This window comes from Dipteris shenzhenensis, chromosome 25 (assembly GCF_047967505.1).
Source record: "Dipteris shenzhenensis isolate YYH24624 ecotype China chromosome 25, Dip_SZ_1.0, whole genome shotgun sequence".
NCBI classification, from domain to species: domain Eukaryota; kingdom Viridiplantae; phylum Streptophyta; class Polypodiopsida; order Gleicheniales; family Dipteridaceae; genus Dipteris; species Dipteris shenzhenensis.
The window spans coordinates 33,404,606-33,476,694 of NC_141620.1; the positions used below are offsets into that span (position 1 = coordinate 33,404,606).

A 72,089-nucleotide genomic window follows, 5' to 3' on the forward strand; every position below is an offset into this window, starting at 1 on the left:
TGACTAATGGTTTTAGAAATGGATCCTTAATCGCACAATTGCAATCCTCCTCCTCATTCCTACTGGCACATGCTTCAAGAACATAGACAAAGCTTCCCTTGCTGCAAAATCTGCTCAGCTGCACCTTGTGTGCTTCTCCTGTTGTAATATCCTAAGTCCAAGGCACAAGATGGTACGCATGATGCTGCCTGCAATCTCACCTCTAGACTGCTCCCGATGGACATTGCTTCCACGCATGAAACAAAACAACAACTAACTCTGACCCTTTCACCTTGATGGAAAAGCATGACACAATTTTATCATAACAACTAAGATTGTTCCATTGACCGATCCCTTTCCCCCCACTCCTATCCATGAAGTAGTAGACAATTTCAGCCCACAAAGCCGAGCATTCAAATAGCTTTGGAAGCCATTTAAAAACTAATGTTGAATTCCTCACCCTGATATCAGGAACAAATAACCCCCCCTGCAATTTAGTGAGCTTAAGCTACTCCGAGGGCACATAATGCAAGCGTTTGACTCCCCCTTCCCTTGCCCACATAAAGGATCTGAGGAGATTTTTTATCTCCCACTAGTGACAATCCTTAAAGTGCCATGCCGAGGCCATATAAGTGGTCGAGGCTGTCAAAACATGATTTAAAAGTAGAAATCGAGCGTTCCAAGGGGGTTCCAAGAAAGACCCAACCATGCCAACCTTAAAACTTCTGACTAAGCTGAGCCTTGAACCAATAAATCTTCAAAATCCACCAAATTGTCTGCAAACATTTGAGCACAAAATTGCTTCCCAGATGGTAAGCACAGCCCTTTAACATGATCCCTATTCATACCATTCTTAATCAACCCTTGCAAGGGTATGGTACAGAGTGCAAAAGACGGGCCAGAGGACACCCCTGTGTAACAGATCTAAACAATTGAAACCTCCTAGCCACTCCACCTTTCAAACATAGTATAGCAGAGGCATTACCAAAAAGAGTACAAACCATCTTCACCATATGATGCCCAAAGCCTAGATGCACCAAGACCTCCCTTATAAACTCCCAAGAAATCCGGACATATGCTTTGGCAAAATCAAGGCAAAGTAAGATGCATTTTTTACTAGAAGAGCAAGCACAATCCAAAATAGATGAGACATTCAAGATGTTGTAAAAAATATCCTGACCTTTGATGAACCAATTTTTCTCTCTATCAACCAGATGCACACATATACCCTGAATCATCAAAGCTAAAGCTTTTGCTATAATCTTGTAGGAAAATTTTAACATAGTGGTGGGGGCCTCCAATCCCCTACCCTTAACCTATTTTGCCTCTTGGGGAATAATTTCATCAGTCTAGCATTAACATCCTCTGGTAGCCAACCCTTATCCACAGTTGCATTAGCCATGTTCACAAACTCGAATTTCAGTAGATTCTAGAGGTGAACGAAAAGTTCTACTGTGAAACCGTCAGGGCTTGGTGAACGATCCTTCTTCATAATTGAGAGAGCATCCCCCATTTTACAGACCAGGAATGGTTGAGAAACCTTGGCTCTATCCTCAACCGAAACCCTGGCTTTAATTGGAGCAAGAACCTGAGCAACTGCCTCCCTCCACATGGGTCCACGCTAGGAGAAACACTAGCAACAACAGACAGTTCCAACTTGAACACTTCCACCATCTTCCTGAAATCAATAACCAGATTTCCTCTCTCATCCAGAACCCTATCAATGGAATCGCGTATATGCTTCCTTTTGACAAATCGAAAAAAGGTTCCCCAACTTTTAGCAAGTTGCCTGTTAAGTAATCTTGCCCTTTCATTTTTTCTTAGTTCTACTTCTTTGACTGCATTCTCACACTTGATCAGACGGATTGTAAGAATCGTATCCCAGGGGGCCTCCATGACGGCCTTACTTAGGCATTCCCTTACCAGAAGGATGGCTGAACTCTCAGCAAATCTAAATCTCTACTTTTCTTGCCTAGTCCAAGACTTAGCAAAGGCATGAATCTCTCTAATCCCCCCATCCCAAGTGGCACAAGGATCCCGCACAGAAGCCATGCAGTGCTTCCATTGTAATTTCATATGATGACAAAATTCCTTATTTAGTAAGTGATTCTTATCAAATTTGAAGGGAATGCCAAATGAATGCCCAATCTTAAGTGGCACAGAGAACAATTATGATATTGGAACATGATCAGATACACAAGATGAGCGAACATAACCACCTCTCATGGGAGCCCTTAACCACTAGCCTTCATACCAGTAGTAGAGCTTGTCTAATCTGCCTGCTCTGAACTCATCACCACTTCTTTTATTATTCCAAGAAAACCCCCAACCCTTCTGGGTCATGCTCAATGTAGTGTAGTAACCCCCATTCAAAGCATAGACTATCCCAGGCATTCTTCTCCCTGCCAATAATCAATTTGCACGAATGGGATCTGTCCCCTTCCTTAACTACCATGTTCGAATCACTACCCAACAGCTGGCTCCAGCTCCATTGGGGGCAATTAACTAACCATATGAAAAGACAGCATGAAAATCAAAACCTTAGCAGACAAAAACCAACCATCTGCATTTATGCAGACCATGTGAGATTTTAACAAGAATGGTTGTGCCACCCTGCCCTCTAACTGGGCAGTTCACCAACACATGATAACCAAATGACGCAAAATAAACCATAAATCATCGTCTTCTCCACATTTACATTCTTCCACACCAGGTTTAATACCATTAATGCAACTTCTCTGTTTGCTTCCCCCACAGCATGCATAAATTCCACGAGATGATTCTCACTATTACCATCTATGCAGCAGCACCTTTACTATGCAAGGGCTTTGACAACATCCCAAAGAAAGTGAAACCGATTTTCCTTTCCCCCGGGAGGGTTTCTAGCCACTTCCTTAATCTATTTCATCATAGAGCAGGAAACCATCAACTGCAACTTTACAGACTTAGGCATTACATTGTGAGACTTCTCTTCCAACACCCGCTTACACAGATAGGCATCCAGGATATCTTCCTCTCTCGAAACAGGCTCCCCTTCTACAGCCTCCACCTCAAGAGGGACATCAGCCCACGAGACACAATTCCCATCCTTTGCACCGAAGGTATGTTCATCAATGAGAGACTTATGTTGAACAACTTTTTCCTCGGCACCCTGCCCTGAGGCAGCAACGAAGGTTCCCTTCGCCTGGTACTTGCATTCCGCTTTTCAGCAAAAGGTCGACCATTGTAAATCTCAACAACTCTATCCTTCTTAGTACCAAATTTCCAAGGGCTAATTAACTTTGAATGCTCCAATTTAAATTAATATAAACGAGACTATAAAAATAAAAAACGACTTCTTTTCTTCTTTTTCTGATCGGAGGGAGCAAGCGGAGGAAAGAGAGGCAGTGGAGGGTGGGATCGATTGGAGGAAGGGGGTGAGGGAGGGAAAGGAGCATTCAATTCACAAATCAGATGGGAAGTTACGCGCATCGGCCATAGCCAAGGGAAAAAATGAGAACCAAATGGAGGATGAATGCAAAGGGCTTCAAAGACTTACCAGGGGATGACAAGGAGAAAACTAGCAACAACTGCTGCTATGGCGATGGCGAAGCAGGACGCCAATGTACACCAGGATAGCAAGATTTGGTGATCACGATGAGTATGAGCATGGAAGCAATGAGATGAGACCTGAAAGGAAGTGAGCACAAGACGAGCAATCAATTCACTGGTTCACATCAGGGGCCACCTCCATAGTTGTTGAGGTTGGCAAGCGAAAGAAGCAGAGGTAGAAAAGGCGTGAAGGGATGGAGAAGCACACTAGCAGGCCAAGAAGAGGGATGCCAAGAGGGGGGATGCCACCGTTTGATTTGGAGGCAGTTTCTTGTTAGCCGCATGGCCGGAAGGAATCTAGTGAGCTTGATGAACCAGAAAAGATAGCTCCTGCTCGTTTAGCTGTATATTCCTCCTCCTCTTCACACAGCCATCCCGCTGGTTCCTCCCCCGGAACTTCTCAACAGCCTTCGGAGCAGAAAGAGATCGAGAAGATCCTTGAGGTACTTTCTGATTCTCGTTTCTCCCAAGCCATTAGACTCGCTGATCTCTTGCAGCTGATCACCTGCCTCCCTGTTTTTTTTTCGTCTACCGGGCCACAGCTCAGGAAGTATTCGTGGGTCTTGTGGCCGCCGCCCAGATTCTCATGTGCCTTGCATTCCGATCTGAAGTCTCCTCATCCAGAATCTTGTTTGGTGTGCTTCTTATTGCATGTCATACGCGGTTTTTGCAGGAAAAGGGCAAATCAAACGTGGAGACCAGAATCCCTCTCCGAAAATTTCCCAAGTGGTCCGCCGACAATTTGCAGACGGCAAGCGATTGGACTACAGGATTGACTAACTTCGCTAAAGAGGTAAAACTTCCCTATAGCGGCTTCACTCTACTGTACTTGACACCTACGCGACATCATTTTGTGCCTTGGACGAACTGGATTGTTTCATTGCTTGCAAACAAAAGTTTTCTTTGCTCCACAGATGAAAAATTCGGACCTGACAAAGGAAGTGAGTACGCAAGTGACCAAAACGTTGGGTACGGTGGCAAATCTACATTGGGTTGGTGGAGGGCTCTACCTCATTTATTCGGTAGTCAAACGTATAGAGCAGACGAAGCACAACTGGGAGAAAAGCTTGGATACAATGTCAAAACTCGTGGCCTTATGGAAGGACGTGAGAAAACTTCTAAAATCACAGGACGAGCGGATTAATGAACATGTTCAGAAGGGTACCAAAATTATTGGGGCTGGAGTTGTATTTTGCCGTGATCTTTTAGAAAGCGGACAAGTGTGGAGGTATTACATAATCGTCAATTTACTCAAAATGCCCCGGATGAGAATGATAATATAGGCTTGTCTGTTGAATGTATCTCGTGCAGTACATAATGTCGGTTGCTGAATGCTGGTGGTGCTGCAGGACTGTTATTGCGGGAATAGACGAGACTAATCTGGAGAAGATCGAAAAAGAGATCGATCAATTTCGCCATGAATTGGAATTCACTATCCTCGTTACGTTGATGGAAGACGCAGAGAGAGTGCCAGAACCCAGCAAGGTTACAACTGAAGGGATCCAAGGTGAGTGCCTCCTATACATTTGCATTCGTGTGTGTATTTAGGTACATTATATGAATGTGATGTAATAGTTTTGAAAAGTGACATAGTTTTGGTCGCCAAAATTGGCTGGCAACGTTGCGAATGTAATGCAAAACTTTCAAAGAGTCGCATAGCTTTTTTTGCTTTGCCAGTCAGCATCTTGCATTCCTAGAAAGTCAACGATATCTAATGCAATCCCATGGCGATGCAGTTAGCCTTGATGAGCGAGTATCCGAGACTAAAGTATGGAGAGAGGGACATGGCATTGGTGTTACATGGCATAGGGGGTATAGGGAAGACCACGCTGGCAAAAGCGGTGTACAAGGACATACCCTTTGCAGACAGGAATTTTTGCAAGGTAGAGATGGAGGAGACACCCAGCAACGATAGCATCCTCCGTCTGCAAAAACAAATGATCCAAGACTCGGCAGGAGACAAGAACATCAAGGATGAAGTCGACCAAGAGAAAATCAAGGCTAGGTTGGCAGAAGTCGTTCGGTCAAGGGATCCTCAGCAACCGATTTTTATCTACATAGACAATGAGCTGAAGCCTGAAGATTATCTGCAAAGTCTCCTTCCGCAGATGCAGCTTGCAAAGGGAAGCCGAATATTGTTGACAACAAGGCACCACACGGGTGCACTCAAAGTCGAGCTTGGAAAGAAGCAGAAGGGCATTCAAGTTGAGATGTATGAAGTTAATCTCCTAATCCCAAAGGAAGCCAAGACTTTGCTATGTCGTCATATTGCAGAGGATCCGCCATCTTCGTTTGAGGAGAACAAATATATGTCGGACTTACTCACACAAGTAGCCCATGTATGCGGACAGGTACCTCTGGCATTGGAAGTCGTAGGAAGGTATCTGGGCAGATTTATGGAGTCCGACAATCTTAGAGAATCAAGGGAGGAATTGGACCGTATCATCGACTGGCAACATCATCAACCCGGATGCTTCTGCAAAGGATAAAGTGGATGCGGTATTGAAGTTTAACTATGATCAGCAGCTCTCGAAAGAGGGAAAAGAAGCGTTCCTGCTGGTCACCGCAGTCCTGGTGGGTACTGAGATGAGCTGGGAACAAATCTCTGACGTGGTGCGGGCAATGGATTGGCCCGATCTAACATTAAAGACACTCGAAGATTGAAGAAGGAGCAGACGAAGCGGATAGGGGATAGAGTCAAAGTGCATGACCTCCTCATCGCCATGGGCTGCAGACTAGCTGAGAAACAAGGATTGACGCTCACTAATAAAGATGCCTTGCAGCAGCAGAGCGAAGATATAAATGAGGTGAGATTGGAATGAGTAGATGCATGATATGATATTGTTCGCGTGATTAAATCGCTGGCTTATTACGGGTTTCAGACCATCGAATGGCTCCTAGTCAGCAACCCTCTCGAAGCAGACGCTCTAGACAAATGCCGGAATCTGAGGCTCCTCATCATCGAGACAGAAATCATCGGCCCATGCAAAGAAGTCCCTGAAAAGTTGAATGTACTCCAGTTTCTTCCGAGATGGTGAAGTTTCTGTGTGAATTAGCGACTTGGAGGTATTTGAATTACGAAGACTTGCACATGAAAAGCGAGAAACCTTATCCCCGGCTGCTCTCTATTTCTCTCAGCTGCCTCCCTCCCTCTTTCCTCTGTAGCGTAATCCCTGCTCCTGATCTTGCTACTCACTCCCTTTGCTTTGGTCAAACATACAATTCGCTTTTCGTTTCTCTCCTTTGTGTACATCTAAATCTTTCAATTTGACATGCACAACACAATATATTGTACACACATCTTTCACATTGACATGCACAACACAATATATATTCTGGGTGAGGAATGCTATTTAGGGTCGCGCAACAGATGGGCGTCGCGTCTACTCGTTCCGCTCTGCTTGTGCTTCTTCTGATATGCAGGCCTCTAACAGCCTCCTAGTGCTCCAAGAATGGGAAGGTGACGAGCTTCCTGAAGAACTTACAAAAGGTAGCAGCAACCTGCGCAAATCAGCGTGTCAAGGTTTGGAGAACTTGCCAGTAGATTTTCCTCGCGCGGCAAGCAAATTGGAAGTCCTAAGACTCGAAGGAGGGCGGGGAGAACGACTGGTCAGAGCAGAACTGCCGGAAAGTCTGGAAAAGCTGGAATTCCTACGATATTCTGATTTGAAGGAGCTAATGCCGGGCTTTGGGAAGCTCAAATCGTTAGAAAGCCTCGTGATTGGTAGGTGTTACCACCTTGAAAGTTTGCCAGCTGATTTTGGAGAGTTGGAATGGCTTCGCAGCCTTCCATCTTCTGGATCTTCGATCCTTGAAAGAACAACCGCCAGGCTATGGGAACCTCCAATGACTAGAAGGCCTCACGATTGCAAATCGTTGGCATTCTGGGAGTATAGAGGAAGATTTAGCAGTGCTGAAAAGCTTGTGAGCTGATTTGGGAGAGTTGAAAAGAATTGGCAGCCTTTTTCTTGAGGGTGGTGCCGGCCTGAAAGATCTACCTGAAAGTTTGGTTTCTTGAAAGTTTGCCAGAGGATCTTGGAGATGAGTCTTCGTCTGTACGGGGTTGGCTCCTTGAAATTAAGCACTGCCAAGTAGCATTGGAAACCTGGGATCATTACAGACTTTGTCTATTGTCCAATTCTACAGTTTCGAAGAACTCCCTCGTAGCATTGGGAAACTGACATCATTACAGACTCTGGAAATATGCTGGTGCCAGAGATTCAAAGAACTGCCAGAGTTGCTTGTTAAGGGGGAAACTCTGAGATCTGTGGACCTTAGAAAGCTAAATCATCAGTTTGTTAGCTTCAACCAACTAGATGAAGAGAATTATGGTGATCAACTAGATGAAGAGATCACAACGGCCTAGACATTGAAGAGGATGATCGTGGTGATCAAGTGCATGATGATGGTCATCAACTAGATGAAGAGGATGATAGTGATTCAGAGTACTCGTAGCATTGTGAACTTCATTGGATCTTGGGTGATCCCATACTTTAAGCTTCTTGTGCCTGAATATTTGAGAAGCTTCGTGCCCGAATATTTGAGAAGCTTCGTGCTCCATTATTTGAGTAGCTTCAACCAACTCGATCAAGAGAATTATGGTGATCAACTAGATGCAGAGATCACAACGGCCTCATCGATAGTGATGAACATTGAAGAGGATGATGGTGGAGATCAAGTGGATGAAGAGGATGCTGATGGTGATCAACCCTTACGTCTTGAGAACCTCTTGTGTGAAGATGACACCGAAGAACCCAAAAAATTCTAATTGTGATTTGTGCTAAATGCAAATTGAAAGGAACCCAAAATGAAATACAAAGTGTTATGTGTCTAATTCAAATTGCTATGTTTTATATGCAAATTGCTATGCGTTAAATGCAAGTCAATATGAACCCAAGGAAGGGCATACTCCTTGATCGTATAATTTTTCCAAAGAGAAATTGTTTCAACTCGCCTCCCGCACAAATGTGTGGTTCTGTGCTAAATGCGAAGTAATATATGTCAGATGCAGAGTGTTATGTGCCGAATCCAAATTGCTATGTGTAAAATTCAAATTGCTTTTTGCTAACTGTAAATTGAAAGGAACCTAAGGAAGGGCAATTTCCTTGCCCTTATAATTTTTGTAGAGGAAGTGTGCCAACTTTTCCCCCATACAAATGTGTGTTTATGTACTAAATGCAAAGTACTATGTGCAAAATGCAAAGTGCTATGTGCAATTCAAATTATATTGCTAAATTCAGTTTCCTAAAAAATGTGTGGTTATATGCTAAAGCTATGAAATTGAAATAAAACGTATTCTCTGTCAATAGAACTAATTGCCTTGAGTTAACGACACTTGCAACATGAATAATTATGATGATTCTAGGTGCAAGTAAAACAACAAACCATAAAAAATGAAAACTAAATAATGAAAATGACAACTCATTTTGTTTTTCCTCTCAAAAAATCAAAAAACATGTCATATTTGAGAATTTTTAAGCTATGAATGCATAACTTCATATGAAACACCTATTTTTTGGAAAACATTTGCATGAAAGCAAACCAAATTACATCAATTCTTAAAAAATGACCAAAATAAATGACAAATTACCCTCAAAATTCCAAATCTGAAAAAAATATCCCTTTTTAAGTAGTAAATTACATTTAAAACCCATTGAAATAACACAAAGGTAAAAATCTAAAATTTAGGCTAAAATGTCTTATTAAAATCAGTGTTTTTACATTTAAAAACCATTGAAACAACAAAAAGGTGAAAATATAAAATTTAGGCTAAAATGCCTTATTAAAACCAGTGTTTTTGCATGTTTATAATATATATTGCTTACCCCCATTCCCCCCCCATTTGTGCCTATGCACTTGAGCACTTGGTCTACTCATAAATGTGCCAATATACCTATCTCACATGCCCACCCACTCCCCCTTGTCCCCACTCATCATGCCTAGCCCCCCGTCTCCATGGACCACTTCAAAACTATGTCCACTATCCTGTTAACTGAGGATTAACGATCGCTTCAGCTACCCTTCGAGATGCATCCTCACCACTCATCTATATCAATTCATTCTAGTCATTGTTCAAAGGCCATTGATAGTGTGTCATCGACTAGAAGAATGCCGTTGGGGATTCCTTGGAGGAGCTCGATGTTCCGAGTGTGACTCGAGCAGAGAAGGTCCTCTCTATAGAGAGGGAGTTGGGAGTGTTATGGCAAAGGTCTCTGCTGGCACATTAACTCAATTATTGAGGCCAGGACAACTTGTCCTTTAGCTTGCTATTCAAGAGGGTCCTGCTGAGCTGTTTAACGAGGTGGAGTGGGCCATGAAGAAATGCCAGGGATCTACCTAGCGATCTTCATTTGGTAGCTTGGAGACTTCGGGGACCACAGATAGATCCCTGTGATGTCCACCAGTGGGACTGTTGGAGCAAGCTCCCATACATCAATCCAAATTCTAACTAGCTCACCGAGGTTTTGGTGCATCTAGGCTCGGTTCTCCAACATTGTATTATACCAATAGTAAACCATGTCATTTGGCCTGATTTATTTTTCGTAGAAGGGTTGGCACAACCACTTGATGTGCTGAAAATAGATTTCAGCTTCTGTCAAGGCATTGTTGACAACTGTTCAATAAGTCGAAGGACCTAGGCAAAGTAAGATGGCAGCGGTGACATGCTTGGGGTGGATTTTTGACTAGGTGGTGTGCAATGGCTCCCCATTGTGCTCCAAAAAATCTTGTTTGTTGATATGCTAGTGCCAACACTATATTAACAAAATCACTAGTTGCCCACTCGTAATGCGATACCTCCTTAATTGGATCGTAATTAGGCTCTAACAATACTGATTGAAACCAACCGTTGTGAGCTGGCATGTCCACCCAATTTTCCTCCTTGAAAAATAAAGGTCAAGGGGGAGTCACTCCTGTCAAACTCAGATTCTCTCAAGAAGTACCCAAGTGTACTTTGCATAAGTGACTACACAAAATTCCTGGCAGAGGTCAACTCTTGTTCCATGAGCCAAGGAGGAGACGCCAGAGTGCAAGCATCAACAAAACACGGTGCCTCTACCATCTGGGATTCAGGATTTAGCAAAAAAAGAGTTTGGGCTATGGATTGGTCTTCCATGCTCATATCCGCCTCACCAAAATGTGGAGTGTCCTTTATCGAACTTGTCGTGGCTATAACTGGCATAGTTGTGGCTGCATTGGCACTCCCTCCTACTATCTGCACTTGCACTATGGTCTTAGCACTTGATGTTTGAGCTTGACCCCCTAATCTCTTATCATCTAGGTGGTTCTCCAGGAAGTTCCATCTAGGTGCCATCACCTTCGTCTGTTATCTCTTGTCATCTAGGTGGCTTTCCAGGATGTTCCATTGGCTAGTCAAAAGTTTATAGTAGAGCCTGGATTTGTCATAGTGTGGCAGCCTTTTGCCTCAGAGCGGTGTTCTCCTCATGGACTCGGTATGGTCCCCAACATTCCCCTTCTTTCTCTAGTTCTCAACCATTGGCACTTCTGTCTCTTTAACAAGCTTCTCAAGCTCCTCTGACACCGTATTGAGCTCAGGGACAAATGACTTCTCCTTCATAATAGTGGTAGTGTCATTCTATTCCTCTTTGCCTAGGATCCCCAAGTTGGTTCCACTATTTTTAGTTACCTCCCCTCGTGTGGCCTCCTTCTGTTCACATGAAGCTAACTTAGATGGGAGAGGAGATTGCACCTCGGGATTCTTAAGAGAGATTGGGTGAGGGGGGTTGAAACATATTTTTCTTGGGCTAATTCTTGGGTTGAAACATATTTTTATTGGTCTCATTCTCCAGGGAGGGGATGAGGCGATAATTGTAGTGATAGGAGGGGCCTCCGGAATAGGCTTCAATGTTTGTGACTTCTCAACTATTGAACTGGCCTCAGCTATCTTCCTTGATCCTCCTACTTCTATTGATGTTGCCTCCTTCCTGACCTTTGTAGAGATTTCTCCCGATTTGTTCAGTGCTCCAGTAAGCATCAACTATGGTTGGCCCTACCAACCTTGGAGTTCTCATCCACCCTACTGCCCCACAATCCAACGAAGGCCAAATCATGCACAAGTGCAGGCAAGCTTACAATTAGTGTGGCCTAGCTTACAATTAGCGTGATGGGCCATGCACACCCTCTTCACCTGCTTGTGTCAAAGTTCTCCATTAAGATGTTTAGCTAGTCGATCTAGACTTTATCCTCATATTCAATGAGTGCTTTAGCCACAAACTTGTAGGGAATGTATCCTGGAATTTTCTTTTAGTCCGATGTACTCAGTTTTATTAGGAACCTGTACAAGAGCTGGGAATCAATGTTACTGGTGTTATTGATCAAGTAGCCTTGCGGCCAACTGGTGGAAAGTATGATCTTCACATTGCCTATTGCAGTGGGTTGTTGTACTTAGTCATCATATTCAATTTAAATTAAATCAACATCAAATAGATTAGCCTCATATTCGCAGCAAGAAGCTTGATAGTAACCCCTGACTCGGGTGTTTGTTGTGGAAGTCTAGAGAAAAAATTATCTCGTACATGTGATTTACGAGACTTGTGAATAATTCTAAAGTTAAACTCCTACAACAAAAGTATCCATCTCCCCAACCTGCCTTGAATGATAATTTTGTTGATAAGATATAATAAATCCTAATGATCCACATGAAAAATGAATTGATTACCCAACAAATAATGATTAAAGTTTTGTACAATGTAAACCAATCCCAAATCTCTCTTTCAGTTGTACTATAATTGCACTTGGGCTCGATTATCAATCTCTGGCATAGTAAACAGGATAATCCATCTTACCCTCTGGCTAAGCTAAGATAATTCCAATGGCATGCCTAGAAGCATCCACATGCACATGAAATAAGACATCCCACCTTGGTTGTCTAAGAATTGGGGTTTGAGAAAGCCTTCTGCTTTAGTTCATGGAAAACTTAAGACAACTTGGGAGTCCACTGGAACTTGATGTCCTTCTCAGTTAGGTCATATAATGGGACATCTATTTTAGCAAAATCCTGAATGAATCACCTATGGAAACTGATGAACCCAAAAAGAGATCAAAGTTGAGTTCAACTAGCTATTTCAGGCATGATAAACTCAATAGCCTTGATCTTGCTAGGTTTAGTTTGTGATTCTATCCATAGATATGACATGACCAAGCAGTACACCAACTCGGACATAGAAAATACTTTTTGTTGGATTCAGAGAGATACCAACTTGTCTGCACCTATCAAATAGATTACTCAAATAAAATGAGTAGAAAAAGCTAAATGAATACAAAAATCATCCAAATAAATGGCAATAAACTCACTCAAGTAATCCCTAAAAGTTTCAACCATAAATCTTTAAAAAGTAGAAGGTGCATTTTTGAATCCAGAGGATAACCTTAGTGGCATACACACCCTATTTAATTACAAAAGCAGTTTTGGTGTGATTTTATGGTGCAACAAAGATCTAGTTATAGCCACTATAGCCATTCCATAAACGAGTCCATCTCATGTCTTGCAACTTGATCAAGTATACCATCTATGAATGGAATACAAAAAGGGTATGATACAAGCTGGGCATTTGACTTTCTATAACCACAGAGACTTAGCGTTTTCCATTTTTCTTAGGTACTATCACAACATCAATAAAATAGATGAAACCTATTTGATTGAGCTTATCTAGATTGGCTTTGATTGCTTTGCATAATTTGGGTTCATTCTATGCCTTTGTTGCTTGATAGGTTTGGCATCAGGGAGCAAAGGGATTATATGTTGAATTTTTTTTAAGGAACTCCTTTTAAACCTATATAGCCCCATGAAAAAAAATCCTTATACCGGATAAATAGATTCTTGAATTTCAGTTAAATAATCATCGACCATATGAGCACTGATGACTAGTGTTTTAGGCTCCTGATCTAATCCTAGAGTTAATTCCTGAGTTGGATTTGGAAGCAACTGCTCAGAGCCTAATAGAGTCATTGTGAGTTGAGGGTAAAAAATGTATCTTTCCCCAACTACATCTTTAGTGAAATTACTGGGATACATGTTTGTTATGCATCTATTTTTTCATCTTTAATCTTTTTCTTGAGATGAGCAGCTCTTTGGAATATGTCAAGCTCTCTTATTGGTAGGATCTAAAGTTCCATAAGTTGAGCTTCAACATCTTGTGGAGATTGATCCTTGACTTAGAGACCTTGAAGTCTACAATCCTTGGGCACCATACTTGGACTAGTTGGAATCTGGATTTCCTTGTCTCCTATTTTTATTGTCAATCATCAATTTGGTTCCCAATCATGCAAAATTAGCACTTTTCAACTAGGGTGTGTCAACAAGTAGTAAGGGATATGCATTCTCTTCCATGGGTATAACCAACAAACTCATTGCATAATGATTGCCACCAATAGTTAAAACAAAATTAGAAAGCATACCTATAGGCTCCATGGGTTGTTGATTAGCCATTTGAACTTGAAATGGAGATGGTTTCATATTCAACTTATTCATGATAGATGCAAAAATGAAATTAACTCCCAAACCCCCATGCATAATAACACTTGAGACCTTTTGCTTTTTGATTTTCATAGTAGTGATAGGAACTTGGTCATCTACCATTGGGGTATCAATCATGGGAATAGTAGCCAGTGAATCCATAGTCTTGACAATGGCTTCAGTTTGAAGTTTTTGTAAGAGAATTCCCTGTAGTAAGCTGCAATCTTGAACAATTCGACTATAGTGAGATTGATCTTCATTTGTGGGAACATTTACCACGTTTTTTCATATGAAGATTCAATTCTCCTTCAGAACTTGGGATTTCTAGAGATTGACTTGTCAATACCTCTATCAGATTGTCTTCTAGTGGCCTCCTAGTGGCACCTTACTCATATAACACTTACTTCATTAATTTTGGACTTGTCAATGTACAAATTCATTTTAATAGATACTTTTGGACTAGTTTATGGATAAAATTCAAGGAAAGACTCATGCTTCAAAACACAGATAAAGACATTAAAACAAGGAATTTTTAACAGTGTTTTGAAGGAAATAAAATCAAATTTATAAAAATGTAACAAAGATAAGCTACACCAAAAGATAAGAAACAATAACAAATAAAACTAAAATTATGAAAATTAACGTAACTTCTTACATAGACTGGTGCACGGTCTCGATTCATTTTTGTACTTAAATTTCTATTGAAAAAATCTACTTTATGAAAATATCCTTCCAAAACCAAAAGATGACACTACCCTTTTGAAATAAAGAGTTTATTTACTTACATTATCATATTGTACTAATAATGCAAAAACTAAGAAATCTAATTCTTACATTACTCTATATTGTAGAAATCCTAGTATACTTTTTCATTTTAAAGAATCTTCATTTAAAAGTTCAACTTTTTAATAACTTTAATCTATTAAAAATAATTTAAATCCATGGATAAAGTGTGTGTGTGTGTGCGCGTGCGTACATATGTATGTATGCACATACGTACGTATATATATATATATATGTATAAGGTCCATGCATTAGATTAATTTACCATGAGAGTTCTCTAAAATCTCCAAGACTTAATAACGGTGTTAATAAACACCTTTCAGAGTTTCGGAACTCTAAAATCTTCAAGAGTTAATAACGATGCCAATAAACACCATTCAAAGTTTCAAAAAGACAAAATGGTATAATCTCAAAGAACTTTATAATGGTGCCAATAAACACCTTGCAATAGTTACAAAGATTTTTTAAGCAAACACCTTCAAATGGCATATCTTGATGGAGGGAGAAAGAGGGAAATAAGTTTTTTTTTAATTAAAAATAAAAATTTTATTTTATTTTATTTGTGTCGCCTCCTCCGCGCTGCCGATCTCTTGGACAAGGGAGGAAGGAGAGGAGAAGGGAAGAGAGAGGGAGAGAAGGGAGGAGAATGGAAAGAGAGAGGGAGAGAAGGGAGGAGAAAGGGAAGGAAGAGGGAGAGGGGGAACAGAGCGCAATGCGAGGGAGAGGGAGAGGGAGGAAGGGAGGGGACCATGATGGGAGCGAGAGTAGAAGGAAGAGGGAGAAAGGAAGGGAGAGGGAGAGAGGAAGGAAAGAGTAGAGGATGGAGTAATAATTTTTTAAGAATAAATTTAATTAGATAGGTGGGTTACGAGGAGGAAGGGAAGAGAATGGAGAGGGAAAGAGAGGAAAGAAGAGGGGGAAGGAATGAAGGTAAGGGAAGAGCGAGGGAAGGGAAGAGAGAGAGCCATGCTGTCGCGGCAACGCAGTGACGACAAGCGATAAATAAATAAATAAATAAAGCAATGGCGGCGAGCGGCAGTACAACGATGGCAACAAGAACAATAAATTTTATTTTATTTTTTATTTTTTTGTCGCTCGTCGTCGCTGCACTGTCGCGGCAGCGTGACTCTCTCTCTTGGTGTGTGTGTGTGTGTGTGTGTGTCGCCGTCGCACACTATAGAAGAAAGGGAGGGAGAGAGGAGATGAGAAGGAGGAGAGAGAGAGAGAGAGAGAGAGGGAGGGAGGGAGAGACGGGGGGAGAAAGACAGAGGGAGAGAAGGGAGGAGAAAGGAGAGGGAGAGGGAGAAGGAGAGGGAGAGGTGAGAGTCAATATACTTCCCTCAAGGAATTCAAACTTCCCTCCCCCCTTTCCTCCATTTCCCATTCCATATTGCCCAATCCCCCCTTCCCCTTCCCCCCCCTCCCCCTTCCTCTTCCCCTTCCCCTTCCCCTCCCCCCCCCTCCCCCCCCCTTCCCCCTTTTCCCCCCATTCCTCCCCCTCTCCCCTTTTCCCTCCCTTTTCCCTCCCCTCCCTCCCCTTTCCCCCTCCCTTCCCCCCTTCCCCCCCCTCTCTCCCCTTTCCCCTCCGCCCGCCTTTTCTCCCCTCCCCCTCCCCCTTTCCTCCTCCCCCTCCCCCCCCCCCTTGTCCTCTCCTCCATTCTATTAATTTCATTTCTTCCCTATCCTCCCCAAGATAAATTTTTAAGGGTGAATTTTTTCCCAAAGACGAATTTAGGAGCTTCTCCAAACTAGTATGGCTAATCTTTCAATCTTGAAATTTGATAAATTCACTTAAAAATTAACATAACTTTATCATATGAGGTCAAATTTAGCCCTCCAAGTACTCAAATCGATCAACATAAGCTATCTAAAGTCATCGATAGGGTTAATATTTTCAAATTCCATCTTATTAAAAACCTGTGAATGAAGTTTAATTATACTTAAACCTATTTGTAGCATGGCTGATATTTGTAACTCTACCAAATCCTAAACCCTGATCCCTATAGCCTAAACCCAAATTCCTATACTGTAAACACTATTTCCTATAACTTAAACCCTAAAACCTATACCTTAAATCCTAAATCTTATACCCTATATCCTAAACCTTAAGCCAAAAAATAGAATTTGAGGTGTGTTATTTGATTGTGCACATAATCAATGGGCACGGTGCAAAGTATCATATGCATCAAATAGGCTTTTGATGGTCAAAGTCCCCTAAAGTCCCATTTTTCACCAAGTGTTATGCACAACCATCAAAAAATAGTATTTGAGGTGTTTTATTCGAATGTGCACATAACCGATGGGCATGATACTTTCTACACACATGAATCCAACCTATGTTAATGCACATACAAATTATCATACCCATTGTATATGCTTTGGATGGTCAAAGTTGCTAACAAACCCCATTTTCCATCAAGTGTTATGCACAATCGTCAAAAAATATTATTTGACGTGTGTTATTTGTACACGTACATACCCAATGGACATGATAATCTTCACTTATGTCAATCCAACCTATGTTGAGGCCTGTACAAAGTGTCCTGGCCATCGGATATGCTTTGGATGGTTAAACTTGCCACAAATCCCATTTTTCACCAAGTGTTATGCACAATCGCCAAAAAACATACTCTGAGGTGTGTTATTCGAACATGCACATACCTGATGGGCATGATACTTTGCACGTGTATAAATATAATCTATTTTGAGCTGTCTACAAAGTATCATGCCCATCAAATATGCTATGGATGGTCAAAGTCACCACAAACCCCGTTTTTCACCAACTGTTATGCACAACCATAAAAAAATAGTATCTAAGGTGTGTCATTCAAATGCGCTCATACCCAATGGTCATGATACTTTGCACACACGTCAATACAACTTGTGTTGAGGCATGTGCAAAATATCATGTCCATCGAATATTCTTTGTATGGTCAAACGTGCCACAAATACCTTTTTTCAACATGAAGTGTTATGCACAACCGCCAAGAAATAGTACCTGAGGTGTATTATTCGAATGCGCTCATACGCAAATGGTACAATGATTTTAACAAGTATAAATAAAACCTATTTTGAGGTGCGTGCAAAATATCTTGCTCATCGGGTATGCATTGGATGGTTAAACGCATCACAAACCCCATTTTTTACCAAGTGTTATGCACAACTACCAAAGAATAGTATTTGAGGTGTATTATTCAAATGCTCTCATACCCTATGGGTACAATACTTTTCACATGCATCAATACAATCTATTTTGAGTTGTGTGCAAAGTATTATGCCCATTGGATATGCTTTGGATGGTCAAAGTCGTCACAAATCGCCTTTTTCATCAAGTGTTATCCATAATCGCAAAAAAATAGAGTTTAAGGTGTGTTATTCAAACGCGGACATACTGGATGGACATTATACTTTGCATTCATGTCAATCCAACCTATTTTTGGGTCTTTAAAAAGTATCATGCCCATCGAATATAGTTTGGATGGTCAAACGCGCCACAAAGTGACGGAGCAAATTGCTTAGCAACGATGGAGTTGCTCTTACTTATTTTTTCAAGTATTTGTTAAAAGTTTCGGGTGTTCATCGTATGTCGTGGCAGATAGATAAGATCATTTTGATAGAGAAGCGGTTTGCTTTAATTATTTTTGGGTGTTATGCTAGAAAGCAAGGCTCAAGAGCTGGTTACTTTTTGACATATACTGCTTGGGCACTAGCTTGTGGTTTAAAGGATCCCCTCTCCTTGGAAGCTTATGGAAAGCATAAGCTCATAAGGAATTGAGAGCCTTCTTTGGTGGCCCTTCTCGACAAAATAGATGAAGAGCAAACTGCGACCACAACAACTCTTGCACAAGATGAGAAGAGTTCGGTTGCTCCTCAGCTCAAGAAAAAAAGGTCTCCAATCAAAGTCACAATAAGGATTCCAAGAAAAGTTGGCAAACCATTGGAAGGATAGCCTGTATGGCATTGTATATTTTACAAGATAGAAGTAAGGTTGAAATGTGAGAACACTATCATTTTAGAATGTCTTAGTTATGTTTATGTGTATTTGTGACAAAAACAATGTACATTTTGAAATAGAAATATATGTAGTACATTTGAAATATTTCAATGGTTGCATACAATGACTTCTTATGAATGAAAGATCCAAGTCTTGTTCATTGCAAAAAAAAATTTGTTACATTTGATGACACCAATTGATGAACAAGGTTTAACACTTAGCTTCTATCTACCCATTTGTGTTTTATAAATATCTTTGAGTGTCTCCACTGAGCATGTCTTTGTTGTGCATTTGAGTTCTCCAAAATTTGCCTCCTTCTTTCCTTTTGAGCCAATCTAAAAGCTAGCTTAACCTATGATGTATTAACTTTCTTCTTGGCTTAAAGTCTTTGTAGTATTCCTCGATAGAACCACTGGAAGACTTCTTTTAAACTATTGGCTTTTTGTTTTCCTAAAAAATGTTGTGTGTCTAAAGAATGTATTTCGTGCCGTGTAGTGTGATTTCTCCATTGCCTCTGTGGACCAAATTGCAGGGCATCCATAGTTTTTTACAAAGAAAGGAAGGTGATTGCAGATTATATGTTGTTTTGATACATAGGCAAGTGGGCATTAGATTATATAAAACTAATATTGTTTACTTTAAAAATAAAACATGCACAAAAATAGGATATTGTTCTTACCATTTAATGAGTGATGTTACATGTTGTCTAAGCCTCTTTTCTTGCCTTTCCAAAACTCTTTACCGCTTCTTCAAATGCTTGTTGATCATTTTTGCTAAAAGTGTCTTGGTCACAAAAAACAAAAAAGCTTATCTAAGCATTTCCACACTTCTGCCTTGACATCTCTTGCCAATCCATCTGCCTGATGATCTTTGACAACATTTTATACTTTTCTCCACAAGTTATACTTTATCCTTGATACGTATGTTGTTTTACTGCCATTTATTTTTATTTTCTCTGGATGCGACAAAAGTCTTCTAGCCTTTACTCCACCAATAGATGGCTTGATAGGAACATCTTTTCCATTTGTAGATTTTTAAAGATCCTTTGTAATATGTACATCTCCTCCATGGAGACCAATTTTTGATAGCATTGCTTCTAATGATTGTAGTGCCTTTTTTCTTATGCTCTCAGGGCAAAGTTTCCATGCAAATCCATGGAGACCAATTTCTGATAGCACTGCTTCTAATGATTGTAGTACCTCTTTTCTTATGCTCTCAGGGCGAAGTTTCCATGCAAATCCAATATATAGGAAAATTAGTTTCTCAATGATCCTACATAATGCATGCAATGTACAAATGTGAACATTGCATAATGGGATCTCAAGAACTGCTTTGAAATTTTTATGTTATCTCTATTGGGTGCTCTTTTCCACCATTTAGAATCTAGGACATGCGTTGGTTTGTTGTAGTACAAGCAAGGAGATTTTGACTTACCCCCTTTGCTTATATTGAACATACACTTCAGTGTCTTCAGGTCACCTGCCATATGACATTCAATTTGAAAATCACCCTTCCCTGGAACATGAAGTTGGCGTCCTTGGACTCGACTCTTGATAATTGATGGTATATCTATTTGATGAAATACCCAATAAAGTACTGCATGGTCCTCAGTCTTCACTTGTAATTTAAAACCAGAGGGTTGCAAGATATATGATATAAAATTTATTACATTTCGAGCAAAGACTAATTTGGAAGGTGATAGTTTACATACCTCAAATGCGCCCATCCACCATATGTGCTTTTCCGATTGGACACTGAAGTACTTTGAGCTGGACTTTGTGATCAATGGATCAAGTAAACATTCATCAAAGTGATAGAAACTCTCTCTATTTTTTTTTTCCTTGACGATTTCACACTCATTGAGCTTCACCAACAAACTTCAAAACTCCTTTACATTCTTCAAATGTGATTCTGTAGAACTCAACCATAAGTCTCTGCAATTGTTCAAGATCTACAAAAATATTATTCCAAGCATTATATGTAGTGCTTCCCTTTTCACTTTCATATACACTTTCGATATGAAAGTAATGTCAAATAAACTTACCAATTTCTTGGTTGAGATGACCTCGTTCCTTCCACACTTGTGATGGTGTTGGTAACAACACACGTTTCATCCACCATTGATCTTTTAATGTTGATGACACAACTCTAAATATTGAAGCAAATCAGTATCTTTGCAGCGGTAATATAATGAGAAAGGCTTGATAGTCTACCAAGCCCAGGAATTCTACTTCCAGCTACCCTCAAGAGGAATGTGTCATCTTCAATGAACAACTCCCCCCAACAAAACTGTAAAAGATTGAGGACTTGTTGGGGGAATAGGAATTGATGGAGGGGAAGCTCCCTCATCTCAATGAGGGCAGAAACACAAAAGAGGGATGCGAGGGAAAGGATGAAAACTTAGTTTAGTTTTGTCTTAAAATAGTGTCCCAAGCAAGAAATGATAGCGATGGTCCTGTGTCAGGTCTAAGTAGGAGCCAAAAAAAAAAAATCTTGTTAGGAGGTCTGGAGGGAGAGGAAGGTTGAGAGACTAAAGAGCAAGGGAGGAGAAGGGGAAGGGAGACATGGATGGAGGGGGGAGGAGAGCAAGGAGTTATCAGGGAGGAGGCATAGGGATGAGCTAAGGAGGAACAAGGTGGGAGGGAGAGGGGGCCAGGGGGCACTAACTTAGGTTAATAATATTACTCCCTCCTCTACTTTTCCCTTCCTCTCTCCCTCTCCCTTCCTCTCTCCCTCTTGCTTCTACTCTAGTCCTTCCTTCTACTCTCGCTCCCATCGTGGTCCCCTCCCTTCCTCTTCCTTCCTCTCCCTCTCCCTCACGTTGCGCTCCGTTCCCGCTCTCCCTCTTCCTTCCCTTTCTCCTCCCTTCTCTCCCTCTCTCTTCCCTTCTCCTCTCCTTCCTCCCTCCCTTGTCCAAGAGATCGGCAATGCGGAGGCGGCAATAAAAATAAAATAAAACAAAACAAAATAAAATAAAATAAATTTTTTAATATATATATATTTTTAAACTTATTTCCCTCTCTTTCTCCCTCCATCAAGATATGTCATTTGAAGGTGTTTGCTAAAAAATCTTTGTAACTATTGCAAGGTGTTTATTAGCACCATTATAAAGTTCTTTGAGATTATACAATTTTTTCTTTTTGAAACTCTGAATGGTGGTTATTGGCACTATTATTAACTCTTGGAGATTTTAGAGTTCCAAAACTCTGAAAGGTGTTTATTAACACCATTATTAAGTCTTGGAGATTTTAGAGGACTCTCATGGTAAATTAATCTAATGCATGGACGTATGTATGTACATACATACATACATACGTACACACGCATACACACACACACATGTATAGTTTATCCATGGCTTTAAATGATTTTTATTTATTAAAGTTATTAATAGGTTAAGAAAAAGTTAAACTTTTAATGAAGATTCTTTAAAATGAAAATTTATACTAGGATTTCTACAAAAACTTTGAAAGGTGTTTATTGACACCATTATTAAGTCTTAGCAATTGGAGTTCCAAAACTCTAAAAGGTGTTAACACCGTTATTAAATCTTGGAGATTTTAGAAAACTCAAATGGTAAATTAATCTCATACATGGACCTTAACTATGTAAATATAAATATAAAAGTCTTACGGGCATGCCCATGCCACGTGGATAGTGCAGTGCACTGGTCCCACCGTATGTATCAATGGCCTTTGATCGATGAACCAAGGACATGTACGTTCCATGCATGCATGTGTAGCATTGTGTGTGACTCCATATCTACCACATATCTACCACATTTTAGAGTTTTTAAACTCTTAAAAGGTGTTTGTTAATACCATTATGATATCTTGAAGATTTTAGAGGATTCTTATGGTAAATTAATGTCATGCATGGGCCATATATGCATACATACATACATACATACATATATACATCCATCCATACATGCATGCATGTATGAATGCATCTATACATACATACATGCATGCATGCATACATATAATTTTTTTATACATTTAAATTGCTTTTATTAATTTAAGAGTAATTATACTATTATTTTTTATTAAATTATTAATTTAAATTGTTATTAAGTGCAACGTTATAGAGAGATATTCTAAAATTTATTACGTGGAAATGACAGTGCCAAAAAGTAAACTTTTGATTCTCAAACAACATTTTCATAAAAAAAACTTTTCATTTGGAAAAAAGTTTTAGGAATAGTCCAAATGTAGACATATGAGTCCAAAATTAATGAAATAAGTGTTATATCAGGAGTTAGATCCAGTGCTAGAGCTTTACCTTTTAATTACCGATTAATTTATAAAGCATCCTTCTTTTGGAAGGTCACCCATGGGAGAGGAAGACTCTTCTTCATCAATGATCTACTGTTGAGAGTGAGTCACTACAAGGTATCAAGTGAACTCGAAAGCTTGGCTGAAATTGCCTAGCATCCTAGGTATACCTCTCGTCTTTGTCTGTTACTTTGGAGCAACTTCAAATTATCCTTCCATAATGGACATTCATCCTTTGTATTGTTGCCATCACACAAAGTAGCAATGAATCTATGAAGGTCATTTATTGTTGTGCTTCCCATTTTTACCTTTACCCTTGCCTTGCTTGGGTGTTGGTGGTTGTGTTTCCTTTTTTGGGTTGTATATTATTTACATATCAACATTTTTTACATTTTTGGAATCTTTGAAAGATTCCCCAAAAATAGACCTTCACCAACTAAAGGAAGCATCCATCGAATAAAAGCTAAAACATAAGACTTCAGGCATTCTGACTTTCTATGGTTGACTTTTTGGTCAAAAGTGACATTCTTCTTGTTAGCATCAAGAGCGCGTGATCATGTTCCTTTAGTGTTGTCCTTGTCTATAGCATCAGGTTCTTTGAAGATAGATGACAGGTCCTCGGGTAGTGAGGGTTGGAGGTCTTGTTGAGGGTCTTCTTAGAGAAGGGGCTCTGAAGAAAGGAACAATAGTGGGGGGGATCCCTACAACATGTGTCAAAGCATATCCCCTAAAAGAATTACCTTCCAGCTTAGGGGTTCAACTATAAGCATGAGGACCAGTTTCCAAACGTTTTGAGGATGAGGGCATGCCACAAAAAGGTGGAATATGCCTTCTCTCACTCAAGGGTATCTTTTCCATTGACCATCCCCTTTCCCAATTCTTAGACTCCTTGCATCTTTTGCATTGACCATCCCCTTTCCCAATTTTTAGACTCTTGGCATTTGTCCAAACTGCCATGTATAGCATCATCCATAACATAGTGGATTTTTTTTTTCATATAGTTCTTAGCCCAAATTCTCTCAAGTCTCCTCTTCCATGTTACTACATTATCTCCTAATTTCCAATGTTTGTTGAGTTCTTTGTAAACCTCATCAATGGTGGAAATTGGTGTAGGGATGGGGAAAATTAAAGAGCTGCCCACCTAGCTAAACTCTTTTATGTACACCAGTTGAGTCCCCCCCTTCCATTGAGTTTCCCCTTGCCAGAGTGCTAGTCTGTAAATCATGCTGATTATTGGTAAGGGACAATTCCCTCTTGATTTCTGGCTAGTATTTCCACTTAAAGTTGCCATTAACACACCATTCAAAAATTTTGGAATTTCTCACTTCATTTGTACTTTTTTTCTTAATTGGTCACCTCCTCTCAATATCACTTCATAGACTCATAAATTGGGTATTTTGGGAACACTAGATGTGTAAGTTCCACATAGTAAACCTAAAGATTTCCCAAGTTTGTAAGTGGTGACCTCTACTCGATACATCATGGGTAAATTTGCAAAAAAATGGATCACCCCCACACAAATATGTCTAATAAATCTTAAGATATTGTGCACCTCCACTCAATATGCAATATATGGAAGGAGTTTGCTGAATTCAACATATAAGGGATGTATAGATACACCATTTGATTGTATGGAAAGAGTTTTTTGAATTCCAATATATAGGGTGTGTATAGGTACACCATTTGATTGAATAATATATTTAAGGTGTTGTAAGGTACACCATTTTTCAGGAACAAGGCATACAATATATTATCCTATGCTTCTAAATCTCGTTCATACAATCAAGACTATGTATTTGTCCAAAGGCTACCACTCCATTCTTCTCATATAACACCACATCTAAAAATCTCTAATTCATCATATTCAACCCTAGAAATTCTCAATTTCTATGTCAAATCAAGAACAAAACCATTCCTTGACCCTCCTAAATCCTAGACTCTAAACCTAATCATAAATCTTAGACCCTAGATTGCAAATCCTAAATTCTAGATTAAAACCTTTTAAATGATAAATCCTGGACCCTGGACCCTAGACCCTAAACCCTTAACCCTTGCTCCTAAAACCTAAAACCTAGACCTTAAACCCTAGACCCTAGATCCTAAACCCTAGCCAAACCCTAAAATGGAAGCATTATTATGTAAAATATTTTGACTTAAGCAACAGGTTGGAGTGCACCCAACTTGTTGCTTAAATCGATAAAAAATATTGATTTGAGCAATAGGTTGGGGGTGCACCCAACCTGTTGCTCAAATAAAAAATACTGATTTGAGCAGCTGTTACAGGTTGGAGTGCACACAACCTGTTGAGTGAGCAACAGGTTGGGGGTGCACCCAACCTGTTGCTCAAAATAAGTATTTTTTACTTATTTGAGCAACAAGTTGGGTGCACCCAATCTATTGCTCAAATAAGTATTTTTACTGATTTGAGCAACAAGTTGGAGGCACCCCCAACCTCTCGCCTTACTCAAACCCAACTTGCTGCTGAAATTACTAAAAATACTAATTTGATCAATAGGTTGGGTGCACCGCAATTGGGAGTTTGATTATTATCATTTTTTAATTAAAAAAATATTATATTAATATTATATTTTTAAATAAAATAAATAGTCAATGAATATGAATAAAAAGATAATTTACTTTTTTAAAAATATATATAAATTTATTTATTATTTTAAAATATCATTATACTTTATTATAACGAGTAGCATGACTTGTCTTACGATGTACGATGGGTTAGAGACCTGCCTCAGGTCTCAAGGCGGCCTTTAATTTTTCAAATCAGATCTTGATTAAGACTTAGCATTTCCTTCGATTGGGAAAAACATGTTTTGTACCATTGCTCTCTCTCTCTCTCTCTCTATATATATATATATATATATACATATATGTATATATATATATATATAGAGAGATATATATATATATATATATATATCCTAAACCCTAGATCGTAAACCCTAGATCGTAGATCCTGAAACCTAAACCCTAGACCCTAAACCCTAGACCCTAGACCTTAGACCCTTAACCCTAGACCTTAACCCTTTCCCCTAGACCCTAAAACCTAGACCGTAAACCCTAGACCCTAAATCCTAAACATTATCTGGCTCTACTGTGTCTGTTGGCATTGTTGCTTTGGCTTCCTGGACAAAATTGGTTGTTTTGAGCAGTGTGTTGAAGGCTATGTTAGGAAGGTCGACCAGAGCTATAGAGAGGAGATGGACGGGGAGGTATCATGATGTGCAATGGTGGTGTTAGAGGTGTTAGAAGAATACTCTAGCAATTTTGTCCGAGGGAGGGGAGGTTGGGTGGCTTATTAGGTGGGTTGGACAGGATCCAGAGGAGGTTGTGGTGGGATTTTGATAGGAGGGGCGATAGAATTAAAGAGGGCCTTCCTTCTCAGTGAATTCCTCAGGGTATGCTACATGAAGTGTTTCAAAATTGCTCACCAAGGACTCAAGTGAGTCTTGGAGAGCTTGTAGCACCCTATTGGAGAGGATTATTATGCCGAGGGGGTTGTAGGTGGTGGACTAGAATGCTGCAGGGTGCCCTTGATATTGGATTGTAGAGGCTCGGCCATAGGTCTACATCCAATTAATATCTACTTGCAGACTTTCGGGTGTGCAGAATCACAGCATGAGTTCCTCGGGCTTTGCGATTTGCATCACTTCATCATTCATTGGATAATTAAGGGACTCCGTGATGATGCAACACCAGTCTTGGAAATTGAGAAGAATAGGATGGGCAGCTAGAGTCTGGAGGTCAGAGGGGAAGAGGAGAGAGAGAGAGAGAGAGAAGTGGGTTGGAGATCTAACGAAAAGTATGACATGGCTAGGATGGGGTAGCAGTGATCGGGGTTACAATGGAGGATGGTTTGGATGGTGTTAGGAGGAAGTGGAGCTGTGAGGTCTAAGTGGAAGATGAGGTTTTGTGCATGGAGTGCGTCAAAGTGAATTTGGAGAGTTTGGGGGATGGTGCGTGGTGCAAATGTGTATGTGGCAAACTATGCAAAGACCTCCTTATACATCCAAAATTCCTGTTGCTCCCAGTCTTCCAAACCTGACTCCTCTGATTGGTCGGGGGCATGCTATCGCTCATTCTCTACTTGGAGGGACACTGTAAGTTCCCGTTCTTATGCCAAGAGATCCTGTAAGTTTGGATTTGTTGTTCCTGAAGCTCCTGTGTTCTAGTGTACTACATCTCTGCCTGTGCCTTTTGCTCCAGTTTTGTTCGCAGGCCAGACTTCGCCTTGTCGACCTGGTCCATGAGAGTTTGGACTAGGGATTTGCTTGTGGCGGGGTCATCTTTGAGCTTTGTTAGGGCCAACTCGAGGTCTTTAGCTCTTTTTTTTTTTGCAGAAAAAGTTTTTGTTATATTAGGATATCATCCTCATCATAAATATTTACATGTCCTTTGGTAAAGAACAACCAGCCCCCATGGGGAGAGTTTCATCAAAACATTTTTGAGTAAAACATAAACACTAGCAACAAAATTAAAAGAGAGGGACATAGAAGTCCTTAGTGTCATCTGTATTGTCATCATTGAAGTAATCAGAGTAATTGAAACTCTCTGAATCTACAGAGCTATCAGTGTCATCTGCCTAGGCTTCACAAGTGAGTCAGGTTCCTTTTTTACCTTTGTGGAGGGTACCTGATTAAGAAACTCGGTGATCTCAGCAGGGACTTCAAAGGGTGTGGAATTATCAATCCCAAAGCAGCTTTGAGTGTGTTCTTGTAAGTCAGCATTGAAGATGGCAACCTCTACTTGGAAAGTGTGGATTAGTTCTATGATTTTCTTTTGGTCCTATTGAGCTAGTTAACAAATAGTAAGTCAGCTTGCAAAATAACTTGATTAAACTGAAGATTATTCTTGGTTACCCATATAAACCCAAAGAGCATGTGCTCTCAGCAGTGACCAAGTGTCCTGTTTTGTCCTTGAAGAGTCTCCAAGCAAGATGGCCTTCCAATTCACTAGCTCCCCTGTCTCCAGTTGGACTATTTTCCATACCTTTCTGGCCACTGGACAAGCCACAAAGAGATGGAAGATATCTTCATTAGTAGAGGGACAATTCATACATTTACCATTACCCTTCCCAATCCCAAGTCCTCTGATATTGGTCCACACAGCTTTATGCAATATGAGCCACATCAGGGCAGATAGTTTGTTTAGAATTGAAGGAGATCGGATAGTGTAGAACCTGAATTTTCATTTCTCTTTGGAGTGATGAAGTTTCCACCTATCATTAAGAACCCTATGGAGATCACCCATGTCCCTGCTTGGTGTGGGTATGGGGAAGAAAGAGGAACTTTCCACCCAACTGAACTCCCTGCTGTACACAAGGAAAGATCCCCCCTTCCACTGTTGGCTGCCACTCCAAAGTTGTAATCTACTCATAACAAGTGACTGCCTTTTGTTGTTTGGACTGAACGCTCTCCTAATCTCTACCCAAGTTTTCCACCTTAGTTCATATCTGTTCCACAGCTGCCCCCAGCTTTGCAAACCCTTTTTAAATAGAAGAGCTCCCTTGGCTATCTCTTCATCAGAAAGAACAGCTTCTTTGAAAATAACAAAAATCCAAATTGAGTCCAAGGTCATAAAGGCACCTTTACCTGAAAAGACAATTTGGCTTTTAATCCCTTCAAAGGCTGTCCAAAGAGAGACCCAAAGCTGGCTGCCTTTAGGTTTGCAGGGTTCTGGGTTACAAATAGCTGATAGCATGGGGTAGTTTTTCCACTTGAGAACTCTAAGGGGTCTTAGGGAGCTGACATTCCTAAGGAGAAATTGAGCCCAGTCTTCAATAGGGTTTAGGATTGCCTTTAAAATCCAAGTTAAGGAGAGTTTCAGAGCAGCCTGTTCTATGTCAATAACTCCTAATCCACCCTCCTGCTTGGGTTTGATACAGAAGTCCCACTTGACCTTGGGTATCTTGCCTCCCCACAAAAAATATCTGCAAATTTTTATGAATCTGTTAATTCTAGCTTTGGAGGGGGACCAAGCTGTGAGGTAGAAGATAACAATAGGATAAAAGCAATGGTTAAGAATAGTTCTTCTTCTTGCCAGACTAGCCTGAAATCCTCTCCATTTCTCCATCTTGTTTTGGAATCTGTTCATGAACTAGTCCCACCTTTGCTTGAGTGAAATATCAAACCCCATGGGGATACCCAGTAGCTTGAAGGCTAAGCCATGCTTGACCCTCTGGCATCCCATCCCTTTTAACACTTGTCGTTCATCACCTTTGAGAGTTGCATATCCAATTTTAGAGTGATTGATTTTGGACCCAAAGGCTTTGCAAAAAATATCTAAAGACTCCATGGCCACCTTGATATATTGTGACTCATTCTTGAGGGTTAAGTTTGTATCATCAGCAAACTGCTGATAGCAGATAAGGTGTTTGCCTGAGCGTAGCTCAATACCTTTCAACTTGTTTTCTTGGCTTTGTTGATGGAGAAGCCATCCCAAGGAGTCTGATGCAATTGCAAAGAGTAAAGGGGCAACAGGGCACCCCTGCCTTATAGATCTTTTAAGCTCAAATGGTTGGCTCATGATCCCGTTAACACAAATCTTTGCTGTAGCATTTGTGAGGAGGAGTTTGATAAAAGTAATGTAAAGGGGGCCAAGAGCCATATCAGCCAACAAAGCTTGGATGATGAACTCCCATTCAAGTCTATTATAAGCCTTGTCAAAGTCAACCTTCAAGAAGCATATGTCCTATTTTTTTTCTCTGGCATACTCACATCCCTCCCAAATGTTGATGATAGCTTCAAGTAACTGTCTACCCTTTATGAAGCCTTTCTGCTCTGTAGGATCCACTTGGCCATTCTATTTTTAATCCTCAGAGCTAGAGCTTTAACAAAGATTTTATAGCTACAGTTGAGCATAGTAAGAGGTCTCCAGTTCCTTAGCTCAGTCTTATCTCCTTCCTTAGGAATAAGTTTTATAACACCACCATTGATATGTGTAGGCAGGAACCCACTTTCAACACTTTCTTGCCATAAGAGAAGGAGGTATGGGCTGACAATGGACCAAAATCTTTTGTAGAATTCAATTGGTAGTCCATCCTCTCCTAGTGTTTTACCATCAGCCATCACCTTGACAGCTTCAAACAGCTCCTCTATAGTCAGAGGTTTCTCTAGGTACTTGTTATTAAAGCTGAGAACAGTGCTTTTTCTAGCTTCCTTCTCTAGCTTTAATCAATTCATTGTCTGCTTGAATGGTGGAGGACAGTAGACTCTGAAAATGAAGCTGAATGAGGTCAATGTTCTCCTCATTAGAAAGGGCCAAAAGAGTTGTCAGCTTTTCTAAGAAGGGGTACCTCTTCATTAGACCTTTTCCTTCTTATACTTTTAAAGTATTCCGTGGTAGGTCTATCAACTTTGCTAGCCCACCAATCTCTGAAGTATACCTTAGAGTCATTTAGAAGAATCTGCTCTTGAATCCCAAACTCATTTCTTTTGAGCACCAAGTCACTGAGGGTCGCCCTATCTAGCTAGGGTCTCTAGGGTAGTAATCATGCTTTGAATGTTGTCCATCCTCTTTGCCCTAATTTTAGCTCTATCCATTCTAGCTTTTCTGAGGAACTTTTGAGTCTGGTCAACTGCAGTATACCAGGATTCACTGGCAGAAGGAGACTCAGTGAAAGTCTTGACCCAAATAAGTTTAACACCTTCTTGGACACTCAAGTCAAAAAATTTGGGATCAGCCTTAAACCATGATGTGGTTTTTTGGCCCAGCAAAGTCACACTTGAGCAGGATTGGCTTGTGGTCTGAAAGAAAGAAAGAGGAGAAGATCTTAGTCTGGCAAGAGCTGGTTTGGCTAACTAGATCTTGTGAGACATATATCCTATCCAGTCTAACCTCTCTTCTGTTGTCCCCCACTTGACTGTTTGACCATGTGAAGGTGTCCTTCATCCCCATGTCCACTAGACCTAGCTCTTCTTTCAAGTCCTCCCAGAAAGTCAGTTCCTTTACCCATCCATTTGTCCTTGGAGCTTTCCACCATGTTAAAGTCACCAGCCACAAAACATTTATTTCTTGCCAGAGCAAGAGTGATTCCTAGCTAACCATTCCTTCCTGTGAACTGTTAGAAGCATAAAGTGACACCACTATGAATGTCTGCCCATGTATCATGCAGTTAACCATAATCCATCTGTTATGTGTATCTACTTCCACATCCAAAATACCCTGAGCATAGTTAGATAGTATACCAATTGCTACCCCACCCTTGCCCTCCTCATGGTCAGTGAAGTACCATTTCCTTCTCTTGTCAATAATAGTCAATCTTTTCTCCAAAAAAGGTCCACATACTTTAACTTCTTGCAGAGTAAGGAAAGAAGGAGAAAGAGCATTAGTTATCAGCCAATAAGCTAACTCTCCTCCTTTGCCACGGTCAGTGAGACCTCTGACATTGAGTGAGAGGATGGCTATTGGTTTACTTGACATTCTTCTTAGTTCCCTTTCTAGCCCTGGGATTGGGGCTATTTATCTGAGGGGAGGCATTTTTTCCTTGAGAGAGTTTTCTCTTGCTTTGTACCTAAGTAAAAGCCTTACCTTGGTCAACAGTATCCTTTTCAGCCCCCATATCTTGATCACCTCCTAGGTCTTCCTCATTGATTTTTGAAGAAGCCATTTCATCCTCATTGTTTATATCCTCCTCAAAATCTTTTGACCAGCCTGCTTCAATCTGAGAGTCAATGTCTAAGTTTTGATTTTTTCTTATCCATTCCTCAGTTTCACTATCTCTGCCAGGGTGTCAAAAGCATTGTTCAGAGCTATGGTGTCATCAGTCATCCCTTTGCCTTTATCCTGAGGGAGCAAGGGTTTGATAAAGTTTATCTTTTGGAGAAGGGTTTTTTAAGTAGAAATTGACTTGGGGATCCCTTTTTCAGCTTGTTTACTGCTGGTGGGTGTAGGATCCTTGGGCTTAGCTTTGGTCCTCCTCTGTGGGCAATTCTTAACTGCATGACTACAGAGTCCACACAGGAAACAAGAATTTGGAAGATTTTTGTAGAGAAGGGGTTGTTCCCTGTACACACTTCCATTCCTGTTGACCATAACCAAGGTGTTGGGAAGTTCCTTAGCAATATCCATCTTAATACACACTTGCAGGCTAGCTCTAGGATTGATGAAGTTTTCCTTCTCAACTCCAAATACCTCACCGAAACAGCTGCACAAGGAAGCTAGTTGGTTGCAAAGAGAGAGGGGCAGATCTAGGAGCTCTACCCACATAGGAGTAATAGTGGATCTAGGGAGATCAGGGTTAAATTTGTGCTTCCACTTCTTTAAGTAGAGAGGTTGGTGTTTGATAGCAGTCCAGAGGGTGCAATTGAGAGCCTTGTAGGCCATGCTTGGAGACTCAAATAGGAAGACAAAGATGAAGGGGCAAATTGATGTGTGTGTGTGTGTGTGCCTATGGGATTGGAGTCCTATGCAAGAACTATGTGAGTGTAGGTGTGCTAGAAGGTTCCAGTTAGGTGTGTCAGGTTGGTGTGATGAGTGAGTGATCATAGGAGGTGATTGATTGAGATAATCAGGAAGATGATTTTGGATCTGGGATCTACCTACATGGAGGCAGTTGCCTATATATGTAACCACTCATGAATAAAGTTGTGTTCATTTGTGTTTCATCTTTGCTTCATTGTTCCATCTATGAACCAACATGTGGTATCAGAGCCATGTTCACCGTCCTTGAGCCCTCTTTTGAGTGCCATGTCATCAACTTTTTCCAAAATGAAGGACTTCTTTCCTCTCTTCCCATGTTTTTTCCTTAGGCTTATTCTCCTCATTCTCTGAGCCATTGTTGTCAATGCCCTTTGAGGTCAAGCATCTACATGATGGGGCAAATCCGTGGCTAGGAGGAATTAGAGAATAGTCGCTTCCTATGCCCGTGCCGACACATCTATAGTTTGTGCCATTTTGTGCAATGCGACCTGTTAGAGCCGAATTTCGTCAATTCCTCATTCTCATCCAGATGGTCTTTATCATCTCTCCCTGGAGGTTGTTCCTATGCTGTGAGTGCCTTTCTTCAAACTCTAATTTGAATGATTCTTCGTTAAATCGTTTTGTTGAGCAGTCCCTTGCAAAGTGCCCGGACTCTCTGCAAATGTAACAAGCATCCACGAACATACCAAAGAGAACCTCCATGAACAGCAACCATCCATTTTGCATGACCAATTCCAATCCACCTGGAGGCTCTTTCCTCTTGTCCTAAAGAATACAAACTCTTGGTGTAAACATCCCCAGAGTACAGTCGCCAAATGCAGGGTAATCAGTGATTAGAGGTGATTAGGCTTCATGATCTACTTCAACGGACAAGCTCAGGGAGTTTGATCCCTAAACACCCCAAGGCCAATGATTGCAGGCAACGTGCATATTCTTATCCACTTCAATAAAAACAGCCATGGAAAGAGTGCAGGACAAAAGCTCAGGGAGTTTGATCCCCAAATACCCCGAGGCAAAAGAGTGCAAGCAACGTCCATAGGTTATATGTTCTAGCTGCAAGTTGTTAAGTGTCTCACGGAAGGTAAGCCTCGCCACTCTAGGTTTTGAGCCTCATGCACAAGATTCGGACCCCAAATGACTTAAGGCATGAGGGCGTTCAGGGAGTTTGAGCCCCAAATTACGTAAGCCTTAGACACGCGAGGCTGACACAAGCATTGTTTGGGAGCCGGTTATGAACACCTCCTAATGCTAGGCTTGTCCCAAGCGCTCTTATATGGTTAACACAAGCCCTAATTCCGCTAGTAGAGAGAGATGAACAGAATAGCAAGATGCCTTGGCACCCTATGGGCCCAAGAGCCTTTTATGGTAAAGAGAGGGAGAGTGCTAAAAGTAAAAGGGTTGGCCCTCCCTTCAAAAGGTCACATGTATAAAAGGCCAAAGTGTTGACTTTGGTCTTCATTGTTGTTTGCACAAGTTTGAATATAAGCTCCCTCTTCTCTTCTAAGAGAGTATTTTGGGTGTTCCCTTGTTTCCATTGTAGTGCCCTTGTGTTTTCCACTCCATCCCCCTTCACTCTCCTCTTCCCTTCTCCTTCTCCATCCCTTCTCCCTTCTCTTCTCCCCTCTCCCCCTTCCCTCTTTCTCTCGTGCAACAATCGAGAGGCAATCCAGAGGCTTCTTGAGTGACACTTGCAGATGGCTCGTGTCTTGCATTACACTCACAAGGAGTAGCTTGGAGCGGAGGCTCCATCGACATCTCTTCAACATCCCCACCATGACACGTGAGTCACCGCCGAGACCCACACATTTTTGGCACCACTGTTGAGGATAAAAGGTATGCTTTTGCATTGCACTTGTCTTCCTTCGTTATCTACCCATTACACAAGGCTTCAAGCTTAACTTGGAGCTTTGTTAGTGGAGTTGTAGGAGAGGAAAGGGGTGAAGGAGTGAGAGTTTGGACGAAAAAGTTAGGCAAGCTGTCATTTTTTGTTGGAAAGTCATTTTGGAGCATTGGAAGCTTGTCTTTTATGCTTTTTAGTGTTTTGAGTTAATAGGAACTTAGTTTGTGAGATTGCTAAGGAGTGTGTGATGTCTAAACACATTAAAAAAACAACAAAAAATATGATTCTTGCTGAATTTCGAAGTTGTTTTGTATGCTAGAACCCACCCCTCAAGAAATCTTGCATTTTGGCTTGCAAATTTTATTTTTCCTTCAATTTTTTTTCATTGTGTAGGTAGACTAGGTAGTGTAGCACCCTCCTAGCATTAAAAAACTAGAACAAAAACTCAAAATCCCCCAAAAATCCACAAAAACCAGTCGGTGACATAGTGTTCCACTATCCCCACGAGTCGGCGCCATAGAGCTATCCTGCCAACCAATGCGTTAGCAATATCCTGTCGATCAAACCACGTTGACCCGGTGCGATAGCCGTAACCCACCGGCCTAACCTCTAACCACGGCCTAACCCGTCGCCTTGATTAAATGCATGTCAAAGTTAACTATCGCACTCACTTGACAGCTGTTGTCCCGTGGCATTAGAGCGATCCCACCGAATGTTGCTATCTCATTATTCTACCAACCGTTGCTCTACCAGTATCCCGCCGTCTGGTGTGATACCTTACCCCCACACCCATGGTCATATTCATATTTCGCCTTCAGATGTTTGGGCCGAATAGAGTCGACCAACATGGAGAACCCCTTCATCGGCATGTCTGTAGGAAGGAAAGGTCAACAACATCCAGCTCCCGAACCATAGACCAGATGGAAACCACCTTTGCAGACCCAAGACCCTCCGCCTATGCAAGGCCTTCCCAATGGGAACACATGGATGATGAAGATCCGTGGATGAGGGAATTCCGAGAGCAAGATCCTAGCTGAGGGGTTGTGAGGAACCTCTAAGGAGGGGCACCTTATGAACCCCCCATAGTCTAGGTGCCAACCTTCGTCAACTATGGGGTACCACCGTTCCCACCTTATCGCCCATTGCATGGAACTAACATTCTCATGCCCCAGGACCCACCTCCTTTGGGAGTATGTCCCTTCCCATCCATACCTGTTGCATCGATGAATGCAGGCCTTGGAATATCCGTTCCAATGTCGGTACCAGCAACTACATGGATACCACCAATCGGGCCAAGCTTAAGGCTAGCCTTGTGTCCCGTTAGGCCCACAACACCACCATCCAGGCCAGCAGCTCAAATAGTGTTAACTGATGAGGCAATGCGCATCTTGGTGAATGCCCTAGGAAGGGGGGGCACACCACCTCTACCCGCCCCAGTGTTTCCCGCAGGGATTGTGAATCCCTCGAGGAGCCAACCCATTGCAATCTCCAAGTTAATGACCAAGTTCCTTGGAGAAGGAGACCCGGTCTCCCACATGGAGCAATTTGAGAAAATTTGCGAAGCTTTTGGTGCACCCGGGGACCTAGAAATGGCCAATGTGTTTGGTCTGAGCTTGGATGGCAAAGCAAGCCAATGATATAGGGCTCTCACCCAGAAGAGAAAATCAACTGGGAGACATTGAGAAAGGCCTTCATTGTGGGGTTCGCCCCTAGCGGCCATAAATGGAGCTCGATTAATCAATTATATGGAGTAAAGCAGAATAATAAGAAATCCCTAAGGGACTACATTGCCAGGATCAAGCACCTCAATGCCCACTGTGACACATACGAGTGGATGAGTGACGAATGACTGTTGCCCCGCTTCCTCATCGAATTAGCAAACTCGAAGGTGCATGACCACCTAATGGTAATGAATCCTACCTCCTTCGATCTATGCAGCAAGGTGGCCATCCGCATATGTGACAACGTGATGGATAAGGCAAATTTGGACAAAACCCCAGATCCCTCAGAAATAGCTCCATCGATTAGGTCTTCGAGTGTAGAAACGATTAAGGAGACCAACGAGATTAAGGGCTTGGATATGAGTGAGTTGACCTCCAATCTGCTAGATCAACTAGGCCAGCAGTGGAGGATAGGAACCTCCAAGGAGGCTCCGAGCAACCCCTGCTTGTTTCCACGAAGAGACAACGTATGGTGTGGGGTATGCAATGGCAACCACCCCTCCAATGAGTGTCCGCGCCTAAGGGCGAGACTGGCACTCTAAAACGCACACTGCCATAGGTGGGGAAACCATGATACCTCCCAATGTCGATTTCCGAGGTCCCTTCCCCAACCCATTTATCAAATGAGACCCCGATTAGCCCTAACATCCCTGCCTAAGCCCCTAAACACACAGGGTGATCCTATTACTAGTTCAAGCCCGTACAGAGCTCAACCAGCTCTGTTACCACCACCCATATTGGGCTCACAACCACTGCTACCTCGTATAACCCCAGTCAATCAAGTGTTGGTAGAGGAAGTGCCCAATGATTGGGAGGAGACGGATCCAAATCACGGACCTCACGGTTACTAGCCCTTTGAGGAGGGGAAGTGGCACCCTGATCCACTATCTACCGTCAGAGGATCAGTAAATCCTAGTGTTCCAGACCGCTCCCGTGAACTCAAGGGCTAGGGACCTAAACTCAATCGCTCGAAGGCCCCCGCTCCAATGTTACACCTACCAGGGTGAGTGTGGACTGACCACCACCATAACTGGTAATGAAGTGTAAGGAGATGCATTTTCCCATGCAATAAATGGACCGTTCCTAATGGGCACTAGGCCACTTTCTTCTCCATCCCCAAGTACCAATCTTTCACACTCTCCTTACAATCCGCCCAAGCTTTTTCACTACTCAGCTGTAATCCAAAAGTAATGCAAGTAGATATTCTTAGGATACTTCCATAAGTGCTCCATAGTGACCCTTTATAATTCTTGTACTTGGTCCATTCTCTCATCAAGTGGCATCTTAGTCTTCCCACAAGGTCATTACTACAATCCAAGGGGACCTGTGTCCACATCCTTTTTATATTTAACACCATTACCCTTTCTTTTCACAATGATTGAACCATTGGCAAGACTAATATACGTCTTCCCTGGTTATGTTGTCTTCTAAATCATCCAAGCAAAAAGTATCTCAAAAGATAGAAAACTATTAATGTCTCCAATAATCATCACCAAACTAGCAGAAGAGTCCAAATCAGAGACGGGGTCCAAATTCACATAATCACATCATGACCAAGGGATGTCCAAGTTGTTATCCAAGAGGGTCCTTGGTCCCAACTTTGTAACTAAGTGTGAGGGTATACCAGTTATAAGCACATCCAAAGGTTTTCAATGGTCTCCAAGGGGATGTGTGTGTGTGTGTAGATTTAATAATCCCATCAATAAATGAACCATACAATTAATTCTATCATTTGAAAATTTATAAAAATTAGATTTAAATATTAAAAAAACTAAATTGAAGTAACTATTGAAAATATTACAATCTGAAACTTTGGCAAGAAAAGCAAGAGGAGAATTTTTATTTATATTGAGTTTGCAAACTTAAGCAAAGAATTAGTACAAAAGTATTAAATCCGTCAAGTAGTCCAAACTCCAAGGTCAAGGTCAACTTACTTGCCACCATCCAAACAAACTAGGTGTTATAGTTACATTTGGGTAGACAAGTAATGCCTATTTTCCCCAGCTTGTTATCGCTTTAACTAAGAATTCATGGGAGTACATAAAAGAATAATTCGTAGTTAGGGAAGTATTCATGTGTGTGCGTGTGTGTGTGTTAAGGCCATCCGCCCTAGGAACGAGGAGTAGTTCTGGATCTGGTATTGCGAGTGAAAAAACTTCTTGCAATTCTTAATATTATATTTAGAATGGAACATGAGAAATACAATAAGGTAGAAACCCTTTAGAAGTTAGAACGCCCAATATGGGATGACCATGAGCAAGCAAAGCAATGAAGATTTGAAGATTTGATCTCATTGACAGCTACATTGAGACGTATTCCAATGTCGGGGACTATTACCTCAAAAGAGACTAAATATGAATATGCAAAGAGGTAAAGTTTGAGATTGACCTGAGGATCATATGGTGCTCTTAGCAATCTAGGACATTCTTCTCTCGTTACAAGCATTGATACATTCTATCACAACCCAAAAAAGAACAGAATCCACTCAAGTGCACTCTGACCATGCCCTTGATGCAATATACATGAGTCACCTATCACGTGAGCTACCATACTCCCTCAAGGATTATGCAAACCTCGCCTATGCCTCAGGTACTCAAGTATCACTGGTTCAGGACGCCCCAATCAAAGCCTTCCCCACAACTTGATCTACATCATGCTCTCCAGTCGAAAAGATGCCCTAGAACCCATGGTTCAATGATTGGGTGTCGAGAGATGGGATTCAACCTCATATAGGGGCAAACCCTGGGGCACCTTATGAGGATCGAGGCATATCAGATATCACGCTGCATGATTCGCTGAAAGAGACGAGCTTTCCTCTCACATCGGATGGATGAGGTGATCAGATCTTTTCGAGGGGAAGATCCCATCGTTGCATGGGGGCTCCTTTCCGAGGGTAAGTTACCCATCCCCATCATTGGTCCAAGGGTCTGGCACACATATGCGACTTCACTCTACAATGTCCAGTACAAGCACCGCTGGATTTGTCCTTGCCCAACTGGGCCCACCACATCCACTTTGTTCATTGCACAGAACGTGCGGGCTGCGCTACACTGGCTCCACAACCGGAAAGCCATGGATCATGAGGGGTTGAGGACGGAATACTTTGCACATGGGTAGGAGATCTTGACTCCACCCATCCTAGCACATATGTTTAATCATGCTAGCCCTTTGTCGGTGGATCCTGGAAATGCGCTTGGAAGCCTTGCCTCTCTAGTTGGGCCAAGGCACCCTGCCCTTGCGTGAGTCATGCTGGGTCGCCCTGAAAATTGGCCCTGTGAATATTGCCCCCAGGTATGTGTAGGACTGCACTGTCCCCTGACAAAACATGAAGATGTGCTTCCTTTGTCAACAGGCTGTTACAAGTAGAAATCAAAGATAGACCGTCTCAAGCAAAAATTCTCTGTTGCAGATCAATTCAAAGAAATATGGTATTTAGTAGTATTGACTACAAAGCGCAGGCCATCCCAGGATTCACAGTTGCCTTGATCCATTAGACTATTAAGGGTAAGTAACCACCCCCAAGACTAAGATATCTCCAAGATTAAAATATAATACTGCTAGATAACTCGATAACTACAACATGTAAGCACCTTGTTTAAAATCACTCACCTTAAAAATCATTTTTATTAAGGAAGAGAATCTCTTGAAAAATATATAGCCCCCAATTCAAATCCTGGCTTCAGTAAATCTATTAAGATAAAGAGAGGATAATGTGAAAACAATCGTCATAAGGATAGATCGTAACATGGAAAAACTAACATAATAAAGCAATCAAAATAGAATTTAATCGCACATAGAATATTAAGCTTGCTTTCTAAAAATTTCAAGTGTTAAAACAACAGGTGAAACGAACTCAAAAGACCCCTTCACAATGTTGGAAATCCAGGTTCTATTAGTCTGCTTTTGCTCACTACCCATTGGCCTGTCCACGTCCAAAACTGAAGGCAGGACCAAGAAATATCCCTTTTCTCTTTGCGATGCAAATAATAAGTATCCTGTATGACTCAACTGCTGTAAAAACTCGCTGTGAAAAGGTCAATTCTCAAATGTAAATGCATAAATACATTTCTGTTGCAGTGATGACCTCACAATGGCTACTTTGCCTTACGAGACTCCTCTGTGTAGCTTTCTAGTAATGTCTCTACATCCTCACGGAAGGCTTTTTCTACAAGATAGCCATCCTTTGTAAACCTATCCAAAAAAGAAAAAAACACAAATTAGTGGATTGACAAGCCAATCAGCATTCCCTTACTTCAACTTCAACATGTGTTCCAACAGATAAGCAACAGGATCCTTTATTATGATCACCAATTTCTTCCCTACATTCACATCGAAAAAATGCACTCAGTTTATGACCACATCCAACGATTCGATGGTCTGTAAAATAACCAAGGCAGGCGGGCACACATGCGTGCCTGCATGTGTGTGTGTGTGTGTGTGTGAGAGAGAGAGAGAGAGAGAGACGATCATTGCAAAAAGAAAGGCAATCCTACATCCTGTGACACAAGAAACTGTAGCACATTAATCCAAGAAAACCCTCTTACCCACCATCAAGCTGGATATCAAAACTATTGACATTTAAAACTGTTGCTGTAAGGACAAGGAAGTAGGCTCAAGAGGGGCCATTTCCACTATTGAGTCAACAAACATTGAAAAGGCATGAACAGCCATATATTGCAGAATTGCATATAATACCGACACAAGATGCTTGTGGTGTAACGCACATACAGTTATCTACAGTACATGGCATGAACAGCCATACTGCAGAATTGCATATAATACTGACACAAGACGTTGTGGCGTAACGCACATACTATTATTCATAAAACCTTCGAAAAGCACTCTTCATGAAAAATATGGACTCAAAAAACTTACAAAATTAATCTTATAACAAATCTCCAAACTGTTTAAAACAAACATATTCTAAAATATGTCGCAACAATTTGAAAAGCCACCTTCATAGAATGCATGCCACTCCCAAGCATATACTAGAACATGCCCAAACTCACCATATCAAAGCATAACAAAAAATGCAGTTTGTAACCAAAAGGTTGGAAACCATTAACTCCATTACTATCAGCCCCCCAAATGGTAGCTGCAGACACCTGTCAATCATCTGCTGCATGCATGCAGAAATGTCCATTCTCCACCGACAATTGCCCTAACTAAACCTTCACTTTTGTCAGTCTCAAGATATCAGACAAAATAGAGACAAAAGTGTTGAATAAGATAATAAAAATATGGCTCTATGCACATAATGTCAACGCAACATCAAGAATGCATTGCACCAAAAAATACATGATTAAGATGGACTACAAGAGCAGAGGCGCCTGACACACAGTAGGATTAGCTCTAAAAACTCTCACATCCAAAGTGGAGTGATTGTGGAGTCCCCTCTTACTAGATCAAGACATCCATAGCCTTTACAGTAAAATAGACATCAATGCAGATCATAGTTACGGGAAACGGAAACGGGGAACGGAAACGTTTCGGGATTTCTGGGAGGGCTGAAATGGGGAAACGCCACGTCAGCAAGGGATGGGAGTAGATGATGATGGAGGGCTGAAGCAGGTTGCAAGAGAGAAAGGAGAGGAAAGGAGTGAATGGGGCTGAAGGAGCGCTGAAAAACCTTGAGGATGGAGAGAGTATAAAGCTGAAGGAGTGGAAGGAGGCCAAAATCGAAAGCAAAAAGACAAAAAACGGGGCTGGCGGCGGATTTCGCGTGATTTTGGAGACCTAGCAGCCTGTGCTGTCTAAAACAGCACGTTTCAGGGTTCTGAAACGCGTTTCAGACTGGCTGAAACGTTTCAGCCAGCCGTTTCAGGGTCCTAAAATGTTTCAGACTCTGAAACGCGTTTCAGGAAACGGGGCTTCTCTGAAACGACGTTTCAGGCCTCGCTGGGCTCTGAAACACGTTTCAACGTAACTGTGCCCTCTACTCTCCTCTACTCTCTACTCTCTACTCTACTCTCTACTCTACCCTCTACTCTACTCTACTCTAGTCTCTACGGTCTACCCTCTACTTTCCTCTACGGTCTACCCTCTACCCTCTACTCTACTCTACTCTACCCTACCCTCTACTCTACCCTACCCTCTACTCTACCCTACCCTCTACTCTACTCTACTCTACTCTACTCTACTCTACTCTACTCTACTCTACTCTACTCTACTCTACTCTACTCTACTCTACTCTACTCTACTCTACTCTACTCTACTCTACTCTACTCTACTCTACCCTACCCTACCCTACACTACACCCTACACTCTACCCTACCCTACCCTACCCTACCCTACCCTACCCTACCCTACCCTACCCTACCCTACCCTACTCTACTCTACTCTACTCTACTCTACTCTACTCTACTCTACTCTACTCTACTCTACTCTACTCTACTCTAGCCTCTACTCTCTACTCTACCCTCTACTCGAGAGTGTACTATGTACACTGCAGTTGTTAGCAGCTGGCTTGCAGGCAACGGGCTTTGATTATGTATACAGTTTACACCATACAGTTACCAATATATCATTATGGCATGTTACATGTATGATGTAAACAGTAATACATAATACATTTTGTTATATTTTGAATCTTGAATCTTAAATCTTGAAATTTGATTCTGAAATTTGAATTATAAAGTTAAAAGTTTATTGTTTGAACTATGGGCCATAGCATATGCTAGCAGCCATATGCACTTGCAACTAATTAGTTAATAGTAATTTGTAAACTGGAAGATCTATGTCTTAGTAAACCTCAATCTATAGGCTGCGTGATGCATCTTTTTACTCTTTTAACTGTGTAATATGTGTGTGCATTGTGTGCACAATATGGATATCTGAGAGCTCTTTTGAGAGAGAGAGAGAGAGAGAGAGAATCTGAAGACAATTATTTATGAAGTATATATAACTTCTATTAAATATAGTATTTTTAGGCATTTCTAGACGAAACGCCTGTAAAAATCTAGAAACGTTTCTTTTGTGACACTAATCAACATAAAAGAGATACTTAGCCTTAATAAAAATGTTTCTTGGAATCTTTCCATATCCTCTTTCTTTAAGAATCCACTCAAATCTTTTTGAATGAAGTCATAAACTCCATACCGATACTCTTCCTAGTATTGTAAAGCTCAACTTGGAAGTTAAGAACTGTGCATTGGAGAATATTTGCAATTTTGTTCACTGATCTGGTGCTTCCTTATACATAAAATATCTTCCTACCAAACACTTACCATGTTGGTCAGATAAACTTGGAAGGTTCTTAAACTTTCCAAAAGGATATATAACTGACAAATGAACTGTAAAATTGTGTCATTTTGGCCATAATAAGCCATGAGAAACCATAAGAGTTTATAAAACAAATCCCAATTGAAACTATTATATGATAAAATCGGGAAGAAAATATTGGGTCAATAATGTCCATAAAATACCGCCATATTGAAAACAACAAACTGAATATCATAACTGAAACTCCTCTAGAACTGAGATAATATAACTTGAAACTGAAATACTTGGTCAATAATGACCACATGGAAATCCGCCATAAAGGATCGGATAATCATCTCATCATCCATAAGAACATAACTGGTGATCATGACTAGTTATCATAACTCAATTCTCTAATTAAAGATCATAAAATCAGGCGCATGACTATCAACTTGCCAACTTTGAACATACTATTGAAGGAGAGTCCCTAGAGCCAGTTAGCTCAATAAGTTTTCCCTGGTGGACAAACTGGATAGTATGGCTGCGAAAACTGATTGATGGATCATAGTCGTAGAGCCACTGTTGTCCAAGTATGACATCGTACCGAGAAAGAGGCATGATGTCGAAGTTCAACTTGTCCGTATAATGTTGGATGCGAAAAGACAAGTTTTTGATCCTGGTGTTGCAGAAGGACTGGTGGTCAACCGAAGTTTGCCGACCATAGAAATGGCTAGGAAGTTATGAGAGCAGCCATTGTCGATGAGGATAGTGACCGTTGTTCCACGAATCGATCCTTGAACACAAAGTACTTGAGTGGCCAGGGAAGGTTCGGGGTTGCTGGCAAGGCTCATGTGGATGGTATTTGCCATTCGAACAGCTTTGTCTTTCTTGTCTTGTGCTGGGGTAGCATCTTCTGTTTGGGAAGTGCTAGGTTCCATATTGGAATTTTGCTTTGGTCGCTTGGGACAATCGAACCATCTATGGTCGCTTGTACAGATGGTACAAAGTCCTTTTGTGCTGGAGTTATTCTTCTTGTCAGTGGCCGCACCTTTATGTTGGGGATGACGGTGATGACTTTGTGAAGAAGAAGAGACGCGATCCTTGGAGGAGTGCTTTGTTGGAATCCAGCATACGATTTCTGAGACTTGTGGAGATCTTGAGACTGTCGCTGACCTTGATTACCTGAGTTTTTTCTAAAACTTAGGGTTATCTTGAGGGCGAGCACCTTTGGCCATAGTAGAGTTCCGTGTTTTATTAGCAATCTGCTTCCCTGTGTTTTGAAAATCAGTAATGCGCTCTGCGTAAGCAATAGCGCCAGTGCCTTCAAAGTGTAAATACTGTCTTCGGGAAGGTACAACCTATGCAGGAGGATATCTGGGAGCTGAAGGAGGTGGAGAGTACCCCGGAGATGCTGAAGCTGAGGGGTAAAAGTCTCTCCAAAGATGGACAGCAAACTCGTGAGGAATATCGGGTTCTGGGTATCTACGTGTCTCGTGGAACACAACCTGGACTGTGCTGAGGAAGTAATGTAACTGAGGTGCCTCACGCAGAAGGTATAGGATGTGGTCCAAGTCACTGGAAGGGCACGTGACACAGAAGACCCACGATGCAAAAGCTCCGAAATGGGGTGGTTGTGCAATCTGAACACGATATTGTGTGGTAGATGATGCCTGAGGTGTCCTTAAAGGGACAGGGGAATTACAAGGGGTTTCCATGCTTTAGGAGGAGGCTTTCATTTGCTGTAATTTGATAATGAGCGTCAAATAACAATATGAAAGAGAATCCTTAGAAATAGAATGGAAAGAATCCACCTGGCATAGATTAGATCTGCCAATTAGTTGCATAGCAAGGCTTGAAAATCTCTTGTCCGGAGGTCCATCGATTAACAGACGCCTGGCGAGACTTTCAAGGCTGATTGAGGCGTGGCAGAGGCGATTAACAGAAGAGGGCAGATTGTGTGGAACCTGGCGCTGTCTTTTGCGTTGAAACTATGCTATTTGCTGCGTACCATGGGAGAGCAAGGCTTGGCCTGTTTGAGTGTGACTGGAAAGGCAGCAAAAAGGCCGCAGTTCAATGGCGAGGGTGGCGAGATGAGCAGCAAGAGGCAGGCTGGTCTGAATCGTGAGAGATGGGCAGCAAGGGCTGCTGGTCACAGGTAGGTATGGTGGCGATGCTCTAGCAAGGGCTGGCTGCCAAAAACGATCCAGTAGATTGTAGGATGGAAGCCTGACAAAGGGCGCAGCCTGCTTGCATCTGGCACTGCTTGTTGCTTGCTTCCAGGGCTGATTTGCAGTAGAAGAAGATGGCAAATTTCTGGCACCTTGGCGAATTTCTGGCACCTCCGCTGTTTGCAGAAATCGAAGCAGCAAGATGACGATAGAGGCTGCAAAGGGGGTCTGTTCGATCACTAGGTCTTGTAGGCAGGTATGCAATAGAGCCGGCTGATGCAAGCCATCGAGAATCAAGCAAGATAGAGGCCTGACGAGGGGCACGGCTTGCTGCAGGGATATGGCACAATCACGTACAGCAGGAAAGGCGAAACGCATTGCAAGAATTCGCGTTTTGATTTGTGCGCCTATTGCTGGGTGGTGGTTACCAAAAATTAAAACGTGGGTTTGGAGAACCCTTGGGTAGTCTAGGGTTAGGTCTTGGGTATAGGGCTGGTTTTCCTTTTTAGCCCTTTTAGGTACCCTTTTGTAGGGTGCTTGGTGCCAAAAGGTGTGCCTATTCTAAGGGGTGTAACCCTTGGAATAGGTGTACCTTTTCATGAAGGGATGTGACCCTGTTTTAAAAAGGGTGTCCCCACACAAAAAGGTGTGTCCTTTTTTCCACGATGGGGTGTGTCCCTTGGGTGAGGAGTCAAAACTCTTCATCAAAAGGTGTGTCCAATGGTGAAAAAGGTGCGTCCCTTGGTTTTGGGACAGCCCAAGCACATCAAAAGACATGATTTTTGTCGTGTCTCACATCAACTCATGATGTGGGAGAGATGGAGAGGCCATTGATGACTTTAGGTGGGGTTGGCGCTAAAAATTTTTACGCTCATTCTCTCCATCTCTTCCATGCACAATGTGCGCGGATATCCTTCTAGCGGAAAGAGAGGTATCAGATAGGCGCTAGAAGGTGGGGGGGCATTTCCTACAGGCAGGAGCGAAATTTGCTCTGATACCACTGTAAGAAATCCTAGATTTACTATATTTAGAAATGTGCTAGGGAGCAGAAAGGAGACTGAAAATAGCAGAGAACAAGGAATATTTGTATTGCTTGAGTGTCTGTAGTATGTCATCCATACAGTTGGGCCTCTCTTATATAGAGAGTGAAGAGTCACACATGAAAAGGTGTGTACTCCAAAGTGTATGTGCATGAAGAGGTGTGTACCCCTTGTGAAGGGTGTGACCCTTGATGAGAGGGTACATTACAATAGGAGTGTCTCTTCCATAGAATGTCTCTTGTAAAAGGTTGTGCCTCTTAGGAAGTGTCCCGTCGAAAGGGCATACCCTTCCACAAGTGTCCATTCATCAAACCATCCATAAGTCTAAGATATAGAGAAGAATACGTCACAGATCATGACATGGCATCATTACTCCCTGCCCATGTGGCAGTCTTTTCTATCCCATAACCTAAGCAAGTGTCACTCTCTCATGCACTCTTCATTTGCGGCTCACAAGTGGGAAGTTGACCAATCTATTCCAACAAGGAGGGCAGTAGCGTAGGCAGATCTGTGGCTGCCTGGACTGCCACATGACCAGCATCCTGGCTGCCACATGGGAGCAGCACTATAGCCTCACATATGGGCAGCACAACTGGCTTCCACATGAGCTGAAGAGGGAATGTCCTTGGGTTTGGTTGGAGGCAATGGTTAGGGCTGGAACAGTCCATCTCATGGAGTACACCTCTATATATGCCTGCACAGAAACTGGTGGAAGAAAAGCCTTCTGGTTGGGCCATGAATGGGGCCAGGTCGTTCGGTAATAGGGCCTCATTTGCTTTTAAGAGGGGGCAGACTGGATGGCACTCATCCTTCCTGCGGATGGTACAGATGGTGCCGATTTGGACCTCATAATAGTCACCCACAAGGTTGAAACTCCATCATGCAAAGCACAGACTCCATATTGTGACATCCCCACCCAAAAGCATGGAGATACCCAATGACCCTGCAATTCTCAAGCTTTCAACAAGTGTACATGTGTATCTCATCTCCAATTGGTGCTAGGTTTGGTGCAGTTCTGGAATCCCCCAAGATGACAGCATCAATCTTGTTGGATGATGGAATGCCAAGGGGTCTTGGATCCCTCTTCTTTGCCACCATGAATTACCTTGAAGACCATTCTTGGCAGGTTAGTGCTACAGCCAATAGAGGTGGCAGGTCTTCCAAGACAGTTGTCAAGAGCTTATCTCATCTGGCCAATGCTCACCGAAGTTTGTCGAACACACTAGGAAGAAACAAGGTGGAGAAGCACCAAGATCGCAACAAGAGCCCTCTCAGCCTCCTGCTTCACAGCCCCAAATGCGTAGAGCAAGCCTTCACTTGTCCCAACTGGTATGGCTTGGGTACTAGTCTAGAACTGGAGAAAGAGACAATATGCAAGAAGATGCCTAAGGAGAGCCAACATGGAAACAGATACCCCCAAGACCAAGGTTTGGAGCAGGCTGTTGAGTCTTCCGCGGAGAGAGAGTTCTTTTTTACCACGGGACAGCTGGGACATAGCTCCAAAGGTGAGAGGCCAAATGGCTTCATTTTGACCTGCAGGAGCGACCACCTGCTTCTACGAATCGTGTAAAATCAATCATGACGTGCACAATCACAAAGTCACAAACCAACAACCCATCATCCATGGTAGCAAATGTAAGCTAGATATCCACGAGAAGAAAGACAATGGTGCCAAGAGCTGAAAAAGAAAGACTCTGAAAGAGTAAAAGAACATAGGAATAGTGTGAAGCATTTACCATTGAGTAACACTCTTTGTAAACTCCACGGGAGGATTTGCAGAGATAGATTTAGGGTCTGCACTGGCTATTTCCAAAGTATACAGATCAGAATATCGTGGGAACTTAGAAGAGACTGCCAACCCTGTACTGCTAAAAGAACCCTGCATCCACAAGCAATACAAGATGCAAGAACATCTCACCAGCAGATCCAAGGAATTCTTTCAAAAGTCGGGAAATAGTAAGTCGAATTATGCAGACTACTTACTTGAAGAGGATGGGTGAACAAGATGTGGTTCTTTTCTTTGACAAACATAACAAACTGTAACAGAATATTCAAAACAAAATACTTGCCCACGTCAAGGAAAAATGATTTTGTTGCTTTGGATAAATCACGATGCACTTCGAGTGATTTAAAAGAAGAAACTAGGCCCTTTTTACACAAAGCTATAACTCTATGTTCCAACACGTGGAGCCGGTGAGTTCCAACGACGTATAAGGATATAAGATGATACACAAGATGAGCACGTCCTTGTTTGACGGAAACTTCTTGGGATAAAACTGTGCCACAAGAGCAAGTGCACAAGTGCACAGTCCAATAGCCATTTTTACATTGCTGATCGTGACGTTCTCTGTATATCCCTTTGACATTATCACCTGCAAACATTTAAAACTAATTTCATTGTAGTAGTTGCAGCACAAATTGTATCGAATCGTACGGCCGTCCTTTTCCACTTCTTCACTATTTTATAGTGGGCAGCAGTTGACGAACTTATGAGCACATCTAACCCTTCCATTGAATCTTCCCAACGTTGACTTTCAGCCGACACGCACACGAGAGATTGCTCTACGAATCAAACAGACTCATCGCATCTATAACCTAGAAAGTGCGATCTCATAAATCTGGATGATGGGTTTGGCCGTAACAGTAAAAAAAAGAAGAGGCTAGGATTCGCAATTGAGAGCGCCCAAGAGCAGAATTCAGGCTGAAATTGCGATAAGTACCTAAAATTCGTACAAGGAAAGCTTAGGTGAAGGCAAAATGCAAGCTCTGACCTCAATAGTGGTGTCATCCAGGGTTCGTTTGAGGGAGTAGTGATCCAGGAGGTTGGCCTTCTTGGGCTTGTCGGGCTGCTGGGAAGCCATGGATGGAGAATACTCAAAAGATTATGCAGCTCCACGCTCAGCTATTTCTCTGCACATTACCTTGTTAGGGCTGAGAGAGACTCAACATATAGCATCATTATTCTGTCGTTTTTCCCTTATTTCATTCTCTCTCTTTTTGGCCTGCCTCTAGGTAGGCCTTAGTGAAGGTTCCTCTTGGACATGGGCCAAATTCCCAATTTTTTGGCCTGGCCTTTAGGGAAGGTCTTAATGAAGGTTCGAATTCTTTCAAAAGGTAAAATAGGGGTTTTTGGATTTCAAAAAATTCTTCAATTTCATTGGCTTCTGAAGGGGGCTTTCAATGCATGCATCAAATGCTGTAGGGGGCTTTCAATGCATGCATTTGATGCAGGTGGGAGCTGCGCCGGTTTGTTCCTAGAGTCTTTAGGCGAGTTCATTGATTGTAGATTGATAACTTGCAAATTTGCACATCCCATGCCACCAATCCTCTCCTTCCCCTTCCAATTCAAGGCTTCCTTCCATCTTCGCCAACATCATCCTCCCCATCCCCAACCTCCTGCTTTTTGTTTTCTCCCCCTTTCTCTCTCTCTTCTTCTTCTTCTTCTTCTTCTTCTTCTTCTTCTTCTTCTAGTTCTCTCTCTCAGCTTCCAGGCAGGCCTTTTGAATGTATTCAACTTGTTATTAGTGAATTGTTGATTGGTCCACTTGCCCTATTTTTGTTTTTTATGATTGATTAAGGGCATGTGATCTCCACCTATTCCTCCCTCTTTCTCTATCTTTCTATTTCAAGCCAAGGCTCCCCTCCCCCCCCCCCTCTCTCCCTCTCTCTCTCTCTCTCTCTCTCTCCACCTCTCCCCCTCTTGAAGGACAAATTGATGTAATGGGATCATACCTAGAGTCCTAAGGTCTAAAGTTGTGAGTGTGTGAACACATGGTGTGCCTAGATAGGTGTCAATAGGTGTGATTGAGTGAATCTAGGTGTTTGGTGTGTGATTGAGAGAATCATGGAACTGATTGAGAGATTTGTGGATCTAGATGCTCTACTCAGCCCACATATGTTGTCACTACTCTATGTAACTTGTGCCTATATATTGGATTTGTTTCTTTCCATGTGGCAAAGAAACCAAGTCCCAAGTCTTATTCTTCATAAGTGAACTCATCTCTGATTGCAAAGCATACTCCCACTTGCATTGATCCTCTCACATCATAGCCTCTCTGTAGCAAGAAGGCTCCCCGCAATCAGTAAGCATCACATAGTCTACCCTTGGAACAAACCTATCAAGCGATCTTCTCAAGGGCATCTCAGCTTGCTGTCCCACCTGCATATCAGCCACATTTGGCAAATCATTTCCACCAATAGATGATCCATCATCTACCCTTGATATACACCTGTGGGAGTATTTGGTGGTACCATTTCTTGCACATTTGGTGCATGGACAGCTTGCTGTCTATCAACATATGCAGGTGGATTCACATCCTGGAAAGTGATTCTCCTCATTTCCACATCCCTCATGGGTGCCTTATGCATCTTCTTCTCATTGAAGACTACATCATGGCTGCGTATGATCTTCTTTGCTTCTAGATCCCAGAGACGATAGCCCATCTCTCCACTTTCACTATAACCCAGAAAGATGCATTTCCTAGACTTAGGATCTAGCTTCTTTCGAAGCTCTTTTGGCACATGTGCATATGCCTCACACCCAAATATACGCAAATGAGAGTAAGAGGGCTTCTTGCCACTCCCTGCCTCTTCAGGAATACCACCATCCAAACTCTTACTAGGTGATCTATTGATCACATGCACTGCAGTCTTCATTGCCTCAGCCCAAAAACCACCAAAAAGACTTGCATTGGAAAGCATGCATTGCAACCTTTCTTGAATGGTATGGTTCATCTTTTCTGCAACTGGATTTTGCTCTAGAGTACGAGGGGATGTGAGCTCCCTCTTAATCCCATGTGTATCACAGAAATGCTGAAAGTCATGAGAGAGATACTCTCCACCATTGTCACAGTCCGTAGGCATTTAAGCGTTCTACCTGACTGATTCTCAACCAAGGCTAGCCATTTTTAAAATACCTGGAACACATCACTCTTCCGAGCTATAACATAAGCCCACAATTTCCTAGTTGCATCATCAATGAATGTCACATAGTATTCAGCCCCGCCTAAAGACCGTGTAGGCATGGGACCACATACGTCTGAATGCACCAAATCAAGCTTTTCAAACTCTTCCTTTCCCCTTCTTTTATGGGCTGATTTAGTCTGCTTCCCATAGAGACAGTGCTCACAAAATGCAAAATCAGAGAAACTCAAATGCGGTACATAACCCAAACGGCATAAGAGTTTCATTCCATTCTGGCTCATGTGCCCCAACCTGCAATGCCACAAAGAAGTGCTTGGTTGCTCGGTTATTGCAACAACATGATTAAATACCCCTGATACATGTAAGGGATACAAAGTCCCACACTTGGTACCCCTGGCCAAAAGCATAGAGCCCTTCTGAATTTTCCAACTTTGAAAGCCAAAAGTGGTGTAAAAACCAGCATCATCTAGCTGACCCACTGAAATAAGACTCTTGGTCAACTTAGGCACATGTCTCACATGTTTTAAAATAAATGCAGACCCATTTGCAAAAGAAAACTTTATGTCACATGCATAGTCATTTCCAAGATGCACACAACCTGTCTTTCCACTGTCATAAGTGGAGAACCATTCCCTATGGGGAGTAACATGGAATGAAGCACCAGAATCCAAAATCCAATCCTGGGAATATGCATCATCTGAAGTGGTAAGCAACTCTGCAGATAAATTAGACATGAAGAGAACGTCATTGTCACTATCATGTGTGACTGCATTGATCTCCTCAATCTTCAGTTTTCCTTTGTCCTCCCTTGGACTCTCTTCCTTTTGATTTGCACCCCAATTTGCATTCTTTTTCTTATCCTTTTGCTCTCTTTTCAGCTTGTAGCAATCCTTTTTCATATGGCCCTTCTTGCCAGAGTGGTAACACTCAATGTTCTGTGCCTTGGATTTGCTACAAGACTTCCCTCTTTCTTGGGACTTCCCCCTGAACTATGATCTGCCCCTTTGCACATGTAAGGCTGCATCCTGCTTGTTGCCATCCATAGACTTCCGTCTAACCTCCTCGGCCAACAAGCTACCCACAACATCATCAAATTTCAGTACTCCACTAGGTGCAGAGTTACTGACAGCTGTACGGAAGGTATCCCATGAGGATGGCAACTAACTTCAGAACATCATCAGAAAGGTCCTTAAGGACATTGCTCAAAAGAAGGATGCCAAACTGCACACCCCTTGAAGAAAGAGCATGGCGACTACAAGAATTAGAAGAAGCTGAAGGTGATGTACAAGCTCTCCAACTATTGACATTTGTCATGGCATTCTTGTTTGCCTTGATGAACAACCTCATGCAACACCATGTCTCTAACCCTCGCCTGTAAAGATGGATGCAATATCATACCTCGACCAATAAGGTTTGGTTCTTTTATGATTGTCTATGAGCTATTCTATGCTGAAGATTCTTCCTATATAGTGTTTCACAATACACCAATCACACCCTACACTGCTATTTGTGCTTTGTGGATGTATCTTCACTTGATTTTCAGTTCAAGCTACCTCTTTCCATTGTTTGCCAATAGATAAGCCTCATTTCGCCTCTCTTTTCCATTTTCCAAGCATGGCTAACATTCCTGTGTTCTGTGGTTGAGTTGAAGAAAATCCAAATGAGTATCTTGTGGCCTTCAAGCACCATTGTGTTTCTCTCAACTTTCTTACTGAAGATAAATGGTTGGTTCTTCTCACACTTCTAGAGGGTTTGGCTCAAGTGTGGTATGAGAAGTAGGCCGAGGATGTTCGTCAAAGTTGACAGTAGCTATGAATGAGTATTTTGGCAAAGAAGAGGAGCCAAAGAATGTGTACCTGCAAATGGCAAACTTGAAGCAGTTAGAAGGTGAGGCGGCATGTCGATATGTGGATTGAGCGACCGTGCTCTTGGACCGTTTAATTGCCACGCAGGAGGACAACATCGGATTTTGAGCTAGAATGACTCAGCATGTGTTGGGCTACCTTGTAACAGGAGCAAGTGATGAATTCTGCCTCAAGCTTAAATGGGAGAATCCAGAGACCATGGTGCGAGCACAAGAGATTGCTCAAAATTTTGACAAAGTTCAATCTAACCCTGCTTCAAAGAAAACGGTCGTCCCTCCGCAACCCCCTCAATTCTTGCAACAACAACCTGGGGGGTCCAACTCAGAGGCATACCCCCACCCCCCAACAGGGATGTATCCACCGCCTCCACCTGAAATGTATGGTCCTCTCTTAGATGCTTACCCTCAGCAAGGTGTATATCCTCATCCTCCGCCTGGAAGATTTCCCTAGCCTTGCCCATGAGCCCCCCCTCCTTCCTACTCCCCTGACCCCTCCAACTAAAGAACCCGGAGTCAATGACCTTGCCAAGGCCCTGAATGATCTTCCGCTTGAGATGGTGGGCATCAAAAATAAAGCCAATCGCCCTCCAAGAGAACGTGCCAATGTTGTGTGCTACGAGTGCCACCAGAAGGGTCATTATTGCACTGAATGTCCCAATATTCCAAGGGTGAATCTTCTAGGTGAATCAGGCACTGAGGATTCTGAAATAGAGGTCCTTGACCTTGGGAAGAGAAGTCGTACCACCTCTAACCCCTCTCCAAACTGTGGACCACCAAGCCAGCCCAAGAAGAAGGTGTCCTTCTTAGAGCCCTCAGATGTTGAGATGGTAGACCCACCAACAGAGAAGACTAAAAGATCTCGCAGGAGTAAGTGGTCACCCTCAAATTTTCCTATCGGCTCAGGGCAAGAAGACTATTCAGCTATTCAGGACCTTGCTCATTGGTCTCTAAGCATCACACTTCCTCAACTAATAGCATTAAGCCCTAAGGTGAGACGTGAGCTACAGCAAGGGCTCTCAACAAGGAGGAGCAAGAAAAAGGGAAAGGTACGAGAGATTTCTTCTATCTCTGAAGATGTTGATCGGCACCTGCATACAGTAGATGTTATCATAGATAATTGCTATATCAAAAGTGTGTGTGTTGATGGGGGAGCTGCATGTAATATCATGGTGCCCTGTATTATGAAGAAGTTTAATTTGAAATGCACAAGGCATTCCTCCACTCGAATTAAGGTATCAGATGGTCAACAACTCACCACCCTAGGAATCATTGAGGATTTGCCCATCAATGTCAATGGGTTGACCACCACCATCAATTTCTATATAGTGGACATTGAAGATACAGGCAGGAGTTACCCAGCCATACTCGAGAGATCGTGGTTGAGAAATAGTGATGCAGTCAACTATTGAAAGATAGGGCACATGTATTTTGGGGCTTCAAAGGAGAAGATCTCAGTGCAACCAGGTGCCACTGAACCAGAAGAAGAAGAGGAGCAAGATAGTGATACTCTCTCATCCTCGATGACTGAGTCAATGGAAAATTCAGATGAGGGGGAGGAATTCTCAGAGGAAGAAGTTTACATGATGGGGGTGTCTCCGACCCTGCCACCCATGGAAAAGGTAACAGCTTTGTCCTCAATATCTTGAATCTATGCTTTCCCTAAACCTCACTCTGAGTGAGAAAGATGAGTTCCTAGAAATGTCCAAAGGTTTCCTTGAACTCTTTGCAACTAGCTACCACCACCTTTGCCATGTGACTGCCATAGAACACAAGATAGAGCTAAATCCTGATGCTAAGCCAGTGGCTTGGAAGTATCAAAGATTAGGGCCCCTATAGACCGACGCTTTGCGCTCAGAGTTGTAGAAGCTTGTAGAAGCTAGGTTTATTGTTTTAGTTCACAATATTGAATGGGTTTCACCAGTGGTAGTCATCCCAAAGGAAAACAACAAGTGGCGGGTCTGTATTGATTATAAGAAACTCAATGCGGCCACCAAGAGGGACCATCATCCTCTACCCTTTCAATACCTCATTCTTGAGAAGGTAAGTGGTCATGAGATGTATACTTTCTGTGATGGTTACTCTGAGTTTTATCAAGTCAGAATTGCCAAAGAGGATGTGCTTAAAACCACATTTGCCACACCCTGGGGGACATTTGCATTCAAAGTAATGCCAATTGGCCTCACCAATGCTCCTGCTACCTTTTAAAGATTTATGCAGATGGTGTTTGCTTCTTATTTGGGGGTTTTCTTGGAGGTGTTTTTAGATGATTTTTGTATATTCTCAGCACATAAGGAGCACATCATGAAGGTTAAATTTTCCTTCCAAAGGGTCAATGATGTGAATGGTAACCTCAACCCTGATAAATGCACCATTGGAGCCACTCAAGGGAGGTTACCGGGACATATTGTCTCATCCGAGGGCATTAATCCTGACCCCGAGAATGTAGAAGCTATCCTCAAGCTCTCCTCGTCGCCAACAACCAAACATCAGGTACGCTCATTTGTCAATCTAGCAGGATACTATCGCCACTTCATTGATGAATATGCTACTTTGACGTGACCCATGACTACGCTATTAAAAAATGGGGTTGATTTCTCTTGGGATGAGGATTGTGATCATGGGTTTGTACAAATCAAGAGTGCTATGGCTTTAGAACCAATTCTACGTAATCCTGATTGGTCAAAGACTTTCTATATCAATCCTGGGTTTGGTGAGCACACTTTGGCGGGTATTCTTCTCCAGTAAGGGGAGGATCGGTTCATGTATCCCATTCGATTTGCTTCTTGACAATTGCTTAAAACTTAACGATGCTACTCTGAGGCTGACAAGCATGCCTTGTCTTTGGTGTTCTGCATTGAGAAATTTAAGCATTATGTGGCTGGGAAGTCCATTATAATCTCTAGCAATGGTCTTGCAAAGCAGGTTCTTCAATGACCAAATCCCATGGGCCAGTTGGCCAAATGGTTGGCAGTTCTACAAGAATATGATTTTTCTTTCAAAATTGTAAAAGGGGGTTGTTCTAACTTGAAGAATACTTTGATTGATTTAGAGGAGAGCCTCGATGTAACCCTTGTAGCAGCCATAGAAGTTGGGGATCCATGGTATGGTGTTATCTACAGGTTTTTGACCGCTTTCTCCTTTCCTCTAGAAAGTACTAGCTATAAGAGAAAGAAGATCCATAGAGATAGTAGGCGCTACACTCTCTTTGATGGGGTGTTGTACCGTCAAGGCATGGATGGGGTACTAAGACGGGCCATTGATACATTTACCAAGGATCAAAGTCTTCATGATGGGTTGTCTCAATCTCATTGTAGTGATAGTTCCAACAAACATATATGGGATTCCACAATTGGAACTCTTCTTCTTGTATAGGATTCACTTTATGAAAAGGCTAGCATCTTTTACTCACCTTTATCCTATGACTACTCTTTTTAAAATTTTGCATTCTCTCTCACTATGAATAATCCCTCTCTTTTCTTACAGTTCCATCTTCCTCAATAACCTCTTACCTATCTTTTTTACCACTCTTGCTATAAAGTAACCTATGTTTTTTCCCACTCTTGTTATAAAGTTACCTCACTATATAGTAGATCATTCTCGCTAGTATTAAAGACATCCTTGCTAGAATCTCACTCATCACTCATATTTAGAATTTCGCATCACATTTTTGAATGTTTTTCCTTCAAGAAAACTTCATAATGCTAAATTATATCCAGAATATAAAATCATTCGTGTCATATCACCCTGCATAAATTTTGGAAAGGATACATTTTTTGACTATTGTCAAAATTATAGAAATTTACTATACACCAAAGGATTTTCACTGATAGTGTTATTGTTTGCTTGGGTGTAGCCATTTTTGCTGAGGTTCAAAGATTTTTCTATATATAGGTATCTTGCATGACCCATAACTTATGCATTGCTCAATAGAATTCGACAAACTTTGTCTTCAAGTTATAGTACACATTCCAAAATTGAAAATGAGAACAAAAAATTATGGAATAAGGATTTGGAATGAGACCGTTAAAGCATTACAAGTGCTATGTTGCATGTGAAGCATGCATCTTGAAGACTATAGGATAGAGCAATTTATTTAAAAAACATCAAAATTTTGTTCTATACATATATGCAACCAAGTAATCATTCAAAAGTGCACTATGTGAGCTTATTCTCAACCCAAGGACACACCTACATGAGAACATTAGGCATGGGTTAATGGGCCTCCAATGCTATGCTAAATTGATGCATACCCATTTGAGGGCTCACTCCATAACTTTTTTTTGATTTGTTGAAAACCAAAATGGATTGAAAATTTGGAATCCAAACTAGTGGGACTACTGTATGGTAGTCTTAAAACATTGATGCTTGTTGGTATTGGTATCTAGATGGGTTTTACAGGTATCCGAGCAAAAAACCACGAGCGGAGAAGTTCGAGCGAGCCTTTTTGCAACATGTTCCTATGTATATTCATTCAAGGAATCATATTGGAACACTATCACAGTGGCATATGTTAAATACCAACTATATTTATTCAATTCTAATAGTACAAACTTTCCATGTATAGTGTCTAAAGAAAATGTTAAAACAGATCAAGGTCATTTGCAACCCCCCCTAAATGATACATTATCTTTCAGAACATTCATATGTTTAAATTCATTATTTTTTTCCTCTATTCTTCTGACACCCAAAGTAGACTATTCAACTAAGTTGGCCACTCATGTATGTGATTCCATCCATGAACAAGGTTTGAACATATTGCACAAAACTTTTACCAGATGTGGAAGTTTTGCCCAGTATATTCCTAACCTAAAAAACATTAAATCCAAATCATGAATCCATGATTCCACACTAAAAATTATAACCCACAAGCGTAATTTAAATTCTTAATTTCAATGAACCAATCCGACCAATAAATCTACGTGTGCACTTCAGCTTGCTCATCTATATGTAAGCTACCAAGTGATATTTTACAAACCACATGCAACAAGTTTACTAGATGTAGGTAATATAACAAGCAAGAGTGACAATGTATGAAGGAAAAGGAATGCATATCATAGAATTTTACATTAAATAATGCCAACCAACAAAATAGAAGCTCAATATTGTTTCCAAAAGCCAAAACAGTCTGTACCTCCAATGTAGATTTTACTTGCGCAAATAAACTCGAGTGCACCCAAAAAAAGTTTTCCAAACTATTGTCTCATATGCATAATGTCACAAAATTTCAGAATCAAAACGATAGCCAAAAATAAATATCGTGTATGTGAGATAGCACCAATGTCTAGTAGACCATAAAGTATAACCATAAACTAATTCTCATCGGCAGAGTCATCCACAAATAAAGTCCGTCATCTCCTCTTCTCCCTCAACTCATAGTTATATGATTTGTTGTTCCTTTCCATGTGCATGGCCATACTCTCAGCGTAAATTGGCAATTCACTTCAAAATGAAACTCTAGAAGTCCCTTACATGCATAAATGAAAGGTATTCATTCAAAATAAAGAACAACATTTTTTACTCACTAGTCCAATGGCATAGCAACATTGATTTCTTCCTCCTCAGCATCGTCATCCATGAGCATATGCTGCTGTGTAGATGATCCCACACCTACATAAATAGCATCCACCACTCCTGGAAGTAGTCTAGTACATATCTCTAGGTCATTGTTTATTGCCAAGTAAGGGTGACTAGAGTGGAGTGTAGCCCTCAATCCTGGTCCTATCCCTACCCCCATCTCAAGAATGGAACCATTTGGAGAACACAACATCTCCAAAGACATAAGTATGAATGCAGGACTCTTCTCAAGAGATCCATGCCATGCACCTCCCTTGCCAACTCTTTTGGAACGATGGACTGAAGGCAAGTAATGTGGAAGCAAGTTGCCATCTAAACTCATCCTCATCATGGAGGCCACACCCTTTGCTGATTGCATATTAAATGTGGGTCTTTGTCCTATCCTCCTCATAGCCATAGCATGGAAAACATAAGACTATTAAAAAAAGCATGAGTCAATTTCTATGTGATTTATGATACAGAAGTAGAAGCAAACATACATCTGAAGACTCACCTTCACACCAATAAAATGCCTTGAGTTTCCATGCTTTGTACTATCCATCTGCTTGAAACAAAACAATATGTACCCTATCCTATAACCCACAAGACTTCCTGAAGTGTTCAACACAAATAAATTTACCTACAAGCCACCTCCATTTTTAATCTTACTGCATAGCCCTCCACAGTAGGCAGAGTAGATGGAGAACAAAAAACCAAAGTCCATTCATTATCATCCATCACAACTACAGCAATGGCCAAGGAAGAGGAGATATGATCTTCTGTGATAACATTCCAAGGTGGAACCTCTCCACCACCTGTAGCATACCCTGTGGGAAGATCCACAATGCAACAGTCCACACTCCATGTGCATTGATTAGAGTTTCGTTTCTTCCCTTGTTGGTGTAGAAGTGCAAAAAAATCATGTAATTCTTGATATCCATCTGCAAGCTATGATTGCACTATCTCTTTGCCCAATTTGATATAGTCAAACTCCCATACCTTTACCCAACTCCTAGCTATGAGGAGATGTTTCCAACATGGCAAAAAAGACAGTGGAACCCAAATAAATTCAATGGAAAAAGGCTTTCTCACTATCCCAGAGTCATCAAATTTCGGAGTATCTACAAACATAATGCATATCAAATGACAATACTAGACTAAACCGAATTAGAAAACTTCAACAAAGATGTTTCAGCTTACCATCTCCATCCAAGTCAGTATTCTTCCTTCTCCCTAGTTTTGCAGGATCAGGATTCCCTATATTTTCCTTTTGTTTCTCCACCAACATCTTTTGTTGCTCCTCTAGATTTTTACGCTACTCCTCGGTCATGTCTCTAAAGGATCAGATTTACATTGACCTTTCGAATGCCTTATCAAGAAACCCATGGAGCAAGTCAATCATAAAAAACTAGTTAAGAACAAGAGGCACATAAATAACCAACATGAAAAGTATACCTCTCTAGCATTAATGCCTCCTCCTCCACACACTTTCCACTACTCATCTCTATCCACCATGGACAATGCTTTCTCTCCCACTTTGAAAGCCTTATAGTTCTTTTGTAGTCATGTCCTCACGAAAGACTTTATGTGTGTACATGCAATATTTAGGAGGATTGAGCACTGTCCATGCCTTGCAAATAGATGGAATAGTCTATATCTTTTTTGTTTCCAGCAAATGAAGAATAAATCTATTCAAAACCCAAGTAGTTGAAAGCATAAGAACACTATGAAATAGAAATTCAAGAATTAGGCAATGAAAGATGTATGCTTACCTAGAAACAACTCTTCTACTTGCATTCACAAGGTCAACTTGTTTTGCAGGCACGGTAGCTACAGACATGAAGGATGCAAAAGGCTCATACAAATCACTCCGATGTCTTGCCACAATATCCTCAAAATATTCGCATAGTGTAGGATGCTCTGGCAACTCCATAGGAGAAACACCAACAAAGGAAGCCTGAACCTGTGACAACAACCTGTGACACTCTTCAAGAACCTGGTCCATAAAAACTTCCTTTACAAGCCACCCAATGAAGGCATGGTAATTTGTTGGCATCCATAACTATTCTTCAAATTCAAATCAGACCCAAGTAAAGATAATAATGAAAGCTGCCTAGCCTTACTGCAAGAAGCAATGACCACTTGATAAAACTTGTCTAGTGTAATTTTAGCAGTTGTGTCTTCATATGGCAAGGACCATAATTTGTAAAACCAATCTTTGCCATGTGAAAGATTTATTATTGACAAAATCTGTGAAAACGACACAAAAGAAATTTAGCGTGACATTTGAAAGCAATGCATAGTAATACCAGACAAAGGGAAATGCACAAACTCACCCTATGCACCTTCGCATGACCCATAACTTATGCATTGCTCAACAAAATTCGGCAAACTTTGTCTTCAAGTTATAGTACACATTCCAAATTTGAAAATGAGAACAAAAAATTATGGAATAAGGATTTGGAATGAGACCGTTAAAGCATTACAAAGTGCTATGTTGCATGTGAAGCATGCATCTTGAAGACTATAGGATAGAGCAATTTATTTAAAAAACATCAAAATTTTATTCTATACATATATGCAACCAAGTAATCATTCAAAAGTACACTATGTGAGCTTATCCTCAACCCAAGGACACACCTACATGAGAACATTAGGCATGGGTTAATGGGCCTCTAATGCTGTGCTAAATTGATGCATACCCATTTGAGGGCTCACTCCATATATCAAATTTTACTGACATGTATCATCGGAGGGGGGAAAACCGACAGCTAAAATTTCACTACTCCCGCGAATTTTGAATTTTCACACCTCCCGCCTATCAAATCTTAGAAGATTAAGTACCTGCAACATGCGCCGCCCTGCAAATTCCCTTCTACCTGCATGCACCTCGATGTAATCTTGCACAGACTTTGGTTTGCCATTGTCTTCTTTCGAGTGAGTTGTCTTCTATTCTTTGCTTGCCTCACCAGCTAGGTTCTTTGCGTCTGGATTGATCATGGCCATGGTGTCAAAGGCAGAAGGAACAGATTGCGTGTCGAGGAAAGTGCTGGCACAATATCGAATTGACAATGGAAGACACTTTTGCAACATCTGCAAAGGGAGAAACAATGAGAAGAAAGAAGACTCCTTGTAGAGCAGCAGCAGCAAGAAGCAGTTGCATATTCACGCTTGCCATTGGAGCGAAGAAGATGAGTTGTGGTATCAATGTAACATCAACCATTCAGCTGATTACCAATCTTGAGTCTTCACAAGATTTAGCCTACACCCTAAAGTTCATAGAGTAACAACCCTACCAACACCTCGGGAGATGCATGCCCAAGAGGCGATGCTCTCTAACCTGAGAAATGGCCTACAGAAAGTGAAAGGGGTGCATAGCTTAGATCAACTAGCTGCAAAGAGGGTGACATTAGCTATGTTGGTGTCCCCTAAAACAAAGGAGAAATGGCTTGGGCACATAATGTCGAAGATGTTGTCAATCAGAAGGACAAATGTGGCTCCAATGGTTGAACATAGAGTAGAAGCAATGCACAATCATCTTGATTTGAGAAGTTTGTGGGCTTCAATAGAATGCAAGAAAAGGAGAGATAGCCTAAGTGCAAAAGTCACTGCTACAGTGATGACGTTTTGGCACAAAAATATGAGAGTCTCTCCAAATATAAAGGGCATCTGTAAGAAGCAGACAGGCTGCAAGATGTTTGAGGAGCACATCATACACATGCTAGATACAACGCAGGTCAGTAGTGCCTAAACCAGCCCAGTGGTTGTTTGTGTTTAAGCTTTAAGGTAGCTTACTTGTTTCATTTCTTAAACCAAGCCTAGACTAAATGTGATTGTCCTAAACCAGCCCAATGGTTGGAACATCATGCAACCATAGGATGGTTTAGCTCAATCGCTAGTTATGTGATTATCCTAAACCAGCATGGTTGAACATATATTAGTTGTTGTCTAGCTTGGTGGCGTGGTTGAGCAAAAATTAACATCAATATATTGTTATTTTACTAAACCAACCTAGTAGTTGAAACATCATGCAACCGTAGCTACTTCAGCTTAATCACCAGTTATGTGATTGTCTTGAACCAGGGTGGTTGAACAGAGTTGTTATTGACCAACCCAGTGATTGAAATTATTGTGTTTCTTAGTACTTAAATTTGTTAAATTTAATTTCCTGCTATTTGGGTCATATACCACTATTTCTAGACTGGGATGGCTTGGACTTAATGTGATTGTCCTAAACCAGCCCAGTGCCAATTCACGAGACAAACAGCAAGCGATTACCAACATAAATTGTGATTGAAATTGTGAAATTCAGAAATGAAAAGAAATATATTCTTATTTTCTAATGGTGAAATTCCGAAATGAAAAGCAATATACTTGTTATTGTCTAATATGTGAAGTTGAGACTGTCAGGCTAAACCAACTCGATGGTTGAAATTGTGTTGTCCTAAACCATCAAGGTGGTTGAAATTATGACTATCCTAAATGTTCCCTAAACCAGTCTAGTGATTGAAATTGTGACTATCCTAAACCAGCACGGTGGTTCAAATTTTTTTTGCTTCATTATATACTTTAACTAGACTGTGTTTTGTCTTACTTTAGTAGTAGTAAAAAGGGGGCTCAATGTTCTGTTGTTCCCGCATGTTGGGTCAGCAGACAGAGTTGTATCTCAAGTTTATGGATCAGAATCCAAAATTTTTATTGGTGGGCAGAGGAGATTTGAGCATTGTTAGCCCTGGTATGTCACGATACTCAAAGATAGAAATGTTTGTTGTTAAAAATACACATAGACTTTGACTTGGCCCGAAAAGCAATGAATGACTTGAGATTTGATCATGTTGGAGAATTTCTCCATGGGGATCGATGCCCATGCCTCCTCGATGAATGCATAGTCTGTAGGCGACCTAGATCCTCATTGTGTGTTGCACGGGAGGGCAAGTTTTGTCGCCTAAGGTCTTTGTGGGATCCAGTGGTCTATCTAAAGAGAGACCATGAGTGGCACAGGATTGAATGCATTCGCAGCACATGCAAGCATTGCAGTTTGAAGCTGAAGAAGAAGACATTCAATGTCTATCCAAATGAAATGATGTAAGACAACCATGTTGCTCTAAAATGGAGGAGATTTGAAAATGTCAATGTTGAAGGATCTGATAAAAAGAGATGGCTACTGTCATACAAGAGCACCCATCCAAGGGAGATTGTAGGTCATGTGGTTCAATCCATCCCAAAATATGTGCTTCACAATTTCATGGTCAGCTGCCAGGATAAGCAGTTCAAGACGTGCCTTGCCAATTTTCCCCGTGACACTATTGTATCTATCATAGATTTTGCTGAAAATTATTCATTTCAAGAACAAGATGAGATACAAAGTACTCACTAGTACAACAAGTAGGTAGCAATGCTTGTGCATATCACATACAATCATTTGCTTGATTCTTTCATGCTTGATGCTAATCTTGTTGCTGACTCATAGGAGTCCACGTCAATGCAATGCACGTACCATTTCTACATTTCAAATGATAGGGAACATGACACCTTATTTGTGCGACATGCTTTTCTATTGCATTGGGAATGGCTGAAAAAGGAAAATACCCATGCAAAAAATATAAAACAACATTGGGTGTGGTCAGATGGTGCTGCCTCTCAATTTAAATTAGCCTCTAGATTCTACTTCGTCTCAAGGTTCAAATCCTTGACCGGCGGTCTAGACATGATGTTGAATTTCTTTGGGTCTAGCCATGGCAAGGGTGAACATGATGGATGCGGTGCTGTTATTAGACAAGCCCTATTTAAACACCAATTAGCATGCCCTCAATAAAAACTCAATGATTCCCATGATATTGTAACATGACTTATAGCCAACCTCTCCATAAGCGCGCATTCAACATACAGTAAACAAAGTCCTAAGAATATTGTAGTATGTAGTCTAGTGTTTCGTGAAGTGAAAGTGGATGAAGTGCAAAGGAGAAGCTGGCACAATTGCAAGAAAATTAAAGGAGTTCGTGGTTTGCACAGCATATGGGGATTTTCAAACAACAAAACTTTCTTGTTTCTGTAGTGCGTGCATCATAGGGGATCATGACGATTGTGAGTGACAAACAATGGAGAGACAAATGACTCACCACACTTTGGGGAGAGTTTTTATGACCTCACTGACTATCTAGAAGAGGGGGATAACTTTGGGGTTGTCTCGCAGCATTAGGGGAGAACGAGGAAGATGAGCCATACTTTCTATTGCAATGCACAAAACCTAAGCACAAGGTTGAGGAAAAATTTAAGGATAATTGGGGAACAACTATGAGAGTTGGGATGTAGTAGTTAGAGCTTTTTGATACAAAAAAACATCCAAGAGAGGCCACAATTACAAACTGCTACATAAGAGTCCACAAACGTGTGTACTCTCATCTAGTAAGAGCTATTAAGTCCCAAATGCGACTTGTACCACAACGAAAGAAGGGCAAGAGTGTATTAAAATTGGATTTAGACACACATGAGCACATCTTGGGGTGTCTTGGAGTAGTGGACAAGGACGACTGAGATAGTACTAAGAAAATGTATGTAGTCTCATTGCAAGGAAACAATATGTCCACTTGGCCTAGAAGATGAAATTTGTATTTGAGACTATGCTTCTTTTTAGTATATCGCAAACAACCACTGTGCTGGTTTTATTAAATTATATATGTAAATCCCAAACGATAAATCTGATGCTTGTTTTTAGTATATCCCAACAGCCATCGTGTTGGTTTCCCATGGAAAATCCACACATCCTACAAATCTGTTCCTCATAAAATAATAGAAGCAAACCACCATGCTGGTGGTTGTTAATATCCTAGTGCAACCTACCACCATGCTAGTGATAACTTATCCTACACTACTACCATGCTATCTGTACACTACTGCCATGCTATCCTAAAATTTATTGCACAGTGCTATACTAAAATAGTCCCCTTAGAGTATTTATCATTTCTTTAACCGTCAAATTTCATCCCATGTGTTACATCAACCATAATCCTGATATTGTTTGATGTGGTTACGGTGAAGCGGGAAACCAAAGGGCTCAATAGTTCTTGCATTAATATGGAGTGCAATATTAAGGCCTAAAGGGAAGTCAGGTTCTAAGGTCCATTATGGACATGTGCCACTCAATTGGGCTCCAAATGGCAAGCACTGGGTTCAAGGGAGACTCTAGCGAGAGGCTCCACAAAAGGAAGGAAGGACAGGGAACTCAAAAGAGAGTTTACAGATGAATGCAATGGGAGCACTCGACGAATCATGGCTGGGTGGCAAATCAGATTTGATCCCTCTTTATGGTGATGTTATATTGGTATCAAAGCTAGAAGCTTGGGTGGAAGATCTCAATAGTTTATTACACATAGTTAATTCGGAGGAAGGAAGTTCAAGGAATAATCATCGTGGTGGTTTATGGAGGCCAAAAATTCGAGATGGATAGTGGGACTATGGGAATTCTACCTTGCACACTTTGTGCAGTTCTAACAACCTCCTTGAGTCCTCACATAGAGACAATAAATGGAATATAAAGGCACAAGTTAGTACGTTGTCATGAAGGAGCCGGCTACCGTTATTTTTATTGTGTATTGTTAGGGAGGCAATGGGACTACGGGAATCAGGATTCACTATGACAGTTTTGGCTACCTAGCTGTTGCACTACAGCCTACATCTGTCTAGTAATACTTTAGAGTCCTAGAATCTCAGAGAGTTAGAGCTTCAGAGGAGTGAGACGAGTCAGATGACCGTCGTGCGCACATGCGTTTGCGGAGCTCTAAACGAGGTTATGTAGAGCACTGTGTAGCGGAAACTTTGGAGAAATGAAATAAGTCTTGGAGGAAGATGAAAGCCGCTATCATTTCATAAAGTACATTGCTGATTTTGTCATCGCATGAGCTATGCACAGACAAGAAAGCTTGGATTGCCACATCATTCATAGTTCTAAAACTTTGGGAAAAAACCACATCATCCAAGCCTTTTAAGCCCTCTCATTTTCTAAAGTTCTTTTTCAAGCACCAAGGACTTTAAAGGCCATTTTCATCTTTCCTAAAGGCCCATAACTCTTCCAACCTTCTTAGCCTCTCCTAACTCAAAGAAGAGGACACTAAAAGCAGGATTTCAAAGTTCAAGATCAAGGAAAGCAAAAGAGCGGGATCGGGAAGCGAGATCGTGAATTAAAAGTGTGCAATTTTTGGAAAATACATGTCTTTAAAATGACAACTCTAGAAAGGGATGATATGATTAGGGAGGCCGAGGAAAGGGCTAGAAAGGAAAAAACAATAGTTGGAGAGGAAACACATGAGGAGGTACAAATTGAAAATCAAGAGGATAACGTGGAAATGGAGGACATAGAGAATGGTGATGATGGAAATCCGTATATGGAATTGTTAAACTCGAAACTCAAACGCAAAATATAGAAACACAGCTAGGAGTTATCAATGATACATTGAAAATTCAGCTGAAGCTATAACTAAGAAAGCCGATTCTCAATCGGTATCTATTACTAGAAAATCACGGATTCCTCCTAATCAGGTTGAGAGGTCCACCTCTCAACTTAGAGAAACCTCGAACATCCTTAAGGACTTGAAACCACCAATTTTAAATGGGGAAGAAAAGGAGCATAATAAAGATATTATTAATACGTTCTTGCAAAAGTGGCAAGACTTCCACCAACTCATGAATATATCTCTTGAAAATCAAGTCATGGAGGCAAGTCTTTCCCTTGGAAATAAAGCCTATAAATGGTGGATGAGCCTCAGGGAGAGTATAGAATTCCTAGGTATTGGAGTGAGTTTGAACAAGCCTTCCTAAAAGAGATTTTACCAGAAAATGAATTAGAAAGAGCATGGGAGGCTTGGGACAATTGTACTATGGGTAAAAACACTCTAGTCTAGTACATAGCAAAGGATAGGGAGTCAGTCCTTAAGCTAAAGGGAATTGATGAATTCCAAAAGATAAGGGGTTTTGTGAGAGGTCTCAAAGACATAAGGCTGAGGTGAAAAGAGATTCTCCTAAAACCTTCGAGGAAGCCATTAAGTGTGCCCAAATATACGATGATACGATGGGGAAATTCAGAGTTGGAACTTCAAAGCAAACAAGTTTTGTTCTAAAGTTGAACAAATTTCCCAATTCGAAAAGGAAGGGACACTTTAAGAAGGAGGTTCCTCAGGCACCACCTAAGAAACCTCAAACACAAAATTATCCTCTCTTGAAGAAAGAGGATTATGGAAGGGCCAAGCAAGAAAATCTTTGCTTCAAATGTTTGGGGAAAGACCATGCTACTTGGAACTGCCCTAAAAATAAACCAGCGGGAGCTAAAGTCCCAAATAGACCTCCACAAAAACAAGTGCATGTGGTGCAAGTGTTTCCGCTTCATGGTATTGAAAACTGTATTGAGGTAGAGGTCTATCATGAGGATAGCACCCACATGTGATGTCTATCATCGGCAATGTGGTAGCCCACCTTTGGTCCTCATGATTTAATGAGGATGCATGGAAAACTTAAGGGGAAAGAGTAAGAGTGATGGTCAATGACAATGCAACACATACTTTCTTAAACTACTCATTAGTTAAGAAGTTAAAATTGCCTGAGAGTCCCAGTGCCCATAAATATGTGGTCTCTTTGGTGAAGGTAGTGATAAAAAAGATTGGGACACCATGATACATGGTGTAGAGGTGGATATTCAAGGTTATCATAGGATGCCTTGATGAACCTCAAAAGAGAAGGTTTGAAAAATTAAAAGTAGCTATAGCGGCAGTTCCCGTCTTAAAAGTAGTGGATCCCAATGAACCATTCATGGCTGAGATAGATGCCAGTGATTTTGCTGTTGGGGTGGTACTTATACAAAAAGGTCGACTAGTAGCTTTTGAAAGCAATTGAGCTACAACATCTACTTTCTTGTCATAGATAGCGGTAGCAGTTAGGACATTTGCTCTGTCCATGACTTGGGCAATGGCAAATGTCATTCCCTACATAGCGATTTTGTATACACCCCAAAGAAAAAAATATGGACAGTGTGGTAGCATGTAGGCCATAGAATACAGCAGTCATCTATGATCGGGGTATGGAAGACCATGCATTTTGGACCCTGCAGCATAACAAGATAGGCATCCAATTTAACTACTGCGGCCATCAATACCACAGTCTTGCTCTATACATGACAAAGTTGCTTCTTGATTCCTTCGTCCCTCATCCTAGGGCTATCGATGTTCTCCTTCACTTTTTGCTCACTCTATGTAATAGCTTCATCTGAATCCCTTAGCATCTATTGAAGCTACTTAAATTGCTCAAAAACATCTTCATTGGCCGTTTCCAAGACTTCCACTCTAGTTTGGAAATCTCTCAAGATGACGGAATGCTTTCATAATTGTCGAAAGCCATGACAAGCTCATGCACTTATGTTGAGATATGGTGCCATGAGCACATAGATTAAAGGGCAAAGGTATGTGATAAGGAATGTATTAAAGTAGCCACCCTAAGATGTCGACTACATGTTGTGGAGATGTGGATTGAGGATATCCACAAGGAGAGATGTGGATGAGAGGATCCCATATGGTTGACTATTCAAAGGGCACTCTCTTTATAAGAGGCCTATCATGTATTGTTGAACACACATTGCAAGAGATATAGATTGCTATTTCCCTCTCATGTCTTATTCAGTGTGCTTTGAGCCTCCATAGTTCTTATGCTCATCTAGTCACAGTAGCTTAGTGGTGATCATCTGTTTTCTCTTTGTCATGGTATTAGAGCTTTGGGTCATCCACTAAGTCTAGTTTGTAGATAAGTGTGTTTGTATATTGTTGTTTCTCATTTTTGGTATGGCTAGTTGAGAAACAGAAAAAGAAAAAATGGCACAATAGTATTATCTTTAGGGAGAAAGGATTGATTTGTGACAGTGTGAGATTTATGTCCATTCTGTTTGAGTAAGTTTTAAATGGGAGAGATTCTCACTCTATGCAATAGAGAGAGATATCAAGAGAGATCATACATTTCATGAGTGACTTTGAGATGTTCGGGTGGCAATCATCTGTTTTCTCTTTGTCAAACAATGTTTCTAAAAAACAACTCTCACCATGGCTGCTACAACTTGCTCCACTGTGGCTACTACAACTTGCTCCACCGTGGCTACTCTCTGCATCCTTCCTAGCCTGGAGAGTTGCCTCATTGTCTTCTCCACCCGGCTGCTCTCTGTCCCACCATGCTTGGGTTGGTAATTAATTATGAGCCACCGCAGTGGCCGCCGGCAATTACTCAACTTCCAGTGACCACCATCAGGCTTGCATGCATGAATACTACGAGTGCAGTAAATTACCAGCCACTAGGCTTGCATGCTCAGGAGAGTACTCGAGTGCATAGTAATGAGGGATTAGAGGTGATTAGGCTTCATGATTTACTTTTGTGGGAATTACTGCCCGGTGGTGGTTGGCTGTCATCAGCCACGTCTATCGTGTCTATGATTCCATCGAGCTAGCAGTTAAAATTACTAGCCACCGCACCATCGGGCTTAAGCATGCATGATTACTACGAGTGCAGTAAAAATTTCCAATCACCACCAAGCTTGCATGCTCAGTAGATTACTAGTCTAGTGCATGGTAATGAGTGATTACAACCATGTCTGTCGTGGCTACGATTCCACTGAGCTAGCAGTTAAAATTACCAATCACCGCTCACCCACCATCGGGCTTTTTAAATCATGCATGATAGCTATGAGTGCTTTAAAAATTACTAGTCACCAAGATCACATGCTCATTAGAGAACTAGAGTGCATGATAATGAGTGATTAGAGCTTCACGATTTACCTTTGTGTGGTAATTATTGCCCGATGGTGGTGGCTCTCCTTAGCCACCTGTATCGTGGCTAAGATTCCATTGGGCTAGCACTTAATTACCAACCACTGGAGTGGCCTACTCACCCACCACATGGCATTTGCTTCATGATTACCATTTCATATGGGGTGGGGCCTAAGATTCCACCGCGTTGGCCTGCAATTAATATGGATGGAACCCTAGGCTCCAGCCACCACCGTGGCTCAAACTTTATAATATATATAAGATCCCTGGCATTTGGCATTTTACTACGTTGCTCTCATCCGCCCTTTCTCTGCTACTTTGCTCCACACGCTCTGCTACTTTGTTTCACACCCCTCCACGAGTTGTTTTTCGCTCATGCTCTACTTTGCTCCCTGCTCCCTCTCCAATTCTCGTTACTCATATGCTTCCTTACTCATCTGCTGCTCACCCACTCATCTTCACCATGCATACTACCACCCCCCTGCTCGATGCTCTATGGTCCCAATGTTATCTGCCTTCTCATATAAGGTGATTGCGTTACACTCACCTGGAGTAGAAATACTAGCACTAGTGGAGACCCCTCGTTCCCACACTCGATTCCCCACACATCTGCATGTCACCACCTTAGATGACATGCTCACATAGGGGCTGTGCTGTATGTGTTCCCCCTAGATGTCGACAAAGGCCTCAGTATTTTTAGGGCAGAGTACTCTCGACTTGTTGGGGGGGCCGGTATCTGAGTCCTGGCAATGTGCATGGTCTTCAGCCTCTCCATCGTATCCTCCTTTGGCTCCCTAAAAATTTTTAATGCAACAAGCTAGACTGGCAGAAAACTGAGTTGTACGAATTCCCTCTTGTTCAGACGAGGCTCTCGGCAATGGCTGGATGTAATCTTTTAGTCTCTAAGGCTCTCAATGATCTTTTGGCTCCTAGATGTAATGTTTTTGTCTCTACGGCTCTCAGCAATTGCTGAGCTTTTATTACATTTATGTAATCTCTTTTTGTTCAATTTGAGGCTCTCATTATGCACTACTATAAACTTTTATATTTTGAATGGTTATGGTCGCTAGCTGTAATCTTTTGGCCTTTAAGGCTCGCAACAATTGCCGAGTTTTTATAAATGTAAGATTCTCTATTCAATTTTTACTCAGTATAAGTTGTAAATTTTTATATAACCTGTTATTGGACGTACATGTATTTTAATCTCTTTTGCTCAGTTTTCACTCCATAAATTATACTTTTGCTCTCATTTATAATTACTGCAATGAGGACTAAAATGCCAAGAAAGAAGGACTACAATTTCCTTAGTGTATGACCAAAATAGCGCTAAAATAACTCCAATGACCCACCATTGTGGTTGCATGGAGATACATATAAAAAAATACAATTAAGCTTTCAGAAAATGCAATTGACGATGTGGCCCTTGAGGGGTCCCCTCTAGGAGCAAGGGCCATA

General features: G+C 41.5%; 1 protein-coding gene across 1 annotated transcript; it reads right to left on the reverse strand.

Moving 5' to 3' along the window:
* Positions 1-39,859: 39,859 nt before the first annotated feature.
* On the reverse strand, positions 39,860-49,574 carry LOC147885776 (signal peptidase complex subunit 2-like). Its single transcript, XM_087396442.1, has 5 exons — positions 49,274-49,574; positions 48,723-48,874; positions 48,486-48,567; positions 48,239-48,381; positions 39,860-40,285 (listed from the first exon to the last, which is right to left on the reverse strand). Exons 1-5 carry the CDS (start codon positions 49,361-49,363, stop codon positions 40,189-40,191), a joined length of 564 nt encoding a protein of 187 aa, XP_087252568.1. The 5' UTR covers positions 49,364-49,574; the 3' UTR covers positions 39,860-40,188.
* Between the last annotated feature and the right edge of the window lie 22,515 nt (positions 49,575-72,089).

What these genes read in the sequence shown, in the direction of transcription:
- LOC147885776 (XM_087396442.1), bottom strand. Translation starts at nt 49,363, where the DNA reads ATGGCTTCCCAGCAGCCCGACAAGCCCAAGAAGGCCAACCTCCTGGAT. An exon ending in CTCATCTTGTGTATCATCTT is followed by an intron (nt 48,568 to 48,722) that starts ATATCCTTATAC and finishes TGACGTGGGCAA; the next exon opens with GTATTTTGTTTTGAATATTC. An exon ending in ACAAAGAGTGTTACTCAATG is followed by an intron (nt 40,286 to 48,238) that starts GTAAATGCTTCA and finishes TTTTTTGGATAG; the next exon opens with GTTTACAAAGGATGGCTATC.